Source organism: Grampus griseus (assembly GCF_964374135.1).
Source record: "Grampus griseus genome assembly, chromosome: 8".
In the NCBI taxonomy this organism is placed as follows: domain Eukaryota; kingdom Metazoa; phylum Chordata; class Mammalia; order Artiodactyla; family Delphinidae; genus Grampus; species Grampus griseus.
This window is the reverse complement of record NC_139002.1, coordinates 30481116-30553204: the sequence shown is the minus strand read 5'-3', so window position 1 is coordinate 30553204 and position 72089 is coordinate 30481116. Positions and strand designations below refer to the sequence as shown.

Genomic DNA, 72089 nt, shown 5'->3' with positions numbered 1-72089 from the left:
TGGCCACAAAATAAGACCACATCAGGAGACAATGTTTCAGCTGGTTATGAAAGATTGTTGGTCAGTACATAAGCTCACCCAGCTATGGAAACCAAGTTTGTAAACAAAACCTTGCTCAGCCCCCTGCTGAGCCATTCTTTCAGAAATAAGACTGAGTGAAGACTTGTTTTATTTTTCTTCCCATTTTGCTTTAATATATAAATTAAATATTTGCTCAGTTTTACATTAAATCATTAATAAAAACTGAATTCTTATTGAATACAGAAGTGCTTTATTCACATTCATCTCCTACTGTGTACCCAGAAGTGTAAATGTTACCACAGAAGTATGAGTAAATCTATGCTTAGGTGTTTTCCCGTGTTGAGAATATATATTTAATAGACATGAAGCAGTTAAATAGCAATATAAAATTTATTTGATATTCATAACAGCAAACATTTATTGTATAACAAGCCTATTATGTGCTATGCATACTCATTCTTGAGAAACTTACAGTCTGGTGGAAGTGGAGGGTGGCAGATATAGACAAACTTGTAATAACGGTATAATGTAAAATGGGTTTCATTAGAGCTTAGGACTATGGTACCATTAGGAGGTTATGACAAGGTAAGATTGTGTGTCTGTGTACACAGAGAGGGTGGAGAGAGAGGGTTCCAACTCTCAAAAAAAGTTGTCTTATTGAGCCAAGCAATACCCTAACTAAATAGGTTGAAAATTACATAATGCAAAGTTTAACAAGGAAAGCAAAACAGAGATTCACTTTATTGCATATTAAAAACCAAAACAAGGGCTTCCCTGGTGGCGCGGTGGTTGAGAGTCCGCCTGCCAATGCAGGGGACACGGGTTCGTGCCCCAGTCCGGGAAGATCCCACATGCTGCGGAGCGGCTGGGCCCGTGAGCCATGGCCTCTGAGTCTGCGCATCTGGAGCCTGTGCTCTGCAACGGGAGAGGCCACAACAGTGAGAGGCCTGCGTACCGCAAAAAACAAAACAAAACAAAACAAAACAAAAATAATAATAATTCTTAGCTCCCAAATACCTAAGAAGTACCTGGCAGCATGCTAAATGCAGACTCCTAGGTTCACAACAAGACCTTCTGGCTCAGCAGCTCTGGAATGGGGCACTCTTCAGTTTAAACAAATCAGGTGATTCTGATGCGGATGTTATGCAGGACTCATTTTGAATTATTTTACCAAGGGAATAAAAATTAGAAAGAATAGGATACAGCTTTTCCAATCACAGACTTCAAAGATTTAAAACTCCTTTAACAAAAAATATAAATTCCTGTAAAAAAGAGGTCCAGGTACATCCATGTTGCTGCAAATGGCATTATTTCATTCTTTTTTATGGCAGAGTAATATTCCATTGTCTAGACCTATATGGGAAAAGAATCTAAAAAAGAATGGATATATGGATATGTATAACTGATTCACTTTGCTGTACAGCAGAAACTAACACAACAATGTAAATCAACTATATTCCAATTAAAATTTAAAAAAAAGAACTCAAGGAAAGAAATAATTGTTTTTAAAATCAAAATAATTAACTATGCTCATTATCACATTTCCTCCTTTCATTTCATCCAGATGATAACATCAACTGCAAAAGGAGTGAATTAGGAGCATTTCTAGGAGAAACTTCCTGACAAATAGAGTATAATTTGGATTATGGTAGAATGAATTATTAAATAAGAGTAGAGAATGTTTTTTCCTCTGGTATCATAAGGTTACAACTACGTGATATCAAAACAACCATTTGAAAGAGATAAGGTGATTCTACTCATCAAGTATTTCCTTAGGAGACTACCATGTGTACGACTGTATGGGGAGAGGAAATGGGAATATTGCTTGAGTGAAATCTAAGCTGCTGAGAAACCTAAAATGTCACTTAAGAGACAATACAAAAGTACATAAAACACACATATGGGAAACAATAAATGTATAGTAGAGACTATGAACATTAGATAAGTTCAATGAATCTTAATGTGCTCTGGACTGATGTAGGAAAAGAGCAAGAATTGGAGTCTGAAGGATGGATAGAATTTGGATCGTTAGAGAGAAGAGGAAAACAGTATTGGCAAAAGCACAGCACACTGTTTTGTTTAGGCTGCTAAACAGGGAGACAAAATGCTGGCTAAGGGAATCAAGCAGTTGTTTTGAGGTCACCAAAGCACACCATTAGCTTTTCAACAATAAAAACCAGTAAAGATAGGCAGAGAGAGCAAGAAGAATAAGATAGAGACAAATAAAGGGGAAATTAAATTCCAATGAAGAAAGAAGAATGACTTCTGTTAGGCAGACAACATATTTCTTCACTGAATACCCCTGGGTTTATTTAAAGTAATAATCTAAAGAAAATAGCAAACATTTATTGAGCACTTAACCGTGTATCAGACACTATTCCAAACACTTTCATGTATTAGTTCCTTTAATCCTCCTAAGAATTAAGATTGAGATAGGAACTCTTTCCACTATAGCATCAGAGTTCCTAACAGCCCATCACCCTCCTAAACAAGGAACTTTAAATAGAAGATTGATTTCATTTGGTCATGTTCATTACTCCCAATTTTTATGCAGGAAAGAAGTTTGCTTTAGGAAAATATCCTTTATTTCCTGTGAACATTATATTTAATTAGTTGTAATGTGAATTTTAAGAGTTAAAATCAGGAAATTCCCATTGAATGTTCAATACAAACTTTACATATATTTGTCTTATGTATAAATTTTGAAATTATTAGTCTTAATAAGAAATAAAGTATATAAGCTTATACCTCAGGCTAAGAGAATGAGTCAATGTGGAGCAGAGGAAGCCCAGAGGGCAATGTCAGAAGAAAGTCACTTAAGAATTTAATAAACAAGGCCAAACAGAGTAAACTAGACACCTAATACAAAAATGTACCTATTGTAATCTTGCATTTATGGTAATAGACCAGTTCTGTCAGTAACAAGTCAAGTGGGTTTAAGAATTACAGCTTCTATTACTTAAACTTTCCAGCAGTTCAGAAAACTCAACTGATTTTTTTTGCAACTGGGTTTTATGATGACTCTTCTGGATAATATTAAAATTCCAAGCATCTCTGATCTTCTCCCAAACTTACTGAGCAAAAATTAATGACTTAAATGCAGAGCCCACCCTTGTTTAGTACTTACATGTTTCTGTCTAATCTTAGCAAGAATGCATTCCTGAAAAATTGATTTCCCCACATATACCAAGCAAGTTGTCTTCATTGACTGAATAGGCTCAAACCACCAAGTTGCTTTAAAAGTTAGTTAAATGGTCTATGTTATCTGTGTACGTAACTGTGATATGTTAATCACAGTTGCAGAAAAATTTAAGGTGACATTTATTGGACTAGTTTCCAATCATGTCTAATGATCAATAATTTTGGAAATCTGTAAACTTACTATTAGTTACATGCATTTCACATAATCATTGCAGTATTGATGTTCATACCACTTGAAATTACTGAATAGCATTTTAGATTCTGTAAAGTGCTTTGCCATACCTTATCTTACTAGAACCTTATGATAACTCTTGGAAATTGTCTATGCAAATCATCTGGCTTCTAGTCCAGAAATTTTTCTACTGCTAATAAATCAGCGTTATGAGAAGGCAAAGAGAACAGTGAATTCTCAGTTATTAATGGACAGATTTTCTAATTTATAGAGAACTGGTCTTCTCCAGCTTGACTTTTGGAAGGGTGAGACCAACTCCACAAAGTGGCTGTACAAATTCCGCTAACATATTTATCTCATTGATCATAGAAACACGGACAGACCATTCTCCCAGGAGTGCATAGAATTTTATATTTAAAAGAAATAGTTTCTGAATGAAATCCTGATGTCCGCTGATCTCTCTTTTACTTTTAGATATTATTGGGATTTTTCTTGACAATTTCTATTTTTTAGTGGTGGAGTAATTTTCCAAATTCACATGTTAAGTACTTGAAGGCTGTGTCATGGCTAGAATCTGGCTCATGATGGTTTTCTCTTCCTAGTTGTCATTTTTTCCCTTTAACTACTCTCTGGTTATTGGGCTGTGGAGAGTATACAATTTCTCAATGAAATAATACAATAACTATTTGTTCATACTTCTGAAGTACTTCCTGTTTTGTTTTTTTCCATTCTGTCTATATAAATATATAAGAAATCTGAACAATTTCCTGTTTTCCCTTAGTCCTACTAGCTTCTTTTCATGCCTTTTTCCAATTAAAGACAGGATAGACAACTCATGGAACTTATAACAATAGCTGGTGTCACTTCACTTTGCCTTTTTCCATCACTTCCACACACAAACCTATAGTCTATATTTCTGTTTCTCCTGTATCTTGATCTATTCGGTTACTGCCAACTGTATCCATATGCATTTGCTTGGATAGATAATATAAGGAAGGTATTGAAGGAATTTGTATTTTAATAATTGGAAGAAAATAACATTCTAAGCAGTTCTGGGCAAACTGCATATAAATCTATACTGTGGACTGCACTAAATCATAGCTTTTGTTTTTAAGGAAGCTTATATCACTTTAAAACATAACAGGATTTTTAAATAATCACTTTTCTTTAAATCTTACAAATAATTAACTTATTTATGTTAAGGAAAGTTGTTTCATGAATGTTAAAATCTTGAAAATGAAGTTACCACACTATAAGCAGATCAGTTATAATAAAGACAAAGAGGCAAGCATGTTTTACATAGATAAGCATGAAAGAAGGAAGCACAAAAGTGAAAAACAAATCTAAAAATATCTCAGCTAAGAGTAATGCCAGAAGGCAAAAACTCAGTTTAAACTGCAGACTGTGGAAACTGCTGGGAACTTCTTCAGTTAGGTTCAGGGTAAGAGAAAGGAGAAAGGCAGGGATGGTTGATGAAGAATGTCACATTGAGTACAGAGAGAAAATACAATTGCTTGAGTCCTAGTTTAGTTTCTCTCCTCTCCATTAATGTGAATGTAAATCTGAAATAAAAAGAAGATAGTTTCAAGAATGAGGGGAGTAACCAATTCTGTATACCCTGAGCTGGTTGTATCAAGCTGGAGTTTTATGTTTGTTTCTAGGTTCAATATTTTAAGAGAATTCAAAGATCACTGAAGCAAAGTATATTAATTTGTTCATCCATAAATTCATTTATTCTTCAACAAATACTTCTTGAGCAGCTACTATATACCAGAACCCAAATTATATGCTAGAAAATATATTCATTAATTCACTCATTCACTTATTCATGCATGTCCCTCATGTACCAGGCACCGTGGACAAGTCAGTTAAGGTTCCACCTATCACAGAACACACAGATATGTAAGAAACTTAGAAAACAGTATAAAAATCACTGTAGTAAGCGGTGAGTAAAACATAGTAAAGCATCTATGAAGCACAGAGGACAGAGTTAAAATTTTGGCTGGAAGAAGACAGGGTTTAAATTGGGCCTTGAAGAATGAGTAATTCAGTATATGGAGGAAGGGATAAAGGGTAATGCAGGCAGAAGGATGGCATGTGCAAAGTCACTGACGTGCAACTGTACAAAGAGGCTGCATCAGGAATAAAGGCTAATTTTATTCCTCATAACAGAAACTATTACATGAGAAACATTAGAGAAACTAGAATTCTTTTATTGAGATATAGTTGATTTACAATATTATGTTAGTTTCAGGTATACAGCAAAGTGACTCAGTTATATATATACATATATATTTTCAGATTATTTTCCATTATAGGTTATCAAGATATTGAATATAGTTCCCTATGCTATACAGCAAGTCTTTGTTGATTAACTAATTTTATGTATAGCAGTTTGTATCTGTTAATCCCATACTCCTAATGTATCCCTCCTCCCTTCCTTACCCCTTTGTAACCGTAAATTTGTTTTCTAAGTCTATGAGTCTGTTTCTGTCTTGTATATAGATTTATTTGTATTAATTTTTAGATTCCATATATAAGTGATATCAGTGAATTTATGACAAAGTAGGCAAGAAAATACAATGGAGAAAAGACAATCTCTACAGCAAGTGGTGTTGGGAAAGCTGGACAGCTATATTTAAATTAATGAAATTAGGACACTCCATCACTCCATATATAAAAATAAACTCAAAATGGTTTAAAGACCTAAGTACAAGACATAGCACCATAAAACTCCTAGAAAAGAACATAGGCAAAACATTCTCAGACATAAATCACAGCAGTATTTTCTTAGATCAGTCTCTGAAGGCAAAAGAAATAAAAGCAAAAATAAATAAATGGGACCCAGTAAAATATAAGCTTTTGCACAGCAAAGGAAAGCATAAACAAAATGAAAAGATAACTTACAGAATGGCAGAAAATATTTGCAAAGGAAACAACCAACAAAGGCTTAATTTCCAAAATATACAAACAGCTCATACAGCTCAATATCAAAAAAACAACCCAATCAAAAAAATTGGCAGAAGACCTAAATAGACATTTCTCCAAAGAAGACATACAGATGACCAACAGGCACATGAAAAGGTGCTCAACATTGCTAATTATTAGAGAAAGACAAATCAAAACCACAATGAGGTATCGCTTCACACCAGTCAGAATGGCTATCATCAAAAATTCTACAAATAATAAATGCTGGAGAGTATGTGGAGAAAAGGAAACCCTCCTACACTGTTGGTGGGAATGTAAACTTGTGTAGCCACTATGGAAAATAATACGGAGATTCCTTTAAAAAAACTAAAAATAGAGCTACCATATGATCCAATAATCCCACTCCTGGGCATCTTCAGAAAAGATGAAAACTGTAATTCGAAAAGATATATGCATACCAATGTTCATAGCAGCACTATTTACGATAGTCAAGACATGGAAACAACCCAAGTGCCCATCAACAGATGATTGGTTTAAAAAGATGTGATATATAGATATAGATGTAAGTATAAAACAATGCAATATTACTTGGCCATAAAAATGTAACAGGTTCTCTTGCTCATTCTCCAATGGGGAGAAAGCTGGTTTCCTATATGGGGTGAGGATAGGGGTGGTCCAAGGGTCAGTATGGAGGTATGGCTTAGGTGGTTTGCCCACCCCTTTGGTGGTATTGAGGTCAGGGGGCATGTGCAGTATATTGTTTTTGCTCCTGACACCCTGTTTTTCTCCCAGCTCTTCAGAAGTGGCAGTTGGGAGGTTTTGTTTTTTGGGTTTTTTTGGGGGGGGGTACACTTGCTTTACCATGCTGTGTTAGTTTCTGCTGTACAATGAACTGAATCAGCTATATGTATACGTATATCCCCTCCCTCTTGGACCTCCCTCCCAACCCCCCACATCCCACCCATCTAGGTCACCACAGAACACCCAGCTGAGCTCCCTGCACTATACAACAGGTTCCCACTAGCTGTTTTACACATGGTAGTGTATATATGTCAATCCCAATCTCCCAATTCAACCCACACCCCCTTACCCCCCCCCACATCCAAAAGTCCATTCTCTAAGTCTGCATCTCTATTCCTGCCCTGAAAATAAGTTCATCTGTATCATTTTTTTAGATTCCACATATATGCATTAACATATGATATTTGTTTTTCTCTTTATGACTTACTTCACTCTATATGACAGACTCTAGGTCTATCCACATCTCTACAAGTGACCCAATTTCATTCTTTTTTATGGCTGAGTAATATTCCATTGTGTGTATGTACCACATCTTTATCCTTTCCTCTGTCGATGGACATTTAAGTTGGTTCCATGTCCTGGCTATTGTAAATAGTGCAATGAATATTGTAAATAGTAAATGAATACTGGGGGGCATGCGTATTTTTGAATTATGGTTTTCTCCAGATGTATGCCCAGGAGTGGGATTCCTGGGTCATATGGTAGTTCTATTTTTAGTTTTTTAAGGAACCTCCATACTGTTCTCCTTAGTGGCTGTAACAGTTTACATTCCCACCAAAAGTGCAAAAGGGTTTCCTTTTCTCCACACCCTCTCCAGCATTTATTGTTTGTAGATTTTTTGATGATGGCCATTCTGACTGGTATGAGGAGATACCTCATTGTAGTTTTCATCTGCATTTCTCTAATAATTAGTGATGTTGAGAATCTTTTCATGTGTTTTTTAGCCATCTGTATGTCTTCTTTGGAGAAATGTCTATTTAGGTCTTCCAACCATTTTTTGATTGGGTTGTTTGTTTTTTTGATATTGAGCTGCATGAGCTGTCTGTATATTTTGGAGATTACTCCCTTGCCAGTTTCTTCATTTGCAAATATTTTCTCCATTCTGAGTGTTGTCTTTTCATCTTGTTTATGATTTTCTTTGCTGTGCAAAAGTTTTAAATTAATTAGGTCTCATTGGTTTATTTTTGTTTTTATTTTAATTGCTCTTGGAGGTGGATCAAAAAAGGTCTTGCTGTGATCTTTGTCAAAATGTGTTCTGCCTATGTTTTCATCTAAGAGTTTTATACTGTCTGGTCTTATGGTCTTACGTTTAGGTCTTTAATCCATTTTGAGTTTATTTTTGTGTATGGTGTTAGGGTTTGTTCTAATTTCATTTGTTTACATATAGCTGTCCAGTTTTTCCAGCACTATTTATTGAAGAGACTGTCTTTTCTCCATTGTATATTCTTGACTCCTTTGTCATAGACTTGTCACCTAGTCTTTGTCATAGATTAAGTGACCATATGTGCATGGGTTTATCTCTGGTCTTCCTATCCTCTTCCATTGATCTATATTTCTGTTTTTGTGCCAGTACCATTTTGTGCCAGTAGCTTTGTAGTATAGTCTGAAGTCAGGAAGCCTGATTCCTCCAGCTCAGTTTTTCTTTCTCAAGATTGTTTTTGTTATTTGGAGTCTTTTGTGTTTCCATATAAATTGTAAAAATTTTTGTTCTAATTCTGTGAAAAATGTCATTGGTAATTTGATAGGCATTGCACTGAATCTGTAGATTGCTTTGGGTAGTATAGTTATTTTCACAATATTTATTCTTCCAATCCAAGAACATGGTATATCTCTCAATCTGTTTGTGTCTTTTTTTTTTTTTTTTTTTTTTTTTTTACAGTATGCATACCTCTCACTGTTGTGGCCTCTCCCGTTGTGGAGCAACAGGCTCCGGATGCTCAGGCTCAGTGGCCATGGCTCATGGGCACAGCCGCTCTGTGGCATGTGGGATCTTCCCAGACCAGGGCACGAACCTGTGTCCCCTGAATCGGCAGGCGGACTCTCAACCACTGTGCCAACAGAGAAGCCCTGTTTGTGTCATTTTTGATTTCTTTCATCAGTGTCTTATAGTTTACTGACTCCAGGTCTTTTACGCCTTAGGTAGGTTTATTCTTAGGTATTTTAGGCTTTTTGTTGCAATGGTAAATGGGATTGTTCCCCTAATTTCTCTTTCTGATCTTCTGTTGTTAGTGTATAGGAATGTAAGAGATTTCTGTGCATTAATTTTGTAATCTGCAACTTTACCAAATTCATTGATTAGCTCTAGTAGTTTTCTGGTGGCATCCTTAGTATTTTCTATGTACAGTATCATGTCTTCTGCAAACAGTGACAGTTTCATTTCTTCTTTTCCAATTTGGATTGCTTTTATTTCTTTTTCTTCTCTGATTGTCATGGCTAGGACTTCCAAAACTATGTTCAGTAATAGTGGGCAGAACGGATATCCTTGTCTTGTTCCTGATTTTAGAGGAAATGGTTTCACTTTTTCACCATTGAGAATGATGTTTACTGTGGGTTTGTCATATATGGCTTTTATTATGTTGAGGTAGGTTCCCTCTATGCCCACTTTCTGGAGAGTTTTTACCATAAATCAGTGTTGAATTTTGTCAAAAGCTTTTTCTGCATCTATTGAGATGATCATATGGTTTTTATTCTTTAATTTGTTAGTATGGTGTATCACACTGATTGATTTGTGTATATTGAAGAATCCTTGCATCCCTGGTATAAATCCCACTTGATCAGGGTGTATGATCGTTTTAATGTGTTGTTGGATTTAGTTTGCTAGTATTTTGTGGAGGATTTTTGAGTCAATGCTCATCAGTGATATTGGCCTGTAATTTTCTTTTCTTGTGATATCTTTGCCTGGTTTTGGTATAAGTGTGATGGTGGCTTCATAGAATGAGCTTGGGAGTGTTCCTTCCTCTGCAATTTTTTGGAAGAGTTTGAGAAGGATAGGTGTTAGCTTTTCTCTGAATGTTTGATAGAATTCACCTGTGAAGCCATCTGGTCCTGGACTTTTGTTTGTTGGATGATTTTTAATTGAAGTTTCAATTTCATTACTTGTCATTGGTCTGTTCATATTTTCTATTTCTTCCTGGTTCAGTCTTGGAAGGTTGTACCTTTCTAAGAATTTGTCCATTTCTGCCAGGTTGATTATTTTATTGGCATGTAGTTTCTTGTAGTAGTCTCTTATGATCCTTTGTATTTCTGTGGTGTCCATGGTAACTTTTCCTTTTCAATTTCTAATTTCATTGGTTTGAGACCTCTCCTTTTTTTCTTGATGTGTCTGGCTAATGGTTTATCAATTTTCTTTATCTTCTCAAAGAACCAGCTTTTAGTTTCATTGATTTTTGCTATTGTTTTATTCTTTTCTATTTCATTTATTTCTGCTGTGATTTTTGTGATTTCTTTCCTTCCACTAACTTTGGGTTTTCTTGTTCTTCTATTTCTAGTTGCTTTAGATGTAAAGTTAGGTTGTTTATTTGAGATTTTTCTTGTTTCTTGAGGTGATATTGAATTGCTATAAACTTCCCTCTTAGGACTGCTTTTGCTGCAACCCATAAGTTTTGGGTAGTTGTGTTTTCGTTATCATTTGTTTCTAAGTATCTTTTGATTTCCTCTTTGATTTCTTCAGTGATCTCTTGGTTATTTAGTACCATATTGTTTAGCCTCCATGTGTTTGTATTTTTCACAGTTTTTTTTCCTGTAATTGATTTCTAATCTCATAGTGTTGTGGTCAGAAAAGATGCTTGATATGATTTCAATTTTCTTTAATTTCCCAAGGTTTGATTTGTTGACCCAAGATGCGATCTATCCTGGAGAATGTTGTGTGTTCACTTGATAAGAAAGTGTATTCTGCCACTTTGGGGTGGAATTTCCTATAAGTATCAGTTAAGTCTATCTGCTCTATGTGTCATTTAATCCTTGTGTTTCCTTGTTTATTTTCTGTCTGGATGACCTGTCCATTGGTGTAAGTGGGGTTTTAAAGTCCCCCAGTATTATTGTGTTACTGTCAATTTCCCATTTTATGGTTGTTAGCATTTGCCTTATGTATTGAGGTGCTCCTATGTTGGGTGCATAAATATTTACAGTTCTTCTTGGATTGATCCATTGGTTATTATGTAGGGTCCTTCCTTGTCTCTTGTAACAGTCTTTATTTTAAGGTCCAGTTTATCTGATATGAGTATTGCTACTCTAGCTTTCTTTTGATTTGCATTTACATGGAATATCTTTTTCCATCCCCTCACTTTAAGTCTGTATGTGTCCCTAGGTCTGAAGTGTGTCTCTTGTTGACAGCAAATATATGGGTCTTGTTTTTTTATCCATTCAGCCAGTCTGTGTCTTCTGGTTGGAGCACTTAATCCATTTACATTTAAGGTAATTATCGATATGTATGCTCCTATTACCATTTTCTTTATTGCTTAGGGTTTGTTTTTGTAGACATTTTCTTTCTCTTGTGTTTCCCACCTAGGGAAATTCCTTTGGTATTTATTCATTTCAATTATTGTGTTTTCCATCACTGTTTGTTTGTTCTTTAGTTCTTCTAGGTCCTTGTTAGATATTTCTTGTATTTTCTTGATCCATGTTTCCACTCTATTTCTGAGATTTTGGATCATCTTTTTATAATTACTCTGAATTCTTCTTCAAGTAGGTTGCCTATTTCCTCTTCATTTATTTGGTCTTATAGTTTTTTACCTTGCTCCTTTGTCTGTAACATATTTTTTTGTCATCTCATTTGTTTTATTTGATGGGTGGGCCTGTGTTCCTTTCTTGCTGGTTGTTTGGCCTGAGGTGTCCAGCACTGGAGTTTGCAGGCAGTTGGGTGGAGCTGGGTCTTGGTGCTGAGATGAGGACCTCCAGGAGAGCTCACACCAATTAATATTCACTGGGGTGTGAGGTTCTCTGTTAGTCCAGCTTGGGCTTGGCACTCCCACCACAGGAGCTCAGGTCCAACCCCTGGCCTGTGAACCAAGACCATGCAAGCCACATTAAAAAAAAAAAAAAAAAAAAAAAAGCAGAGCAATAACAAAAAATAAAGTTAGGAAGATAAAAAATATATTAAAAAAATTAACAATAAAAATGAAACAACAACAAAGCAAGAGAGAACCACAACAGGAAAAAAAAAGAATAAAAAATAAGAATAAAAATAAAAGATAAAAAAATAAATTAAAAAATTTAAATTAAAAGGTAAAAATTTCCCTGGTTCCTCCTCTATCAGTGTCCTTGCCCCCACGGTGAGCTACAGCCTATCCTTTCTTCCCCAGTAGGCCTCCAAGACCTCTAGATAGGTCTCTGGACCCACTGTGTCAGCCTCATCTCTGCATGTTTTCTTCTCACCAGCATCTGTTCCTGAAACTGGCCTGGAGCACACATGTCCAAGCAGGTCAGCTGGGGTGCAGGCATCCACAGGTGCACCCATAGGGGCTGGCGCAGCCAGAGAAGGCCTTGGAGGGAGGCAGCACTCGGCCCACCTGGACCCGCGCAGCCAAAGGAGGCCCCATTAGGGGTGGCACTTGGGCTGCCAGGACCCTTGCGGCCAGAGGAGGATTTGGTGGAGGTGGGGCTCAGGGCCAGGACCCGTGAGGTCCATGGAGGTCTTGTCGGGGGCAGTACTCAGGTCCACCAGGACCTGCATGGCTGGAGGGGGCCCTGGGAGGGCGGGGCTTATGCCCAGCACCCACGCCACAGGAAGAGGCCTTGGCGGGGGTGTGGGGACAGGGGCAGGGCTCAGGCCTGGGGTCCCATGCAGCCAGAGAGACCCCAGCGGGGGGCAGGGTTTGGTGTTCAGGCCCAGGACCCCAGCAGGCTTGTGGGGGCCTGAACTGGCAGGGGAGATGCTGGCCAAGTTCCCCTCTGATCCCCCAATCCCCCAAAGGTCCTTCTCCATCCCTGCTGATCCCCTCACTGTGAGTGGACCCCTCCGAGCGTGGGAACCTCTCCCCTCCCCCAGCTCCCCTCAGGGGCGCCAGTGTCATCCCACCTCAACTTTTCTTCCCCCTTTCCTTCCCTCCCACGTCCTACCTGGTCACACGTGGATTCCTCCCATCCCCTTAGGTGTCCGAGGTTCCTCCACCAGTGCCTCCAGTTGGGTTTTTTTTTGGTATTTTTGTATCTTATTGTCCATAATTTGCCCCAACTGCACATGCGTGCAGTTATTTTTAGTCTCTTACAATTTCTTTGTATTTTGTTGCTCGAGGAGACATTTGTCCAGGTGCAAGCACTGCAGCAAAGGGTCCCAGGTCCCAGGACCCAGCCTGTCTCACAGGGAGCTTGATTATAGAATCCAATGCTTTCACTTTACAGATGAGAAACTGAAGCCTTGGAAAATAAATGGGTAGTTTAAGGTCACCTAGCAAATCAGTGGTTCCATCTGGACTAGAATCACCTCCTCAGTTCCCTGTGTGATGGTTATCCCATCATATCACACTGCTGTTCTGAATTGAATCCAAATATCTGGACCCAGAATTCTCAGAGAATACACAGATGTGATAACCAAAGCACAGTCTGTGATGCTGAGGAAAAGGTGGGGAACAAGAGGCCCAGCTCCTAGAGAATTTGGGATGGGCACACATTTTTCCTTATTTTTCAAAAATAAAGAAGGTGGCTTCTCCCATCTACAGCCCTCTGAGGACTTTATTTCAACACAGGAGAAATATACACCAGGTTAAAGAATCATAATAAGGAAGAGATGATCACAAGGAACCAGCATGGAAAACAATTCATCTCAAACTACATTTTCTTTACTCTTTAACATGGTAAGGAAATATATTTACTCCATCATTCATTTCTTCATCTTATCAACAAGGAAATATTTGTTTGAGTACCTGTTATGGGTCTCACACTGAACTAAATATAGTAGGAAGATGAAAGACCACATATTTGGTTTTAAGGGCTCAAGACAATACAACGTAACATGACCAATGCTATATATAGAAGGTAAGAGAGGATGTTGGGGAGTAGGTGCAGGTGAGCAATGCCTTCCCAGTAAAAGCAATATCTATGCTGGGATTAGGGGTTTCAAAGGATGAGTGAGAGTTAGCCAGGGGACACCTTTCAAGATGGTGAGAGTAGCATGTGAAGGAATAGTAAATTTGGTAAATTGCAAGTAGCGTAGTGCTGTCCTGTAAGTATATGGTATCTATATTTCACCAGTTGACAAAATCTATATAATAATCTTTGTGCATAATATAAACATGTCAGGTAGATGGATTACTGACCAGCTGAATGGCCCCTCCCCAAGAGTAAGGAGCAACAAATTTATGTAGATGGGGCAAAGGTTTTAATTGGCTTTATTCAATTTTATTTATGAGGTTAAAAATAAAAGTACAATTTGAGCAATAGCTTAACATTGACTAATACAGAATATTCATAGGTATGAAGCATTTGTTAACTACAAATTCTATGAGAAAAAGCAAGTTAAGGCTACCAATTAACGATATTGTAGAAGATATATAAGCATCAAGTACAAGATTTCTTTTTGAGAATCTATATTTATGCAGATTAGAGTTTTACAAAATGAGAGGCCCAAGTGACCAGAAAGAGCAATGGAGTAGAAGGAGAGTTTTAAAATTCAAGTTTAGATGTGCCATTTAGTATCCATTCAATCTTGGGGAAATTTCTTTGGGATCCATTTCTGTCTCCAAAGAGAGAGGGATGGACTAGATACACTTTATTAAATTCCTAGTTTAAAAAGTTAATTTCAAAATACAACTAGTTTTCAAGAACATGATTCTTGCCCTTATATCCCAAGTTCCAAGGTCCAGTAGGAATATCAACAAATATTTCCTGAATGAATCAATCAATCAGTGTTACTTCTGCACTGGCCCCAATCGTAACCTATGACTACCATGGGCAACAGGGGCAGAACAAGTAGAGAAAATGATCTACCACAGTGGGTCCTGGTGAAAATTCCTGTTTCAAGGTTAGTCTCTCTTCCTTCATTGGAAGAATGGGTAAAATCAGCAAAGGAGAAGGCATGCTTCTTTATATAACCTTTATTTACTTTTTTAAATTACCAAAGTAATACACACTCATTGAACATATTCAATACAGAAAATACAGAGAATGAAGTAAAAATTAAAACTCCTGGTGGTTCTATCATCAAGAAGCTACCATTTTTCTGATTTTCGTGTAAAACCTTTCAGTCTTTTCTCTGTACATTTACACATACACTGGAGTAACCAATTGCACATACTGCTTTAAACCTGTTTTCCCCCTTGATAATACAGCATGTATTTTTCAAGATGGTGTACTCCACTGTATGAATATATTATAATTTATATAACCAATTTCCTATTGGTAAGCATTTAGGTTATTTCCCTTTTTTCTATCTGTAAAATATGATATGATTAAAATGTTTTACAAATTTTTAATTTATCGTGTAGGATAAATTCCTAGGCATAGAATTGCTAAGTGAGAGAATATGAACATTATTAAGGCTTTTGAACATATTTGCCTAAATGTCTTCCAGAAAGGATCTGCCAATTTATATTTCCTTCAGCAAAATATAAAAATTCCTGTTTCCCTGTACCCTTATCTACAATGAGTATTATCAATTTAAAAATCTGTGCCAATTTTGGAGGCAAAAATATCATAATTGTTTTAATATGCATTTCTTATTTTGATTTACATTTGTTTAGTAACTTTAATAGTAGGTCAACATTAAAGATAGGGCTGTACTGGAATTTCTGCCATACAGTGAAAAAAAATAGACAAAAGATAGACACCTTACATAAGCAAAATCATTTATTTATCTGTTCATCTTCATGTATTCATTTGTTCCATTTACTAAGTGCTTTCCCTATACTGTGGCTAATTGTGAACAGTGGAAAAATAAAAGGCAAAAATACACAATCCCTGCTCTCCAGATCACAGTTTAGTTAAGAAAACAAATATGTAAATTATACTTTATAATACAGTGTTATCAACACTCTAATAAAAGTATATATAAAATGATAGTGGTTCAAAGATAAGCAGGAAGGAAAGGATGTTTCTTAAAAAATAATCAGACCCTGAATAGGGGTGGAACCCTCAATGACTACAGGAGGCAGAAAAGATACGGGTATTTCAGAGGCAAAGAAAGGTGCTGTGACTTTTGAACATAAGAGAAAGGTTCCAATAAATCCAATCTTACATCATAAGGACTATTACCAATTCATACATTTTCAGCTCAAAAAGAATCATATTTTCCCTTATTCAGCTGGTGGCCTGTCAACTTTTTTCATTTATTGTGTAACACCAGACTACTCAATGTAACCATCTTATGACCAATTCAAAACAAATTACCAATTAAGGGGGGAAAATGACTCATTAGTAAGTAAAGATGTAAGCAGTTAAAGCAAATGAAGCATTCATCCTTCAGGAAGCTTTTTTTCAAAAAGCTGTTCTTCATGGTTTATCTTGTGGTTTGCTTCCTTCAATAAGGCAGCAATCTTAGAAATAATGTCAGCATGAAGAGCTCATGACTTACGCACCTCTGACATAACTTTAGCATCTCATTGGAGTTTCCAACTGATCCAAAAATGTTTCTTCTGATCATGAGATTTTGTGGCTTCACATATTTACTTTTCTTCCCATAAGAGGCAACAGGTTTCCTGACAGATTGCAGGAGCTGACATTCCAGGGCTCCCATTCTTTTCATTAATTAATATCGTATTTTTCTTTGTCATTCAACAAAAGTTTATTTGGAACCCACTGCATTCAAAGCGCAGCATTATGTTTTACTTGGCATTTTACAAACACTTTGAAGTACAATATCAATATGAACAACAGCCTTACCTCTACTTCACAGAAGAGGAATAGGAAACTACAGTAATCTCAAAGCCCTATAGCCAGTAAGCAGCAAAACAGAAATTCAGAATACAGACCTTTGCTCTCTAAGCCCAGGGCTCTTTCCACACTGTGCCTTCCTTACCAGTCTCCCAGTTCCCAGCCTCTTTCCTCTCCAGCTGTCTAATTCATGTACTTAAAACACCAAAGTACCACCCACCTTCGTCAAGTCTCACTGACTCTGAGAAGCTGTCTTGACCATTTCAGTTCAAAGAATTCTTCCTCCTCTGAACTCCTAAAGCTTGTTGCTCATATTATTCAACTGGTCCTAACTCAGAAAATGCTTAGTGGGATCTCTGTCTTCAATTATGAAATAATTTTAGTATCTATTTAGAAGGCACTGTGTCAGTCTATGTGGACCTACTCTAGTGCTATTCATACTTAAATTCTATTCAGTTCTACAAACATTTTGACAGCCTACTATGAGTGAGGCACTATGCTAAGAGCTGAAGACATTGTTTCTTCCCTCAAGAACCTTAGTCTAACCTTCCCTTAGTCTAATGGGAATGTAGATATGTAAATTTTTTATGTACACGTGTACACTTATTCATTCATTTATTAATTCAGTAAGGAAACTCTAATTTACTGGCTGTGCTACCACTGGGAACAAAAAGATAAGACATGGCCCATCTTTCAAGTAACTTGTAGTTACTTGAAAGAAGATAGACACATCAATGTTTTCATTCATTCAATAAACATCTATTTAAACCCTTATTATGTTGTGGACACAGAGCAAGGAACACTTATGAACATCATCCCTGTTCACAGAGCTGTTTCTCCTTTAAAGATTATAATACTCAAGGATAACTACACTGTTTTTTACATGTAAAAAGGGACCTCAGCTAGACATTCATTCATTCATTCTTATATCTATTCCAAATCTCTCTTGGCAGTTCTCATGTAACACTTCCTTTTAGACCAACTCTAGATAATGAACCTAAGAATTATCATAAACTTTATAGTACTAGTATAAACATTTCCAATGATGCTGAAATATATCTCATCTTATTCCATACTAAAACAATGTCAGCCACATTTTGGCTTTTATGCAGAGAATTAAAAAATTATGCAGAGAGAATTATGCAGAGTCTGGGCTTTCTCATTCTATTACTTTATTCACGTTTGACAGGCCAAAGTGCAAAGGTGGAAGCAGTGGGTTTCCAAACACGCTAGTCAGAGCTAGGGGTTCCTCTGAGATTTCTCAGAAGTGATAGTGGCAGTGGGGGTGGTGAGAGGGAAAGACTCAGAGCTTCCTATTTCAACCAGAGCATGTCAGTTTGCCCTGTTTTAGATACTGTGCTTCTAAGTACAACTTCTTTTGGAAAAGAATCCTGCTACTTAGATTAATGAAACAAGGTTTAAGAGAATCAAATAATGTAATAACACATAGTATCTTGGCTTTATAATTTTTAATTATTTGTCTTAAAAAGAGTCCTTACTATGAGGTCAAATTGGTCCACTTTTAAAGACAGCTACAGCAGCTAATGGTGCCGAGTGTTTATTACTTGGTGCCGAGTGCACTCTAAATTGATCATCTCATTTAGTCACAGTTAATATCCCTAGGAATGACCATTTTGCTATAATGCCCCACATTAATGGAGCAAATAAATCAGTTCGTATCACTGACTAATATTAGAGGCTAATTTGTCAAAAGGTTTGCATTTCTAAATGTAACTGATTTAGTGGATCAACTTTATTTTGCCATTTATTTCATTCTATTATATAATAAGCAACACTTAATGAACACAAATCCATCCTACCAAGTCCAATTGATCTGTTTTCCAGACACCAGTGTAGCTCATATTTACTGCAAGCATTATTTCATTTCATCCTCAAAACAACCTTATGAGGTAAGGACTATTATTCTCATGTTACAGGTAAGAAAATTGAGGAACTAGCATGTAGAAGTAGGGACCCTAAAAAGACTGGGGAGCAGAAGGATTATGTGTGGGCAAACTTTCTGGGTGAACAGTGGGAAAAGGAGAAGTGTCCTCATCCCAGAAAGCTTGGTTTCACCTCAAACTGACAAGGGCCAGACAGGAGCCGTCCATTTCCACATTTATCCTTCTTCTCCACTTCGGTGACCATCAAAAGGCTAGACCTCCATTCTCAATGAATGCCATAGGTATTTCTACTCACTGCTCTTGATCGTGGGTGGAGATGAAGACTATCAGCAAAAGGAGTGGGAGCAAAGATGGAGAGTTGGAATAATCTCCATAACCTTTTTGTATTTGTTAATAGAAGGGCTTTCCTGCAAGGGAAAAAGTATGAAAAGAAAATAGATTTCTGCAAAGGCCTTGACTCTGTTTTTTTTTCCCTGTCTTTTTTCATTCATTTTTCCATACGCTATGAACTAACTTAAGTACCAAGCACTGTGATGGGCACTAGGAAGTACCAAAAATAAATGAGTCATGATTTCTATTATTGAAGGAAAAAGACATTTAAATAGATACAGCACAGGACAGTAAATGCTATAAGATGCTACACCAAAGCTTATTTAGGCAGGGACTATATTTTACTTATTTTTGGAGCCGCAACTCTTTATCACAAAAGATAAAGAGTGTGATAGCACAAAGTTAACAGCTCAATACATTTCCTGAATGAATGTTTTCATGACCAATATTTCTTCTGACTGGCTTCAAATTCTCTTATGCTCATATATGTGTGGACCCTCTATATAAGATCTTAACGTAACTGTAGTAAGCTACGCTTGTGTTTCCTTGGACTTCATATGCAAGTATCAACTGTCGATCCTAGATATACTAAAATCAACCACTAGCCTAATTTTATGCTTTCCCAGCAATTGAAAAAATATAGTAGATAGTATACTTGTCGATTGAGAAACAAATCCATTCATTAATTGGGATTGAATATAGGTACAGTAATACATTTGGCTAAATTAATCCATTCACAGCTCTTCACAGTCTAGAGGCAAGCCTGCCCTCTAGTGCTAAAACTCACAAATTGAATCAGAATAGCAATTTCCAACTATCAGAAAAAAAGAACTAACATTTCAGATATATTAAAATGCAAAACTGTATTATCCCAAAACAAAAAGCCTCATTACAAGAATAAAACGGCATTCCCCCTTTTAAATTTGTCATATGCTTATATATTATCAATCTTGTTTCTTAAATCTCGGAGCTTCCATAACATTGTGGAAGGTAATGATTTTGTGTGTAGCAGAAAATGTTAACATCACATTTGTAATTGAAAAATCACAAAAGTTGGCCCCAAATTTCACTAATCACATATCTTCAATTCAGGCCTATTCTCTGGTTATACTTACTAAGTGATCTATCCATGCCCTGACTTAAACTAAGGCTATACACCAATGATGTCATATGATATATATATATATATATAGTACACATTCAGCTCAGACCTCCCTATAACTTCAAACTCAAATATCCAACTGCATGCTCTACATTTCCCTCGGGACATCTAATAGGCTTAACTAACATAACATATCCAAAACTAAATTCGCGATTTTCCCGTCCTCAAACCTGCTCCTGAGTCTTACTCATCTTGGTAAATGGCTGCTTCATTCACAGTTCTTCAAGCTAAAAATCTTGGAGTCATTCTTGATTCTTCTTTCTCATACCCGACATCCAATCCATCAGCATATTCTATGAGCTCTATTATCAAAATATTTTCAGAATCCGACCACTTATTATTTCCATTGCCCTCGGTCTCATTCAAACCACGCCATTTCTCATCTGGATAACTGTATTACCCTCCTATCTAATTCTACAGACTTCCATCCTCGCTTTGATCAGAACCCTAACTGCTTCCCCCTTCACTCAATGAAAGTCTAAGTCTTTGGAAAGGCCTACAGTGCCCTACATGATTAACTACAATCAGGCACAATCATTACTCCCAATCTCTCTAACTTCATTTTCTAATCCTGGCTAATATTCTCGTCTTGCTCGTTATCGTCTCAATGATTTCCTTGCCATTTCTTAAAAAAACCAGGCAGACTACCAGCTCAGAACAGTAGTCCTGAGCTGACTACTGAAGAACAGAAAGTCCTTCTGCCTGGAATGCTCTTCTCCTGATTATCCATATGGCTTAACCGTTCGCTTCTTGAGACTGCTGCTCAATATCACTTCATCAGTGTATACTCCATTTAAAATGGCAACCCTATACTCACACACTCCCCAGACCCCTTCCTCGACTTATTTTCCCTAATAGCATGCCACCATATGATATTTTATCAATTTTTAACATATTTTATCAATTAAAATGAAAATCCCATAAGGGTCAGAAATAGTTGTCTATTCTATGCCTAGAACACGTCTCAGAACATACTAGATGCTTGGGATTTATTGAAACATTTAGTCCAAGAGGAATATGAATAAGTCAGATATAATAAGTGGTAGAATAAAACACAAAATCTCTGCTATTCCAGTTTATGCAGGATGGAAAAATTTGTTAGAAAAAAAAAGAACTATTCTGACTAATTGCTTTTCATTTAAATACCAAGGTGTATTCATTCAACATTTACTTAGTGCTGTGGATAGGGCCCTATTTGAATTTCACAACAATACTGGTAAGTATTATTATCGCTATTTTACAGACAATAAAACTGATGACAGAAGTCAAGTAACTTGTCTAAAAGTGACATAACAAGGATGTGGCAAAGAGGAAACCAACTCAGGTTTCTTTGATATTACTTCTAAAAACTCTCTCAATATTTAAAGTAGTTCCAAGGAATGATATAAATCCAAAAACAGGTAAGGTTTCTACATTTGTAGATTAAAAATAACTGTGTATAAACTTGCTATAAGCCATTTGATTTGCATAATAGAATACGGGGAAAGTACTAAAGGTAAACTAATTGCACTTAATTCAATACTCACAAAAAATAATTTTGCTAAGTTTGATAACTTAATAACACTAAGTCTCTAATGACAAGTTGTTTAAATAATTTAGCCTTTCATCTTTCATGGCTCAAATGAAACTGGAAGCAATCATATGGAAGCACATTTTCTTTTCACCAAAATATGTGACGGACTTTTATCCAGAAGCTATTTTCTACATGGAAAAATAAATTACGGGTAATACCCAGTAACACTCAGTTTATTTACACACACACACACCATTGAGTCTGGGGTAAAGCTGGTTTCATACATACCCATTTTGCTTATTTTTGTTAGCTTTAAAAATAATTTTAAGTACTGTATTTGAGTATTTCATAATATCCACAATTTTAGTTTATATGTAAAACAATACGTCATGTGTGGCACAATTTTCATTATTACTTTAAAGCTGAGAACACCAAAATTGCAAAGGATAAAATTTCTTCAAAATGATATAACTTGGGGAAAAACTAAGAAAATTTTAATATAACTCTTACATTTATGGACCATAGATCCACAAAATAAATAAAACAAAGCTCCAATGAAATTGGCATAGTAAGATAAGAATCCATACTCATGTTAAAGTCTAACCTTTTTACTGGATGTATTTTAAATAATATTTAACACATGATAAACCAGAACCCATGCAAAATTGAGCCATATTATAAAAGGTTTAATAAATTACAGACAAAGCACACAAAATAAAAAGAAAATGATCAAACCAATAACAACTGGTCTAGGAAAGGAGCAAAGGAAGCACAATCTGTATAGGATATAAAAGATTATAAAGTGGATATAGCAAATTTATGATGTTTTATTAAGACTGATATTTGAGAAAAGGTAAATAAATTGTGCTTTAAAAGATCTAAAGATTTGGTCCAGTGAAGTAAAAGTTCACAAGAAGAGTCTCTACAATTAAATAGTGAATTAGAGATAATTCACCTGAGGCTTGGGGCAGGAATTTATCTTTACATAATCTATATAAATTTGACCGTAAAATTTAGACTGCTTTTTTGGGCTTCGGCAGTACTACTTATAGGTAACAATGTCTGTCAACAAAAAAGATCAAGTCTTAAGCAATTTGTTTGTCTGCTTGTTAACAGATACTTATGAAAGTAATAAAACTATATTCACTAAAAAGTTATATGATCTAGGGACTTCCCTGGCGGCACAGTGGTTAAGAATCCGCCTGCCAATGCAGGGGACACGGGTTCAAGCCATGATCTGGAAAGATTCCACATGCTGCGGAGCAACTAAGCCCGTGTGCCACAACTATTGAGCCTGCACTCTAGAGCCCGGGAGCCACAACTACTGAGCCCACGCACCTAGAGCCTATGTTCCACAACGAGAAGTCACCACAATGAGAAGCCCACGCACCGCAAGAGTAGCCCCCGCTCGCCGCAACTAGAGAAAGCCAGCGCAGCAACGAAAACCCAATGCAGCTAAAAATAAATAAATAAAAAATAAATTTATATAAAAAAATTATGATCCAAAATATTTAATAATCCAGATTGGCCTTTCCTCAGGATATCAAAGATATTTTGCTGTTACTTCTCTTTTCTCCTGAAGAGTAAATAAAGCCTTCTTTGAAATGTTTCCATGTAATGATTGCCAGTATCAGTCAAGAAGTAATACTACCTCAAGAAGAGAGAATTCCTCTTTAAGAATTCTTTAGACGTATGATTAAGAGATTATTTTGCCTTTTCTCTTTGTTTAACATAGAAATGCATTTAAATTATGTATTAAAATGTCCCCAATTTATTTGATACTTTAGACATTTGGTAAGCACATGAGAGATGTGCTACAAAACTTTAGGCTATAGGAGCCTTGAAAGCCCGAACAAAACTTTATGAGATTATGAATTATCACAACAGTTTTAAGTACACTTCAAGAAAGCAGTTAAAAAAAAATTAGTATTCTTACTGGCTTCTCAAGCTGAGTACATAATGTATTTCAATAAATGCTTTTGTAACTTCCCATAGCATTTAAGGAGAAGGGACATGTTTTGATGAAGAAATAGTTCAAAGAAAAATGTTTCAGGGCTTCCCTGGTTGCACAGTGGTTAATATTCTGCCTGCCAATGCAGGTTCGAGCCCTGGCTCGGGAAGATCCCACATGCCGCGGAGCAACTAAGCCCGTGCGCCACAACTACTGAGCCTGCGCTCAAAAGCCCACAAGCCACAACTACTGAGCCCACGCACCACAACTACTGAAGCCTGCGTGCCTAGAGCCCGTGCTCCGCAACAAGAAGCCACCGCAATGAGAAGCCCACGTACTGCAACGAAGAACAGCCCCCACTCACCACAACTAGAGAAAGCCCGCGAGCAGCAACAAAGACCCAACACAGCCAAAAATAAAAATAAATAAATAAATTTATTTTTTTAAAAAGTAAAATGTTTCATTATTAATACTCTACATTAACTTGTATGCTTTAAAAACTCTATCTTAAAATTCTACTCTCTTCCTCACCTCCTCACACAGTGACAGCATTAATATTGTTAAAGATAAATTTTTGGCTCAACAGATGCAAAGGCATTTGTATTTAAGAGAAGTACTCTTAAGGGTCAATCTAACATTCCCATAGAAGGCCCTCATATTCCCATTTAAGAAACACTAATCTAGAGTACTTCAAACAAAGTAATACTCAAATCAGAAAAACCTATACATTATACATAAAAATACTATTACTGTCAAAAATGGATTATGTCAAGAAGTTTACTGGAAGCATTCGAAAAACAAGAAACCATTAGACAATAAAAGACAAACATTGCAACAGAGTCAGGTCAGCACACAATACACCATTTTTTATCTCCTATTCAAGTAAGTTACCTGAATCCCTAGGCTATTTGCTAAAGATACCATTCCTTGTTAAAAATTACTGGCTCCGAGGGTTTGGGGGACAAACTCTCCATCCTCTCACAGTTGAGAATCAACACCTGGCTATACTTTTTTCCAGTAGTATAACATCTGTATGCTATTCTGTAAGAAGTCGTTTCCAATGATAAAGCACCATTGACTATTTCATACCACATGAAGGAAGTAATACTGAAAATTTTACAACAGGAGTTCTGGGAAGGCACTTAAAGCTAACTAGCTAAAAGAGCTCCAACAGTTAGAAGGTTTCTTTTTCATACTGCAGGCTCCTTAATACTATCTTCTTTGCTTATACCACTTAACCTCTTGATCAGTAGTTTCCCAATAAATCATGTTCAAATATAAATTAAAAAAAGAAAAGCCAAGAAAGGACAAGCCCACATTCTGAGATGAATGAGGCAGAGTAAGTTTGCTTCCAAAATAAATGAATGACTCTAAGAAGTGAAGAGAACTAGGAAGAGCAAGAGAGTAAAGCAAGCACGGCCTGGGTATAAGTGGGCTGTTGACATAAGGAAGAAGTAAGTTTCATTTAAATTTTCAGGTTCAAAGTCTAAAAGGTATCTTTGGATAAGTAAGCAAACTAAATAGTTTCATATATTTTATTTATTTAAAGGTCATCTATAAGTTTTGAGTGTTCCTTATTTCACTTTAATATTGAAGATGACAAAGACAATAAATTTTGTTCAGGCCATATATTGACAACTTGTAAAATTTCATTTTAAATTATATGTTTTGGAATTAAATAAAAATTGGCAATATTCTTCAAGTTCAGAAGTTGTTCCTTGAAAAGTCAAATTATCAAGACTCAAATGTCTAAAAATCTAAATGCTTTACAGTTGTCCCTCAGTATCTGAAGGGGACTGCTTCCAGGAGCCCCCAAGTTTACCAAAATCTGCAGATGCTCAAGTTCCATAGTTGGCCCTCCACATCCACAGGTTCTGCATCCATGGAGCCAGAGGGTTGACTGCATACTTATTTTTAAAAATCTGCCTATAAGCAGACCCACACAGTTCAAACCCATGTTGTTCAAGGATCGACTGTACTTATGACAAATTTAATATTAAAACATCATTCATAATGTCATAACACTGTATGCTCAGTTCCAGTAATTCAGTGATTCTAATACTTAGCACAAGTATTCCAGGAAAATTAACCTTAACTATCAGACATTTAAGGGAAAAATTGTTTTCCATATTATACCAGTGTTTTACAAAGTTGTACAAAGTGATTTCATTAAGAAGTAAAACAGCAATCATTTTCTCCCAGCCCATTAACCAAAAAGCAAAATAAAATAAAAATCTTTAAAATGCTATTCTCCCATAAATATTCACTTCTGTAATCACTCATTAAATAAACTCACCATCAAAAATCAACCTTTACCTTAAATCCCAATAGAAATGTCCTTATTATGGAAAAGTAACTTATTTACTTTTCTCCACTCATACAATGAAACTAGGAATGTTACGGAGGTTGTGACTTGGCTGTAAATGTGAACAAGGTTTTCATATCACTGGGACATTGGATGGTTTGAAAAGGAATGTACAAACAGCCCTGCTGCTAGTCCAAAAGATGCCTTTCGTGTGAATTAGAAAAAAGGCTGTCCTGTCCTCAAGATACTTTATTGCCAAGTCAGAAATATGATAATTAGCAATGTAATTGTACCAATGTAAATGGCACCCTTGAGTTGGGCACAATTACACCCAGAGTTCTCCCATAAGTCCTTATTCTATTATATATTTTTTCCAATATATATTTTAACTAAGTCCACAACATCAGAGCTAAGGTTCCCTTATGACCAAAAAAGAGATGGAGGAGGGGTGCCCTCAACAAAACTCCCCAAATCACAAAATGACAGTTAAAAAAGATCATATATATATGCCACTAACAACAATAATGATGATGATACAGCTTCAATACTAGTCTTAATTTCTCTCATAAGGCTGTCTGATTTTGAAACCATTAATATATGAACCTTGCTCTTTCAAATATAAATGAAATTTTTAAACTTATAGAATACAGAAAACTTAAAATTCACATTAAGAATATACATGCAATGCTGATTTATGCTTATTGACAATACTATTTAATGGTTAGGAAAAAAAATAACTAGACATAATCTTTCCAATTCTAAACTGTGCAGATAGAGTATGTGCACAGTATGTTGGCAGCTTTCACAGAAAACCACAGCTGAAAGCTGGAGCACTTCCAATATCCAGAAATGTATTTTATTAGCTGCATCAGAAAATCATTACCCCAGAAGTCAAGGCCAATAAATATTCTTTCTAATTGTGCAGAAATGAATATAATGAGCTATACCATCAGCAGACTACATTGCCAAATATTAAGATTGTTTAAAATCTTTAAAATTCCACAAATTCCCGGTATGACAGACCTCTAAAATTCAAGAATTAAAATTTACAAAAATAAATACCACTCTGACACTCAAGGGACATCTTCACTTTAAGGCCTTTGTCACAAATCTGAATCTTTATTGTTCTGAAATAAATGTTATAAACATAACTCAAAACAAAAACTTCAATATTCAGTCTCGGAAGAGGTGTGGCTCAATGCCCATAACATGTAACAAGAAAACTTCCTTTAAAAAAAAGGAAAAAAAAGTACGATGAGAAGTCTTTCATATGAGTCAAAATGCACCCCTTTGGTTTTTTCTTTTTTTTCCTCGTCTCATTAGCTTGTACACACGTAAGGATCTAAAGGTTTGCATTTTCTTCACAATAGTTCTTGCTATGACGTCTGACGAACTTTCTGCCACTCGACAAATTCATCAAGAAGAACAGGCCCTAGAAATAAAAGGAGCAATGTTATTAGAGTTCAGGGAACACATCTCTCCAACTATAAAACAAACTCCCCACAAACTCTGTGGTGATGATAGGGAACTGACCCTTCCCTTCTCCAGGTGGTTTCCTTTCAGCCTCCCTATTCTACTTAATGAGTGCTTTCTTAGCCTTTTTTCTTTTGACGTAAGGGACTTTCCACAATAGATATTTGTAGAAACCTGCTTCTCAAGATTTGTTTCATGAACTCTCCAATACTAAGTCATTATTAACCTCTCTCTTTTTCTAACTGCCCACAGCTTTCTGCCATTTAATTATTAAACAATCTGAAAAGTGTTTAACGTACTATTTCTGTTACCTCACCAAGAAGTTTGTAACAGTTTATTGAAGGTGTGGCCATATTAGAGACTTATATATTGTTCCAGTAATAGGACCTAGTATAAATCTGAACACAAAGCAAGTACCTAACAAATACCTGACTTAAGAACTATTGTAAAAGATATTTTTATAACGCAGGGGGTTCAAATTCATTTACTTACAAAAGTCAGATAGGTAGTTTAAATAAGCTCACTGTTTATTTTTTGTAAATGTAGGAAACTCATTGCCACAAAGAAATATGCTTGCCCTATTCTTCTTAAAGCACACAACCCTCTGGTGGTCTCACTTTTCCTCTTGCTTTCGATAGACATATTTCTCTACTGTAAGAAAAACAGCAGACCAGCATAATAATAAATGGCAACTGAAAAGCAACCTAGTTGTTGGCATACTGTGGACCAACACACCGGAATGCAAGTCCAACATAAGCCACTACTTGGTTCCAGCCTAATTCCTATAAAAGAACACAGGAACAGTTTTGTCAGATTTTCTAACTTTTCAAGCAAATCCAGAAGCTTTTATTTTTATACAAAATGTCTCAGTTATAATGTTGACTCAAATGCACATGAAAATACACATTTGCAGGCCAGACATAGTCCTTGGGCTGCCAGTTTACTGCTGTAAGGTATTATTTCTAAAAATATTAAATTTTATACTATTTTGTAGGGGGAAGACACAATATATATAGAAAGAAATAAAGTTATCCCTTCTTCAGTATTTTGTTTCTTTAGTGTCACAAAAATAAGTCCATAATTTCAGTTTACATTTATAGGAATGTATCTTTTCTATGTAATCCTTCACAACATTAAAACAACATATGCAACCAAACTGATGGTGGGAAATAAAAACTTAATTTATCGTGAGAATTCGTTTGGCTTATCTAAATAATTTATCATTACTTCAAAGTTCTATTTTATGGCATTCTGGATTTTCCACTGAAGGGGATGGACAGATATTTTAATTTGAAGGATTAAAAAATTGTAAATATTTCATTTCCTGTTTACTCAATAATTCCTGAGGGAAGTTACTTTGACATCATTTGCCATATTGTGAATGGCTACTATGATATTAATTTTAAAGCTTCTGCTATTGTAGCTGAGGTTTTGCTTTCCTATTTTTAAAATCATGACTTTACTTTTCTTTCATAGGAAAATGCCAGGAAAGGCAGGAATAAAGCAGAATTTTAGCTTCCAGCTGCAGAAATTATATTCTAAATTTAGCTACCAAGTAACCGAAAATATTTCATTTACCAGCACAGATTTTATAATGTTGCTCAATCTAAGTTCTGTACCTTCTACACCTGCCTCCTCCACACTTCTCACACAATTAAATAAGAAATTGTTAGGAAGTTTAAATCCTTTATGGTAATGCTACACAAATCCACGTTCTCATTTAATAGTTTTAAGAATTTTACTTTCATAGGAAAACATTATACTTACAAGCACCATCTTCATCATAGTTACTAAGATCGGCATGGACTGTTCTGCTGAATTCTAACACATTGTACCACTGATCTTTGTTCATAACGCGATACTTTGATTGCTGTAGAAATGATATAATTTTCGGATTACAGAACAAGCACTATTTATTAGGACTTGACTTCAATAAACGCAGTTATAACCTTTTTGTGATTTAGTCTTTCCTAAAACATTTATTCCTCTTTTAATTATTTGTGTTTCTAAGAGAATCCTCAGGGTCATTTAGATGTCAACTTCATCAAATTTATTTTTCCCTTTATTTTTCTTTCATTCTTTAATTTTTGGGGGGGGCGGGGCACGGCATGCGGGATCTTAGTTCCCCCACTAGGGATCCAACCCCTGCAGTGGAAGCATGGATCTTATCCGCTAGACTGCCAGGGAAGTCCCCTTCTTTCATTCTTGAGGAATAACATGAGTGTCAAGGGCACTAATAGTAAGGGTAAAACTCAATAAACTTTTACCAATGTATATGCTTGTGTAATCACCAATGAGATCAAGCTATACAATGTTTCCCAACACAGTAAATTCCCTCCTACTGCTTCTCACTAAATCATTTCTTTACGTAAGATTTACTGTTTAGCACATTTTGAAGTTGGCATCTTTGGAGGCAATGGAAAGGGTACAGACTTGGGTTCAAATCTCACTTCTGCTACCTGAGTGACCTTGGGAAAGTTATTCATTGGCTAAGTGGAGATAAAACATAATTCAAAATGGTGTTATAAAGATTTAAAAAGATAATGTATGTCAAACACCCTCCACATAACAAGCATTTGAAAATATTTACTTCTCTCAGCTCCTTTTAGAGGGGAATATTTTTACAGTTATACTTATCGTTGCCCCAAAACTACTAATATGAGGAAGATTGATAACATCCATCAACCAATCTACTTTATTAGGCTTAAAGATTTAAGTGTGCACAAACCCATTCACATAAGACCTTCTTATACCACTGTCTATTATCACAAGTTTTAAACGAAACTAATCTGGGGAACTTGTTATGATAAACAACCAGCTTTATGAGAAATTATTTTCGAAGAAAAAGCATCTGTATTCAAGAAACAGTGAGAAGTGAGAAGTATACAAAAAAATGAAATGAAATGAAATAAAATGAAATAAACAAAATAAAATAGAAAGAAGCACAAAAACAGATAGGAAACTAAAGAAAGCAATGAAAAAAAGGACAGTATCTTCTTCAAACCACCACATACAGAAGGTGCTATGATAAACCTTCTAAAAGAATACTTTCTTCATAAATTCAGCATACATTTCTCAGTAATCACTATATTTAAGTACATCCTCATATTTGTGTACATAAAGTTTATTCTAATTCTTTAGATTGAACCTACGTTTTAATACTAAAATTGGTTCTCTTATATTGATTTTTTCAGCCTAATACCCTGTATAACAGAGAGAAACCTGATTTAGAAAGCTTGAGATTTGTGCACTAGCATATATTCTCTCCTGCAAAAATCCCAAGAAACTAATTTTACATGAAGGATGTCTGTGCTAAAATATATTTTCTGAAGGTTTCTTTTTTATCTTTTTTTTTTGTGGGGGGTTGCAAGGCAGGGAATAAAAATGAACTTATGTACAGAATATGTTAATGAACATGAACTCATGTCTAAAAATGACAGCGGATACATACACATTTTAACAAATTTTCAAACACTTAAGCAGAATTTTTAAAAAGCACAGTATTAAAAAATCTACTTGTTTTTCTTCAATTAAAGGTATATTTTCAATCAGCTTAAGTTTTAAAATATTATTTTAAAAATAAAAACACATACATACCTCCAGGTACTGGTAAAATACTGAAAACAGTGGCCATGTCCTCCCAAGGAGAAGAGCTAACATAGACTTAGCTGTATCAATATCAAGGCTTCTCTGATCTTTATCCTAAAATAAAGGTAAAAGTTTCCCTAAGTGTGGTTTCAAGATTAAAAAAATATTAAAATTGAAAACATGGAAATTCCACCTACCCTTGCAAAATCAAAGGCATATCTGTAGATATTCTTAAATGAAGAAATATCATTCAACTGTGAGCGCAAAAAGTCAAATTTGTTCTGTAACTTTTCTGTGCAGTCACACCTTAAATTAAAAAAATCAAACATATTACATAATTAAGAAAATTAAATAAAAGCATCTTTAGGGGTTAGAAGGAATGCATTAAAGAAAAAACTGAGCACATTTATGAAGTTAATTTAGGTTTAAAATTCTCTGATTCACAAATTTAGAATAACAAACTATTGCCTTGTATCTACCAATGCAATACAAAAAGGAAAGATGATAAAAGAAAATCTGGCAATCAATGAAAGTTCACTCCAATAACTTTTCTTTAAAAAAAAACACAACTCCATCAAAAACTCGAATAAAATCACAAATATTTGATAAAAAGAGATGTATTAAAATGTGCTTTTACCACAAATAAAGTTAAGATGACAGAACAAATAAAATTAATCAGGCGTCTGATACAAATTTCACTGGGAAGTTCTTAGGTACCAGCTTGGTGAAAGAGATTAGCCATGATTGCTTTTACAAGTTTAGTATATAACTCATTGGAAATACATTAGTGATTCAGTCATAAACTCAGATTCCTACATTTTTAGTAAACAAAAAATCAAAGTAAATCAGTGATAGCACCTAACTTCACATAAGGCACATATACAAAAGAATGCAAACAAGTAATACGTGTTATTTCTAAAGACTAGACATGAAGTATAAGAAGCTAAAGAGATGGAATGTCCAAAAATATTTACTGGCTTTCTGACTCCCCCTGGGTTGATATATTCCCCTACTTAGGAAGAAGCAAGGCAGACAAAGCCTTTCACAATTGGCACAAATCTCCAGTCTCATCTCCTGCCAGGGCCCAATATCCTTAAAATATAACTGTGCTCTAGTTATAATTTCACTTACTATTCCCAAATGTCACAGCTATGCTTTAGCACACATTATTTTATCTACTTGATATGCTGTTCCTTCTAACATTTTGACAAAATATTACTCATCAAAACCTAACTCACAGTTTGCGCTCTCTGAGATCATCTGACTCCCTCCGATCAAATTAGTTGTGCCATCTACTGTGACCAACTGTATTCCACTCAAAACTGAATTTTAGTACTCATGACGTAGACACCTAGCATTCTCAGCTTTAACCAAGACTTTCACTATTCTAAATCAAAATTGTGATGTGTAGTAACTTATTGTTTTATTAAGGTGTAAATTTCTAGTGTTACTTAACTCTTGCATTCTTAGAATAAGCCAAACTTGGTCATGTTATCTATTTTATACACTGCTAGATATCTTGCTATGTTCATAAGTGAGACTGGCTTGTATATTTTATTCTTTCACACTCTCTTTTCTCGCTCTATAACAAGTTATACCATAAGCTTCAAAAACAAAAAAAAATGAGAAATAGTACCCTTTCTTCTGTTTTCTGAAAAAGTTTACTGAACACTGGAATTAGGATTTGTCCAAACTCGGCAACTGAAAATCCACCTGGGCCTTTTCATTGAGGGAAGGAAAACCTTTTAATTACTAAATCAGCATTTTAAATGGCTATCAGACCATTCAGATTTTCTATGTCTTTTTGAATCAGTTTTGGTCATTTATACACTTTTCTGATCATTTATTTCATATATAATTTTATTTAAATATGCCAATTAAAATATTTATAATATTTTCTAATATGATTATTATATTTATATATTTTTGCCTTTTCTTTGCTTTTCTTAATCACCTTGCCATAATTTAATTCTCTCAATTGTATCTTTTTTCTATTTTAGTAAGGTCTGGACATCTTTTTATCTCTTCTGCTTTCTTTGGGTTAATCCTTTTTCTAACTTCTTAAATTAGATACCAGTTCATTTGGTTTCAGGCTTTTCTTCTCTTTTAATATAACATTTAACACTATAGACCTCCCTCTAAGTACAATTTTAGCTTCAGCCACAGTTTTGTAAGTATTATTGATTTGATTATTCACTTGTAAATGAAGCCTTAACAAGAGTGGTTTCAGAGGAGTCGCAGGGATAAAAGTTTTGCTAGAATAGGTTTAAAAGAAAGAACGAGAAGAGAGAAACTGGAGAAAATAAGCATAGACAACTGCTTTCAAAGAGTCTGGTTCTAAAATGGAGCAGAGAAAAGAGCTCTAAAGTGGAATAGTGAAGGAGGGCAGAAGGTTTGCTTTTTAAAAAAATAGATACAAGAAATAACTTCTACTTTTAGGAAGATGAAGTAAATGTTCTCTTCCCTATCTCTCCTGCTAATTCAACTAAAAGCCCTAGACATTATATATAAAACAAACATAAGAAGACTCTGAAAGAATCTGAGAAACAATACAGTAGTATGTTCCCTGGGTTTCCTTTTTGCCTTGTCTATCGCAGACTTGGAGATGAAGGAGTCAGAAAAACGGAAATGCCAATGAGGGCAGACAAACAAACAAACAAAACAAACAAACAAAAAACCTGCTCTCCCACTAGTCAAAAGTAAGCAGCCTAACAAGACAGAAAACATTAGAAAGAAACACTCTTCTCCTGTCAAACACCAAAGAAAAAACTGGCTCAAACCCCAGTAACGCCAGCAAAGACTGAATGGGGACCTGAATGGTCTACCCTCACCAGAGTATAAGGAGTTTGCCCTCTCAAATTCTGCAGTGTCAGTAGTGGAAACCACATGGGGAACATGAACTTCCACTCCCACCAGTTAGTAAAAAGCAGCCAATCCTCCTCTGACCTGAGGTAGTGTCAGAGGAGGATTTATAAAGAGTCAGGGCTTTCACCATCACTGCAGGAACAAGGCCACCACCCTAGTAGTGTCAGTAGAGACTTTTTGGGGAACAAGAAAGTATCATTGGAGGCCTAGTGGGACCTAAAACTCTCATGTCTGCTAACAGTAATGAGGACTTCCCTCCTCGGATGTCAACAGATGCAGAGTGAGGAACTTTGATTTCTATAGGCTGGAAGTAATAAGGTAGTGGCCCTCACTTTTCCTGCTGAAGTGGTATGAGAGGAAGCTAGCTAAAACAAAAGGCTTAAATAAGATCCAGAGTTTCATAATGTAATACTCAAATCTTACAGGTTTCAATAGAGAAGAAAAAATAATTGCTTGCCACAGCAAAACCAAGATCTCAAATAGAAAGGAAAAAGACAATCAATAGATGCAAACACTGAAATGATAGAGATGTTTAGAATTACTTGACACAGATTTTAAAGCAGCTATTATAAAAATGCTTCAAAAAGCAATCATGAACAAATTAAAACAAATGAAAAGATAGACACTACCAGCAAAGAAATACAAAGTCTAAGGAAAGAAATATATAAAAGAACCAAATGGAACTTTTTGAATTATAAAATACAGAGCAGACTTAAACCCTAATATATCAATAATTAAATTAAATATAAGTAGCTTAAATATAACAATTATAAGAGAGAGATTGACAGAGTAGGTAAAAAAAAAAAAAAACCTAACTCTGCTATTTAGAAGAAACTGACTTCAAACATAATACAGGCAGATTGAAAGTAAAAGAATGGAAAAAGATATATTGTAGAAACAACCAAAAGAAAAGAGGGGTGGCTACACTAATATCAGCTAATGTAGACTTTAGAGCAAAGAAATTAACAGAATAGAGAGGAACATTACATAATGACAAAAGGTCAATCCACCAAGACATAACAATCCTAAATGTATGCACCAGACAATGGAGCTGCAAAATATGAGACAAAAACTTATAGAACTGAAAGGGGAAATAAACAAATTCACAATTACAGTTACAGATTTCCACACCTCTCTCTCAGCAATTGAGAGAACAACTACACAGAACATCAGTAGACATATAGAAGAATTCAACAGCACCATCAATCAACAGGATCTAATTGACATTAATAGAACATTCTATTCAATGGCAACAAAATACTTATTCTTTTCAATCCTGAGCCATAAACAAACCTTGACAGATATAAAAGAATTGAAATCACACAGAATATGTCCTCTGACCACAATGAAACCCAACTAGAAATAACACTTAGAAACTAAACAGCCAACTCCTAAAGAATCCATGGGTGAGAGCAAGTCTCAACGGAAACCAAAAAATATACTGAAGTGAATGAAAATGAAAAAACATGTCAAATTTTGTGAGACACAAAGCAGTGCTGACAGGGAAATTTACAGCACTAAATACAAACATCAGAAAAGAGAAAAAGTCTCAATCAATAATCTAAGCTCCTACCTTTGGAATCTTTTCTAGAGAAAAAAATCAATGAAACAAAGATGTGATTCTTTGGAAAAGATCAATAAAATTGACAAGTCTCTAGCAAGAATGACAAAGAAAAAAGAGAAGACAAAGATTACCAACATCAGGGATGAAACAAAGGATATCATTACAGACCTGCAGATATCAAAAGGATATAAATTTGACAACTTAAGATGAAATGGACCAATTCCTTAAAAAGAAAAAAAATACAACACTCAAAATTTTAACTATTTGAGTATGTAACTATTAAATTATTAATACATTGAATTCAAAAGTTAAAAACATCTATAAAAGACATCTACAGGTTCAGGTGGTTTCACTGGAGAATTCCACCAATCTTTGAAGACCAATTCTACAGCCTCCTACAAAACATAAACTATAAGGAAAAACTTCCCAATTCATTTTATAAAGCCAGTATCACCTTAACAGCAAAACCAGAAAAAGACAGTATTTTAAAAAAATCATCACAAGAAAAAAAAAATTTATAGCTATGTATACTGATGGATGTTAACTAGACTTATTGTGGTGATCATTTTGCAATATATACAAATACTGAATCATTACGTTATACACCTGAAACTAATATAATGTTATATATGTCAATTGTACCTCAATAAATAAGAAAAAGAAAGAAAATAAAATTACAGGCCAATATCCCTCATGAAGCCATAATAAAATATTAGCAAGTAGAATTAAGAAGTATATAAAAATAATTATAAACCATGATCAAGTGGGATTTATTACAGGTATGCAAGATTGATTCAGTACTCAAAAATCAATGTAATCACATTCATAGGCTAAAAAAAGAAAAATTACATGATTATATGATTTAACGCAGAAAAAATATTTAAAATACATAATATCTATTCATGTTAAAACTCACAGAAAAACAGAAATAGAGGAGAACTCCCTCAACTTGATAAAGAGCACCTACAAACAACCTACCAGAAAAAGTACTTAATGGTGAAAGACTGACGTGTTTACCTCATCATGGGGAGCCAAAAAAGGATATCTGCACTCACCACACTTATTCAACACAGAAGTTCTAGCCAATGCAATATTTCAAGGAAAGGAAATAAAGGGCATACAGACCAGAAAAAAAAATAAAACTGTCCCTATTTCATGTCATAATGATATGACATGACTGTCTGTGGAAAACACAAGGAATACACACAAAAGAATCTTAGAATAAGTGAGTTCAGCAAGGTCACAGGACATACAAAAATCAATTATATTTCTATATATTAATAATGAGCATGTGGATGCTAAAATTAAACATACAATACTACTTACAGTGGTCAAAATAAAGATGAAATATTTAGGTTTAATTCTTACAAAACATGTACAGGACATATGTTTGACACAAGACTGATGAAAGAAACCAAACACTTAAATAAATGGAGACATACCTATCTTCCACCAATTGAAAGAGTCAAAAAAGTAAAGATGTAATTATTCTGAAATTCACATTCAGTTTAACAAGAACCTCAGTAAGATTTTTTTGTAAATATAGAAGATTATTCTAAAATTTTTGGAAAAGCAAAGAAACTGTAGTAGCTTAAAAAAAATTTGAAAAAAGATGAAATCAGTCTACCTGACTTCAAGACTTAGTATGTAGCTAAAGTAATCCACACTGTGTGGTAGTGGAAGAAGATCAACAGAACAGAGAACCTAGAAAAAGACCACACAAATATGCCCAAATGATTTTTGACAGAAGTGTAAAGCAATTCAATAGGAGAAAGAGATTTTTCAACAAATGGTACTGGTGCAAGTGGACATCCACAGGTAAAGAAATAAACCAAAATCTAAGTCTCATACTTTTTAAAGAAATCAACTCAAAATGGATTACTGATTTAAAAGTAAAATGTAAAAATATAAACCTTCTAGAAAAAATGTAAGAAAAAATTCTCGGGATCTAGAGCTAGGCAAAGAATTCTTAAGACTTGACACCAAAAACACATAAAAAGGAAAAACTGATAAACTGGACATCATCAAAATTTAACACTTTTGCTCTGCAGAATTCCTTTGAAGAGAATGAAAACACAAGCTACAGAGAGGGAGAAAATATTTGCAAACCACATATTCAATGAAGGAATTAAATCTAGAATATAGAGAAAACTCTCAAAACTTAACAGTAAAAAAAAAAAATTATCCACTATAGCTCTTAACCTCTTTCCTATTTTCCTCAGATATTGTAGGTCACTGATTCCTATTTTATTTACATCTATCTCCTTTGCAGCTCACCTATTGAGTTTTAAATCTTTTATATATTTCACTTTTAGAAATGTAATTATCTGAAATCTGATCATCTGAGACCATTCCTCTTTTTTCTTTTAAAACACATTAAATGTAGTTATTTTATACTGAGACTATAATTATTCAAAATACTAGCCTTAAAGTCTTATTTTAAAGTTTAAGATCAGTTTCACAACTTGTTTAGTGATTTCTGATTGTTAATGATCACTGAAATTTTTTCTGCAGAAATTGAGGCTTCTGTTTAAAATGCTTTCCTGTACAGAAGAATTGCTTCCATGAAACACATGGGAGTACTGATTACCTGGGACAATTCCAAAATACGTTTCTGGATTGTGCCTAAATCTGACGAAGAGCCGTGACATGCGGCTTGTGGGTTCTCAGTTCCCCACCAGGGACTGAACCCGGGCCACAGCAGTGAAAGACCGGAATCCTAACCATTAGGCCACTGGGGAACTCCCCACAAAGAGCTTTTAATTAGGAATTCTCTCAACCAGAAGCCCTCTGCCTCCAACTGTATATGCAGAACCAAGCCCAAGCAATCAAGTCTCCATCTATTGGGTAGGTTTGGCCTCAATGACTAAATATAGGAGGTTTTGATCTGATTCTCGTTGCAATTTGTCTCCAGTTCCCAACATGCACAGATAAACGGCCAGATCCTAGGTGACTAAGAATAGGTAGGTATCCTCAGGGTAAATGCCAGCTCCGTAGATCCCTATGGAATCACCATCTCTTATAAATTCTGGCCTCTGATTATTTTCCTTAATTTACATTCAAGTCCAGGTGTGTTTTTTTAAAAGATGCTTTAATAATTTATCCGACATTTAACTGTTTAATATGGGAAATGGTTTGTTTGCACATTTAGGATGCCATAACTGCCAGAAACAAAAATCAAAATTTGGATAAGTTAATCATCTAATTTGTCTGGGGCCTAGTTCCTTGCATACGAATGAGTGCACAAAATGTTTCATGCAGAAACAAGAAAAATTTATTCTTATCATTTATTAGAAATTTATTACTTACTATTTCAATAAATGGCTTCTATTAGTACAAAAACTCTTCATTATATGAAAAAGTTTTAATGAAAGTTGAAAATGCAGTTAACTTCTACTAGAAGAATACACAAAAGAAACAAATTCTCAGATTATATGCTACTATTAAGCTGTCTGAAAATTAGGAAATGAAGTCTTCAATATCTCCAGTTATCAACTGAAAATGTTCAGAAGGTACTAGTACTAAAGTAGCTAGTTACATGTACTCCCTTCCCCATCATGATCTATTTTAGGTAGGGGCCTCATTTTCTGTAAATCTTTGTAGCTTCCTGAAGCAGTGCTTTTCACATTTTTTTTAGTGATGTGACTCACATTTTCACACAAAATCTCATGCAGAATCTTAACAGACTTGCGATTCAGGAAGGCAAACAAGTTAAAGGATACCTCCCTACTTTCAAAAGTTATCTCTCACTACCACCAGAGTTTGAAAATCATCCTCGTGGCATATTAACATGGGGCCTGGCATATAGAAGCACTCCAAAATTATTTGTTAAATAAAAGTATTATTTAACAAGATTATGTTAAATAATAAACCACAAAGTAGATGATATATTAATTTAATTACAAGAAGTTTCAAAATTCCTAGCTGGGGAAAGGTTAGTGGAAAACTGTAGTTCAAACAAAATTGTAAAGTGTATAAGTAGTGACTGACAAGTCTCTCAAGGAGATAAGAATCCAAGAGATTACAATCCTTCCCAAATATTTTACATTCCATAGGTACATAGAGTGACAATATTACTTAGGATATGATCTCAACAAGCTTAAGACAGAGATAAAGAATGAAGTTTCAAGTCAAATAGAGACCAGTTAAAATTCCAATTTCTCCAATTTCCAGTCATGTGGCTTTAGGCAAGTTACTTAACCTTTACCGATCTGTTTCCCATTTTAAAACCACAAAAACAGTAAGAGACAACCGTAAGATTAAATGAGAATCAGGTAGTAAATGCGTAGCACAGTTCTTAGCTTGACAGGCTCCTTTTGAGGCAAATGGCTGAAAAATCATCTTCACATTGGTGGCTCGCTCCAAACTATTTCTTATCATTATAATCGCTTATCTACATCTTTCAGTTGAGAAATAATTTAATAGAACTGACAATTAATGTTTTCTTCTTGGAGAAGAGTGAAAAAAATAAGAGCACGAACTTCCGTATCTATTACCAACATCATAAAGACCGTGACCAGACCTAGCAAAACCAGTAATCATGCCCAAGCAGTTAAACACGATTCTTATAGTTAATCTAGCCCCAAAATAGACTCACAAGAGTTAATAATGTTGACACCTCCTAACTTGGCAAGTTTAGAAAGACTATTTCCCCTGAACTAAAAAGAAATGCATACTTAACTAGTGTAGCATGGAAAGTAAGAATAGCACTTTTTAAAATAACAATCAAATAAAACCACACAGATTTTAGGGAACACTGGCACAATATAACAGCAATCTCCAAGGTCACTGCTGTTAGAATCAGTGAAATGGGTTTAAATTTCAACATAAAGGCTTAGGAATTAATTTCTTGAGTATTGTTAAACATCTGATTAACAAGAGAGGCTTCTGAATTTCTGCTTCACTTAAGACCTTTAAAATGAGAAAAAATTTTCATTTATATATTAGATCTAAGTGAGGTTATCTTCCTTAATCATTAAGTCAGTAAGAATGCCATGACACACTGATGTATAACAGGAAGAATTTTATTCACCAAGTTATGGATTTAGAACTTTCTCTGACGAGATTGGGCGCATTGAGAGTGGTATGGCCATAGACTAGAACTTTCTCTGAATCAGGTGTATCAATCCGAACCATACAATTAATCCATCTCTGGGGGGTATTTGGAAATGTGGAGCGGGGGCATTTTGAAATTGTTTTGATGACTCTGGGGGAGAGCAAAGGGGAAGAATGCCAATGGCAATTAGTACTTGGGCCCAAAATGCTAAGTGAATGATAGTCATACATCACAGACACCACAGCATCCAATCTATTCAACTCTTCCACTCCCACCAAAAAAATTGTATAAATGTTCCCCATTCCTCTCTCCTAAAGAAAGTGAAGCCAGTTAAGCCTATAATCTTCAAAGTACAATGCTCAATATGGAGATCAGAAGGTGTACAACTTGTAGTCTACTGGCAGACAGCTTAGTTACTACCATTCTTGTCAGATGCTATCCTTTTGGCTCTTTTTTTCATTATCATAATCAAGTATACTCTTGTCAAAGATATATGCCCACAATTTTCTCTAACAGCATGGTAGATGCTCCAACAACAAACTTTCAGCTAGTAGATATGAGAAAAGTTATCCGCTCCAGTAAGGTATGCCAGAATAAAATTTTCAAGTATCCTTGGAATCTTGCCTCTACAGATGTGCATCTTAATGGGGATAAGGTCCACAGATTTTCTAAGGTTCTCAAAAGAGTCTATGACCTAAAAAAAAAAAAAACCTCCTCTATTGAAAACTATCCCCAAAATCTTTGATGATTCCTATGCTCAAAAATCTCTGATGGCTTCCCAAGCTAAAACATATGGTTTGAACTCTCTCAACATATTAGTCAAAGCCCTGCATAATGTAGCCATTATCCCAACTATCTGGAGTTTAAAACTACTCTGTCAATTTTCTTTATGTACCTTTTGATTCTAGCAAACTAGACATATGTTTTCTTTTCTCAAGGTTCTGCTCACAATTTCTTCTTGAAACAACATTTTCCTATACCCTCAACCATCAAAATCCTAAGCATTCTTCAAGGTCCAGTTCAAATGCCACACCTACAGTAAAGACTTTCCCGTCTACTCAGCTGGAATTAACCTCTTTAGCAGCTGTGCTTTCATAGTATTTGGTACTTTTACTCTAGTACTTGTCCCATCCCACCTGGATTTATGGTTACAGTATGCCTATGGTTACAGTATGGCTGCAGTAATGCCTTTCCCGCCCTAATGAAATGTAACTAAGGGACAGAGTTGTGTCCCATGCCTCATTGTGATCATCAGTAAGCGGCACAGTACTTTAGATAAAACAGGTGTTTAAATATCTCCTAAATTAAATCTGACTTGAAGGGAAATTTGATTATTATTAAACAATGATGAAAATGAAATAGAGCAAAGTATCTGGAAAGGATACGGCAATTACATCCCTGAAACTTAAAAAAATGGCCATTCTAGTCCAATTATATACAAATTCATACCCATAAATTCTTTCACACAAAAGAGAAGGACAATTCAGTTGTGGAAAGTTTGTATGAATAACAGCTTTAAAATAAATAAATGTAAAAAAAAAAGTATTCTGAAAACTGTTAAGCATTATACAGTTACAGATTATAATTAACCATGATTATGACAGTCCCCTATTCTTGACCATAATATACATTTTAACTACCAGACTGTTTCTATTCTTTAGCAGAGCTCTACTTAAAGTTTTCTACGTGTTAAAATTCATTAATTTGAAATAATTGATAACTACATTAAGATGATTTAGGAACCATCAAATAACTATGTCCAGATTAAATTAAATCCTAAAAATATGAAAAATCTATAAAAGGAATCAAGTCTGTGAAATTTTACATTTTATAATGATTATATAAAACCAAGTATACTAGACAACTATACATTTTTAAAAAAACAAGTTTTATAGATTCTTTTGTCTCTATTGGTTTACATTTTAAACTATTTTATTCCTAGCAAGTTCTTTACAAGAAGATTCAGGGAGTAATAAGATTAAGCCAATTAAGAGAAGATACTCTGTACTTCAACAAAGCAATCTAGATCATTGGGGGTAAAAAAAAAAAATAACATTTTCCCAGTCAAGAGTGCTTGCCTAATTTTAGTAGCTTTAAAGATCTACACTATAGAGTTCTAAGCAGATGGGCAGGGGATAATAAATGAATGAAACAGAAACCTCTGGGTCAATTTTAAGTCCTAAATATTGCTTTTATTTTGTAAAGCCTGTGAACTTCCTATTGGAAAGATACGCTAATAAACAACATGTTCATGGGTTCATCAATTTCCCTAGCATATACCCAAGGCTATATGCTAATTATTCACAAGTAAATACTAGAAACACTTTGTGTTTACATATTTCTGTTATACAGAGGCTCTTTATATTATATCAAGTAATTCAAAAACATAAATAATTAGAAACTTTTGGTTTAAAAATACACAAACAATTGTTAGCTGAGATATTTTAAAAAGCAATAGACAAAAAAAGCAGTAGGAATAGTACATAAAGCAGTTGTAATGCCAAATAAAATGTCTTACAATTGACAAGCCATGCAACAACTGATATAAATTTTAATAAAACAGACTGAGCTACATGAAATTAGTTTATATTCTTTGCATAATCTTATATATTTTGTCTTTCTCTATAAAGCTAATTGAATGGTGAGAAACAGCCCAAAGAATTTCAGAATCAACATTTTAATTTGACATGTTATGACACCTAGATGAATGGCAGTCTTGGTTATAAATACTATGATTTTAAAAGTTAATAATGGCCGTCTATTTTATAAAGAATGTAACAAAGGAATATACATAAAGGGATGATGCAATAGGAAGTACAGTATGGTAGACTGGTATTCAGGAAATTTAAATTCTATGTCCTAGCTCTGCCACTAAGAACTATGTAAACTCTGGCAAAAATTTTCTTCACCTCTCTGAGTCTCAGACTCCTCATCTCACTTATAAGTAATAAAAGTGAGAGGGTTGATTTTATGTTCTATTCTAGGAACTATGATTTGGTTCATATGAGCAAAGATTTTTACATTAAACAAATATATATACATATACATATGTGTATGTGTATACATACACACACATATATTTATATATATACACAAACACACACACACACAAAATATCTAAATGTTAATACTGGTTAAAAAGGAGAATTACAAAACATTAGACACTGAAAATCCAAATATAAATATTTAAGTTTCATATGAACAAATACACTTAAAAAAAATAACCAAGTATTTTGAAATTTAAGGATAGGCAAACAAGGAGTAAAGAATAGTTAAGTGTGTTAATAAAAGCATAATCACAACAGGAAATCACATGGCTAATTAACCTCCAGTTTGGGGCTCAAAAATATTATAAATTTATGCTTGCTCTAACTATTTTAGAATGTTGACTATTAATAACTTCCTGCATGAACATCAGGAACATGACATAATATAAAATTAATACACAATTACTAACTGACTCTGAAACTAAGCACACTTTACTCTGAAAAGCCAAAATCAAATTATTTTTATAAAGAAGCAATTTTATAACTTATAAAAGCGTCCCAAGGCAGCATCCTAAACTGAAAGTATACAACTATAAAATGGCTAACGGTTGCACAGGAGCCAAACAATATTTCTACTTTTGTATTCATGAGATTCATTTGGCAAAAAATAAATAATAAAAGTATCATGTAACTCTCTTCAAATTTCTTTTTTTTAAATTTTTTTGCATTGAAGTAGAGTTGATTTACAATGTTGTGCCAATCTCTGCTGTACAGCAAAGTGACTCAGTTATACACATACAGACATTCTTTTTTTTATATATCAAATTTCTTTTTTAAGTCAAGTGTAAAACTGAAGAGAGAGGAGGCCCCAGAGCTTAGGACTGCCCAAGAACAAACTCCTCATGTAGTAGAATTCTACATTCTGAGAAGGAAATCCCTTATCACTCAAACATCCCGTGAGTAAATAACTTTGATCATGAATCTCTAATTCACCCATCAAGAGAGTCAATGAGTTTTAATAGAACTGTTCTTAGGTTCTTTCTTAGGGAATATGAAAACTGGAGTAACAGTTCATTTTGCCAAAGACCATAATATAAATTTTGTCAATCCTAAACTGATTGTTCTAGATCAAACCAATTTGATTAATTTAAGGTGAAACCTTACTCCCAAAAAACTACGAAGCACAAAATATCAATTAAGATCTTCAAATAGGCCATCAAATTTGTTTTTTAAAAAAATTTCTTACTGTAATGAAGTCATCCCCTTTAACCATTCTTCCTTGGTAAAAAATCCCATGCTTTCAGCCTCCAATTTCCACGCTAAAACTAACATAATAATCTGGAAAGAACAGAACATAAAGGATAGGGGAAAAGTCAGCATAGAGATAATCATGTCTATATTTATCATGGAGAGCATTTTTATACAACTATTTCCATCCTTTAACTATTAAAGAGTACAATCTCTGGAATTATTAACTGTAAAGAAATTTAGATGGGCCAATTTCTTAAAAGCAAAAAGTTCTAACAATTTCTGAAGGTAGAATCTCTCTTACTCTATTACAAATGACATTTGTATCAAGAAAGAGAACACGTGCCCAATTTAAATACATTTAAAAAAACCTAAATGAAAATCTACAATATTCATGAAGAAACAAAATCTTCTGATAAGATTAAAGTGTTCCAATTTTTAGAAATTTATGAATATGCTATACCCCACTTGTATTCCATTTTACTTAGAAATAAAACATACATTTTCAGGTTCAACACCAATGTCTTCACAAAATTTTTCCATTCCTTCTGGCCCTACAACTTCATCAGGACCTTCAAAGACAAAAATAATTTATATATTTTATTGTTATAATTTAATATCAACATAAAACATAAGTCACTGTGTTAAAGGCATCTATGAATACACCATAACATTTTTTGTGAATAACTGAATTTGAATTTTGGCATACCTTTGATAAAGTATAAATACTTGTCACCAGATTAAAAATTTTTTAATTTTGAAATACTCTTTGAAAACCACATTATAAAATATAATTAAGAAAACAGAAAACAAAGCAACGTTAGTATCAATCGCTAGCTTGTACAATAACTTGAACCTATCCATTAAAAATACGTTTACTGAGAACCTCCTCTGAAGAAAATTTTTCACAATGCATTAACAAAGAAGCACAAGAAGGTTTGAGCTTCTTATTCTACTAGACTGTGCCAGTACCAACCCACAATTCAAGACAGTAAACAAAGGAGAGTATCTGTTTCTTACTAAAACAGAAGGTCATTCATTAACCTTCTGAAATATACCCAAATAAAATTTATTAGTTTTAAGATACATTATGAAAATAATGATGTAAGGAAATTACAACATTCAGATTCCAGAATGAGATATTTTCCTTGGTCCTAAAACAGACAGTAAAGCATAAGCATTATGTCATTTTAATGTAGAAATAAATGCTTAATCCCTCAATTAGCTATGTCTATTATTAGTCCAAAAATTAAGGACATTTTCCTTATATTTTTCTCCTTAGTAACAGTAAATATAAGTCAGTACACCAATTCTCATATTTTTTACGTTATCAGATTCCCATATAGTAATTACATCATTGCTAGGTCTCTTTTTTGACTTGATAAAACAAATTTGTGACAACATGAATGGACCTTGAGGGCATTTTGCTAAGTGAAACAAGTCAGACAGAGAAAGGCAAACACCATATGAGCTCACTTGTATAAGCAATCTACCAACCCCCTTCCTCTCCCCCAAACTCAAATACAGAGAACAGACTGGTGGTTGCCAGAGGCAGGGGTGGGCAAAATGGGTGAAGGTGGTCAAAAGGTACAAACTTCCAAACTTAGTAAGTCCTGGGGATGTAACATAGAGCAGAATGACTATAGTTAATAATACGGTTTTGCATATTTGAAAGTAGCTAAGAGAGTGAATCATAAAACTCTCATCACAAGAAAACAAAATTTGTGACTATGTGTAGTGACAGGTGGTGATCATTTTGCGATATATACATATATCATTATGTTGTACACCTGAAATATAATGAGGAAGGTAAAACAAATTTTAAAATATAAAATATGATAGAAATATTTACCACACCTGGTTTTTGAAAGAAAATACAGTCTTCAAATATTATTTTTAAAGTAGCTAAGAGAAACTTGTTTTCCTTTCTTAAGGACTGAAAATACTCCAGATTTGTAAGTCATAGACTAGACCAAGGCTGCTCAGGTGGCATTTTATATCACCACCATTAGTTCACAAGCACAACATGTAGCCAATGTCCTATGGTTTTTCTTCATAGAAGAATGTGACCATCCAATATGTGACCAGTTAAACTCTTACTATCTCAGATAAGGTCCAAGCTGCTAAGATGATGTTCACAACATGGTCTGAAACCAAAACCTTTTCAAAAATTTTCTAGTTTAAATAAGCATTGCACTTAGTTATGCAGTGAGGTGTTAAAAGGTGAAGGGGTGGTAATTGCAGGAAACTTTCACTTCCTAATATATATTTGGAGGGGTTTTTTATGAGAATGTGTTAATTATGTAATTTTAAAAGCACACATATACAATTAAGGTGTTAAAAAATACTGAATATGAATCCTTATATGTGGTTTGGATGAAAGTAAAAATCAGATAAAAAATTTAATGGAAGAAAAGTTTTTTTCTTAAGGCATGATGGAAATATATTCTACACTTTTCTAATGCAACAAGAAAGCAGACTTGCCCTCAAAGCTGCCATCATTAGTAGTTAGAAGAGAAAGTCATGTCAAGAAATATCAGTTACTGTCATAAAATATAGCCTCCCTAGAAAATGGGAGATTAGTGATTAAAATTTGATAAGAATCAAGTTAAATTATGTTATATGGAGATATATAAGATAGATATAAGACCCTTCTGTAAATGACAAGTGACTTTCACAAAGCAATGCAAATAATGATAGCAAAAATCTAAATCTAAAACAAGGTCTATACTAATGTTCTTTTCCCCAGATTGCATAACATCAATTATACTTCTTGAAACAAACTCTTCAATAAAACTACTCCCAGGGTAAAACCTCTGGAGTGGAATTTAACTGACTTTTTCAGGCACAAAATAGGCTTCCACTCAACTTAAGAATCTATGAAAATGATTTAGTTCACTCTACCAGCTGGTTACTTATTAGGATCATGCATTCTATCCCAGCTTTTTTCTGATTCTTTATAAGACCTTAAAAGTGCCTTTTCACCTTCTATGCTTTTGTTCAGTAACAGGCCCAATGTATTACTGAATCCTTGCTGATGTAAATAGCACTCAAGATGAGAGGTGTTATGAAAGGGCAAAATCATCAGGCTTATCACACATGACCTATAATATATAAATAAGATTTGTGGTAAAACATTTTTAAAACTTAAAAAAAAAATCAATTTTCTGATGTTTTAATAACCATAAGGAAATGTTCCCAGGTATACCTGCAGGGTCTAAAACAATGCCGCCCATAGCAGATGCTCAGGAGAAAAAAAAAAAAAATCTGCTCAATGAAATGACACAGTACCTTCAACATAAACTACCTAGGAACTATACTGTTAATTTTGGAACAGTATTGTGAAAATATACAACCAGTAAATCTGATGCTGCAATACTATTACTCTTTTAATAATAGCTGACACTTATTGGGTTCTGACTATATTTAACCAGGTACAGCGATAAGTGCTTTCTTAACATGTATTATCTCAGTAGGCACAATTATTGTCTCCATTTTAAAAAGGGACATCCCAGTTACTGTTTATTTGGCAAACAACTGGCACCTCCTTATCAATTAGGTCTCTGACCAAAGTAATCTCTAGAGAGACCTTCCCTATTCACCTTATTTGAAAGTCCATCCCAACTTTCTACTTTCTATCCCTGAATCATACCATATTTATTACTTTTATAATCCCCCACAATCTGTAATTATCTTACCTACTTAACTTATTTACTGTCTGTCTTCCCTGCTGGAAGGCAAGTCCCTCAAGGGCAGGGATCTTGTCTAATTTGTTTACCACTATATTCCCAGCACTTAGCACAGTGCCTGACCTACAAGTGCTCAATAAATGTGCATTATTCAGTGAAGGACAGAAGATAAGTTAACCTAAAGTACACTTACTAATATTTTCTTTGTAAAAGAAAAACTAGCTGCCATGTACATATTTTAAAATAAGACAGTAGTAGTTAAAGCATAGGCTCTATGGTCAGAATGACCTGAGTTTGAATCCAGATTCTTGTCACTGTATGATCTTGGGCAAATCACTTAATCTAAGCCTCAGTTTTCTCGTCTAGAAAATAAGGATAACACCACCTACTTAACAGAATGGTCATAGGAGAATTATATAATTAGCACAATTTCTGTAATAAAGATAGCAATTATTTTGCTGGCCATTAAAAAATGCTTGTATAGGAAATAAATGTTTAAATCAAATATTATGCTACCCAGGAAAGTCCCTACGAGAAGCAAAACAAGCAAGCATGAAAGAAAAAAAAAATTGACTAATTTTATGGTATCTAGTACCCTTTATAGGCAAAATAAGATAACTGACCTTTTGATTCTGTATCATTATCATACCTACTGGTAAAACTGGCATTTTGAATACTGGGTCAACATTTTAAATGGAGGTCAAAAGAAAATGAATTCCCTCTATTTAATTTGGGTTAGTGGTTGTCTTGGGATGCCAGTAATAGCAGTTTTTCTGGTCTAGAAAGAATCTGTTCTGTTACTAAACAATTTTTAAATTATACTTTTGGGATCACTCAGTGGATCCCAACAGTGAAGTTACTGTCCTCCAAAATGGTCTTATTTTCCATACAGTTAGCCTAAACCTTAACCTTAAGTTCGAAGTACTCTTGAGACCTTAACTTGATTAGCAATAAATACAAGACAATGACTGCATATACACTTTTATTCTAAACAAACACTCTGAGAATGATAGTGATAAAAGGGGAAAAACAAAACAAAACAAAAAACCCAACCAGGGAGGCAGGTAAAAGAAATGAAACAAAGGGGAGGAAAGAAAAAAAAAAACAAAAAAAAACTTTAAAATCAATAATTCCAAAAGAACTAAATCATTCTAAGGGGAAAAAAATTTCTTTTCATATATGCTTATGAAGAAGTTAATAATAAATGGAAAACAAGTGTTCTTTTTCATATATTTGCTTAACTCGTTGGCCTCATCCCAGGCTTTGACTTTTACCTCTGAACTACAGTTTCACCCTAGTCCTAGAGTTTTTCATTCACCACTTACAGGATTTACTGTAGTTTAAATTAGTTTCCTGAAGAAGCTTTCCCTGAAACTTCCAAGGCTGGATCATACATTTCTCCTATGAACTCTCACAGTGCATCTTCCTAACATAGCATATAGTACACTGTACTAATATCAGTCTGTTTATTACTGCATCTCCAGTAGAAATGAATGGCTAAATAAATAGCAATTATATTAAAGGGTAAATCTGTCATGTAATGATATACCTGAGTTTTAAATCTTTTACTATGTCTCCCAAGAGTTTCAGAAAATGTCAGTTTATGGTTCAGAAAAATTTCAAAAGAAAACTGAAAAGAAAAACAAATATAAAATGTTTTATTACATACTTTGTGTTTTCCAGAATACCAACTCTACTGTAGCCAATGGATGTAAACCAATAAGTGAATCTGTTTACAAATTTTACTAACAGTAAATGAGTTTCACTCCTCCCATTAAACATATACTGAATTATATATTTAAAGAAATATCAGCCTTAAAGGGCAACAAATTCTTAGCCTAACCATAATCCTCTGTCTTGACCCTGATCTCAGCACAAAGGACTAACACATAGCAGGCCTGCAATAAATAATTTGTTAAATGAATAAACCAAAAGAACGTTTTAAAGCATGTGACTGTTATCTTCTTATATTAATTTCATTACCTGCATACTCATAAAACCAAGCCAGGCACTTCTTGCTTGAAAAATGTTCCTCTCCACTTATTAGTCTAGCAGGGGGTTGGGATCTGCAATAGCTTAGAAAACACACAAATGCCTAAGAATTTTAACAAGTCTCAACTTTTAGTGAAAAGCTAAGTTCAATATGAACTACTTCAATTCAAACCAAAGTATTTTTTTTTTACAGTTGGTGTTATAGGGAAAAATTGGAATTGTTAAATACTTGCAATTTGAAACAGTAATCTATATATAAAAATTTCTGTCTAACAAAACCCAAATGCTACTTTGCTCACTATCAAATTCCAAAAATATCACTAAAATTATTTCCCCCAGATTTCAAAAGACCACACAGAAGTTCAACCTGATGGTCTCAATCCAGGACTGGTAGTTGGGTATAAATCTTTACAGTGATTCTTCTGCTGATTTGTATGGAAATTACATATGTGTATAATTTGAAAACAAATCTTACAAAGTATATTTTGATACTCAGTGAATCAATATTTCAGAATAATATTATATATTAAGAGTTGTTTATTTATCATCTACCAAGCTTAAATCAATATTTTAAAGACAAAAGATAATATATGAGTTAAGGCTATAATTAGATTCCACAGATTAAAAAGAAAAAAAAAAAACCCTAACAGATAATACCAGTTCAAATAATTGGGCCAAAGTCTTGAGGATTTAATGAACAGAGAACCTTTTCTCAAGGTTCCACACTACCACAATGACTTAGGAATGCTATAACTTATGCAACTGAATAATGTAATATAAAATAAGGGTGCCATATTTAAAATTTTAAGTTGATAGAGCAAAGTATCACCTGAGTTCTAATAATACTGACTGCTCAGCAGTTTTAATGTGCTTAATTTAAATAATTTTGATACATTATACAATTAAGATTACTACAAGTTAATGTGACAAAAAACTAATTTGCATGTTTCAAAAAAATATGAGCTAATGGAGTAACTATGTCAAATTCTAGTATGAGTTATCAAGAGGTATAAGAAAACAGCAGTATCTTTCACAGTAATAGTCCAAGAAATACCCTTGGGCTCTTTTGCCAAACACAGTAATGAGGAAAAAAATTCAACCAATTACAAAAAGGATAATGCAGACTAAAGAAGTCACCTACCTCACATTTTAAGCAGACCTCTCTTTAAGGATAGTTCTATCATTATCTCTTCTTTATAATGCTGGCTACTTTAAATGGTGGCATCTGAAGTTGTTACATTAAGTGCCAACCACTAATACAGTCAAGACACCCGAAAAGGGAATTTTAAAAACTCACTTCTCACACCTAAATTGCAATGATTTTTTGCAGCATACAACGTTGCTGTAATGCCTTAATGACACGCTACAAGGGGATCAAAGAGCTATACAACTACAGCTCTGCCTTTTCTTTTTCTCCAAGAGGATACAGAGTACAATAGCTCTCAAATTATTAATATTTATATTGAGAGCTAACAGCATCCTGATGGCTGAAAAACAAAACGCACGCAGGGCCTTTCCAACTCCGCACATAAGGACTTGGCTCAGGTGGAGGCGCTATATACTTCCAGAAAATGGGGCTCCTACTGGGATGGTCCGGGTTAGATCACTCCAAATACTAAATCTGGAGGGCAATTACAGCATAAGGAGCTTTTTTTCTACCATTCCCATGGCAGTTGTCAGATCAAAATTCCTCGTGCTCTATTCCTTTCTTCACACTCTACAAAGAAATTCTAGAAGTGACCCTTGCACGGATCTGTACTCACTTCTAGGTCTGGAAGGAAGGAGGGGGAAGGGATTAAGGGAGTAGGGGGTAACGGGAAAGAGGGCAATTTGCGTACGCATTCCTGTTTCTCCACCCTCCCTGGCACGTAGGCTCAACGTGAGGCGACTCTCCGAGTCCCTTCGCTGGCGCCAGAGCACACAAACCGAACATGAGGTGGAGCCGAGCGCAGACTCGCGCGGTTCCGCGCCTCCCACCTAGGTTTATCAGAGGGGGTTCACCTCTCCCCAGCCCGAGCCCCGGAGACCCGGCCCGCCTCCTTCTTCTCTAGCCCTGCAGCAGAGGAGGTAAGACTGAAGGGTAGGGGAAGGTGGTACCTGGAGATTTTACACTTTTTGAGGCCTCCGTCTTCCGCTACTGCCGCTGCCACCCCAGGAGATTTTCTCTTCTTCTTCACCGGCATCTTCCGCCCTCCCCGGCAGGGCGGGCAGGGGAGCCGGGGAAGGGGCTTGCTGTCAGCTGAAGACTCCTCAGTGCTGGCACCCGGTTCCCAGAGACAGCAGCAAGCAAAGGAGCAGAGTCGCCAGCCCGCCCCAGAGCGGCCCAGCCCGGCCGCTGCCCGCTCCCAGGTTCCCTCCTCGTCCTTCTCTGCTCGAGGCAGCGGATACTCCTCGCCGGCAGGCACTGCGGCTCGATCACACTGGGAAGAGAACGCGGACAGCGTAGCACCTCCACCAGTAACACACTCGGAAAGCAAGAGGCTCACTCCGACCCGGACGCGAATCGCCCAGGGCCGGAAGTGACGCAAGCGCAGAGACGGACGCTGGGAGGGGCGTGGCTTTGGAGGGTCCCCGCTACCTTCCGCCCAGCTGGGTTAGACTGTGTGGACTTCGCGGTTGGGGAAATTGGAATACCTTGATCGTTTGACTACCTTAGGTTGTCCAGTCTATCCAGACCTTTCTCACGAAGCTTCCACCCTGTCCTAATACTGAAAGTCACCCCCCAAAAAGGTCTTATGAAACCACTAATACTCTGCAGTTGGCGTTAAAAATAACCTGGTAAAGTAAGCCAGGTTTCACTTCTGATCTCTTCCGTGCGGTAACCTAACGTTGTTTCCCACCCCTTAAATACATGTTTCTTTATGGGCCATCGATCAGCCTCCCACTTACCCATCCCCACTTCTCCGTCGTCCCTGACCTCTGCTTATTACTTTTCTCTTATTAAAACTTAGCTCCACCATTTCTGTTTCACAGAGCTCACCTTTCAGAGACAGTAGGTGATCGCTGACCTAGTAAAGAGGAATTTGAAGGACAATTCTAAGGGATTATGCAGTTCCCTGTTACTTAGCATCACAAGAATGTTGTTCTAGAATTCTGTAATCCTCCAACCCAATTAAAAGTGCATGAGGCAAAAAAAAAATTTTTTTTAATAAGATCAATTCTCTAAAAAGAAATAGCATCTGTAAGTAGAGGACAGAGAACTGTTAAAACTCAGTGCAATCAGCAAAATCTAGACTGTCAGAAGATCTACAAGAAAAATGACGAGATTCCACAACAAATTATTAGAAAGAGGGAGAGAGAAGGAAATTTTTAGAAGGTACTTTAAAAATAGATCAATCACTTTTTGTATGTGGTTCTTCTTTGAATCTTTATTCAAATGGCATAAACAATGTTTTGGCATTTATGGGACAATTGGAAAATTGAACATAAGCTGATATTTGATAAAATTCTAGAACAGTCAAAATTATGTGTATGACAGCTATCAGTGATGCTTGGGGTTTGGGTTGGGGTGGTGATGGAGGGGGAAGACTTGACTGCAAGAGGCACAAGGGAACTTTTTAGATAATAGTAATATTCTATATCTTGATTAAGGTGGTGGTGTATATACTTGTCAAAACTCATTGAACTGTACAACTAAAAATGTATGCCTTTTATTGTATGAATGTCATTCCTCAGTAAGGTTGATTTAAAAGGTGCCTAAAAAATCCCACAAAACAAAACAAAGGACAATAACAAAACCCTATTAGACATAACCAAGCTTATTTCTTCAAGAAGTGAGCTACAAAAGCTAAACATCCCTTTTCCCAAATGGGACAAAGGAAATGGGATAAAAATCTAAAGGAGAGGCACGAAGACCTCAGAGGACAATGTTCAAGGGATATCCTTACAGGGAGCAGAATGAAGGCCTATTTGAAGGATAAGAAACCCTCATAATGCCTGTCTAGCAGGATACCAGCATTGTTACGGACCCGGGACTATTGCACATCTTCTTTTCTAAATAGGAATATTTATTGTGGTTATCATGTCCCTTCTCCACTGTTGTTTATTGCATGAGAGTGGGGAGCAGATAATTGTCTCTGAGTTCACAGGTGACTGGACCATAAAGAGCCACTTCCAGATGTAAGGAAGAAGACCCCATCACACCTGGATATTCTGGAGATTCAGCTGAATGCACTGACTGAATAGGAGCCTGCCTGCATCTATAGAATTCTCTGAAAAAAAAATACAATTGTGAGTCTATGTATGATATTCACTCATTCAGTCTGTTACTCAAACAATATTTAGTGATCACTTAAACTAGGAACTGCTGGAATTAGGGATATAAAAGGCAGGTATGACTCTTGCATTCATGATGCTTACAGTTTGGAGGAGGAAATATATGTAGCCTATTTACGTTTAAAAGAACATTATGAACAAAGAATAGGGTCAATAATCTATGCTTGTTAGTGATATTAAAGGGAAGGTGATTTCCCTGGAAATCACTTAGATCATTTTCTTCATTGCTTTCCCTGATCAGTACATAATGCACCACTATACCTCCATTCTCAAAATAAAGCATTCCATTACTCCAATTGCTCTAATAGAAGGGGCATCACTGTGAGCAGTATAGAATTGCCTAGTTAAGTGGTTTTAATCTTTTCTGCTGTTCACCAACACACAGATGTACATTATTTTTCATCAAGAAAGCACCTAGGACTTCCCTGGTGGCGCAGTGGTTGAAAGTCCGCCTGCCGATTCAGGGGACATGGGTTCGTGCCCCGGTCCAGGAAGATCACACATGCCATGGAGCAGCTAGGCCCGTAATCCATGGCCGCTGAGCCTGCGCGTCCGGAGCCTGTGCTCCGCAACGGGAGAAGCCACAACAGTGAGAGGCCCGCATACCGCCAAAAAAAAAAAAAAGAAAGCACCTAGAATGGAGAAACAAACTATGACAGAGTACTGTGGTTCTTTGTTGTGTGCTATAATTTTTTTTTAATAAATGTAAATTAGAAGGAAAGGGAGGGATGAAGCATTTACCTTAAATAGAAACACATGTGTTCTGGTTTCAGCTCCAAAGACACTCAGTGACTTTAGGTAAGACACAAAGCTTCCTTTCTCTTTCATCTTATTTTACTGTTACATGAAGTTTATAGAAAAAATAACTAAATAATATCCATCCATAAAGACAGAGGACATATATTTATGCCAAATGGGGCAGTGGGCAAAAGGACTGAAACTGAGCCATAGCTTTGATCTATTTGACATTTTGGTTGTATATTCATCCCTTAGCTTGGGGGGTGGGTTATAGCATGAAGCTATGAAAAAGATCGTTTAAAATTGTTGTATCTATATCAAAGCAGCCAAAAATAGTGCCCTGAAATATATTAATTCATATATCCTGTACATAGTCTATTTTTTTCTTAACACTTCTTTAAAATAGGGCATTTCAACTTGCCAGAAAAACAAACAATACAAAAATTAAGTGATCTGTGGGATGCCACTTATTATTGGGGTCCTGGATCTATACAAATACTCTTCTTTCCATACATTAACATTGATATTTTTCAAAATAACCTTATAGGTCAAAATTTTGTAAAATACTTCCATATATATAAACCCAGAGATAGAAGACTATGGAAATATCCTGGCAGTCCAGTGGTGAGGACTCTGTGCTTTCACTGCCACGGGCCTGGCTTCCATCCCTGCCTTGGGGAACTAAGATCCCTCAAGCCACGTGGGGTGGCCAAAAAAAAAAAAAAAAAAGACTATAAGAGACAAATATGGAGAGACAAATAACAGTAGAGAGACAAATAACAATGAAAACACAACAATCCAAAACCTACATGACACAGCAAAAGCAGTTCTAAGAGGGAACTTTACAGCAGTACCATCTTACCTCAAGAAACAAGAAAAATCTCAAACAACCTATCCTTACACCTAAAGCAACTAGAGGAAGAAGAGCAAACAAAACCACAAGTTAGTAGAAGGAAAGAAATCATAAAAATCAGAGCAGAAATAAATGAAATAGAAACAAAGAAAACAATAGTAACTATCAATGAAAGTAAAAGCTGGTTCTTTGAGAAGGTAAACAAAACTGATAAACCTTTAGCCAGACACATCAAGAAAAAAAGAGGTCTCAAATTAATAAAGTTAGAAATGAAAAAGGAGGAGTTACAATGAACACCACAGAAATGCAAAGGATCATAAGAGACTGCTACAAACAACTATATGACAATAAAATGGACAACCTAGAAGAAATGGACAAATTCTTAGAAAGGTGCAATCTTCCGAGACTGAACCAGGAAGAAATAGAAGATATGAACAGACCAATCCCAAGTAATGAAATTGAAACTGTGATTTAAAAACTCCCAACAAACAGAAGTCCAGGACCAGATGGCTTCACAGGTGAATTCTATCAAACATTTAGAAAAAAGCTAATACCTACCCTTCCAAAACTCTTCCAAAAACCTTTAGAAGAAATAACACTCCCAAACTCATTCTACGAGGACATCATCACCCTGATACCAAAACCAGACAAAGATATCACAGAAAAAGAAAATTACAGGCCAATATCACTGATGAGCATAGACTCAAAAATCCTCAACAAAATACTAGGAAACTGAATCCAACAACACATTAAAAGAGTCATACACCATGAGCAAGTGGAATTTATCCCAGGGGTGCAAGGATTCTTCAATATACACAAATTAATCAGTGTGATACACCATATTAACAAATTAAGGAATAAAAACCATATAATCATCTCAATAGAAGCAGAAAAAGCTTCTGATAAAATTCAACACCCATTTATGACAAAAAATCTCCAGAAAGTGTGCATAAAGGTAACATATGATGGCCATATATGAGAAAACTACAGCAAACATCATTCTCAGTGGTGAAAACTGAAAGCATTTTCTCTAAGATCATGAATAAGATAAGGATGTCCACCCCCACAACTAGTATTCAACATAGTTTTGGAATTCCTAGCTATGGCAGTCAGAGAAGAAAAAGAAATAAAATTAATCCAAACTGGAAAAGAAGAAGTAAAATTGTCACTGTTTGCAGATGACATGAATCTATACATAGAAAATCCTAAAGATGCTACCAGAAAACTATAAACAATGAATTTGGTAAAGCTGCAGCATATAAAATTAATACACAGAAATCTGTTGCATGCCTATACACTAACAACAAAAGGTCCGAAAGAGAAATTAAGGAAACAATCCCATTTATCATTGAATCAAAAAGAATAAAATCCTTAGGAATAAATCTACCTAAGAAGGCAAAAGACCTGTACTCAGAAAACTATAAGATATTGATGAAAGAAATCAAAGATGACACAAACAGTTGGAGAGATATATCATGTTCTTGGAAGAATCGATACTGTGAAAATGACCATACTACCCAAAGCAATGTACAGATTCAATGCAATCCCTATCAAATTACCAATGGCATTTTTCACAGAATTAGAACAAAAATATTTACAATTTGGATGGAAACACAAAAGACCCCAAGCCACCAAAGCAATCTTGAGAAAGAGAAATGGAGCTGGAGGAATCACAGGCTCCCCAACTTGAAATTATACCAAAAACTACAGAAATCAAGGCAGTATGGTACTGGCACAAAAACAGAAATATAGATCAATGGTACAGGATAGAAAGCCCAGAGATAAACCCATGCACATACGGTCACCTAATCTATGACAAAGGAGTCAAGAGTATACAATGGAGAAAAGATAGTCTCTTCAGTAAGTGGTGCTTGGAAAACTGGACAGCTACATGCAAATGAATGAAATTAGAACACTCCCTAATATCGCACACAAAAATAAACTCAAAATGGATTAAAGATCTAAATGTAAGGCTGGATACTGTAAAACTCTTAGAGAAAAACATAGGCAGAACACTCTGACATAAATTGCAGCAAGATCTTTTTTGATCCAACTCCTAGAGTAATGAAAATAAAAAGAAAAATAAACAAATGGGACCTAATTAAACTTAAAAGCTTTTGCACAGCAAAGAAAACCATAAACAAGATGAAAAGACAACCCTCAGAATGGGAGAAAATATTTGCAAATGTAGCAACCGACAAGGTATACAAACAGTTCATGCAGCTCAGTATCAAAAAAAACAAACAACCCAACCAAAAAATGGGCAGAAGATCTAAATAGACATTTCTCCAAAGAAGACATACAGATGGCTAAAAAACACATGAAAAGATGCTCAAATCACTAATTATTAGAGAAATGCAAATCAAAACTACAACGAGGTATCACCTCACCCCAGTCAGAATGGCCATCATCAAAACATCTACCAACAATAAATGCTGGGGAGGGTGTGGAGAAAAGGGAGCCCTCCTACACTGTTGGTGGGAATTTAAACTGGTGCAGCCGCTATGGAGAACAGTATGGAGTTTCCTTAAATAACTAAAAATGGAGCTACCATATGATCCAGCAATCCCACTCCTGGGTATACATCTGGAGAAAACCATAATTCGAAAAGATACATGCACCCCAATGTTCATTGCAGCACTATTTACAATAGCCAGGACATGGAAGCAACCTAAATGTCCATCAACAGAGGAATGGATAAAGAAGATGTGGTACATATATACCATGGACTATTACTCAGCCATTAAAAAGAATGAAATAATGCTGTTTGCAGCAACGTCGTTGGACCCAGAGATTGTCAAACTGAGTGAAGTAAGTCAGGCAGAGAAAGACAAATATCATATGATATCAGTTTTATGAGGAATATAAAAAGAGGGTACAAATGAACTTATCTACAAAACAGAAATAGTTACAGATATAAAAACACACTATGGTTACTAGGGGGTAAGGCGAGGGAGTGATTAATTGGGAGATTGGATTGACATATACACACTACTATATATAAAATAGATAACTAATAAGGACCTACTGTATAGCACAGGGAACTCTACTCAGTACTTTGTAATGAGCCTATATGGGAAAAGGATCCAAAAAAGAGTGGATATGTATTTATATATGTATAACTCACTTTGCCATACACCTGAAACTAAGACAACATTGTAAAGCAACTATATACCCGTAAGAAAAAAAAATGAAAAAGAAAACAGTATAAATGGGATGTTAAAACAGAAATTCCTATCTTGGAGCTTTAGTAAAGCCTACAAGAACCCCTAGTGTTTTCAAGAGGCCCAGCAGTGCAGAACTATGTAGCATATGCCATGTTCCCCTTACATCCTAAAGCAGTGTGCTAGAGCACATCAGTTACAGCCTGACACTGGCTATCATCCACTCCAGGACTCAGATTGAGAGAGTAGCCACTATCTGGAACATTGTTTGTCATGATGACAGAGGGAAAGGAAAACATGGTGAACATGTGTTTTTGGATGGGTGGCAGAGAAAACCACAAGTGAGTGCAGGGAGCTTGTGTTTAGGTATTTTCTTATAAACATTTTCACAGCCTTAAGCATACATGGATGTCGTGTTTTTGTCTCACTATATACTTCCCAAACTTGATATTAGAAAGTTGGCATAGTGGAAATTGTTTCTTAAAATAAGAACCACGATTAAAGTGATGTATTTGCCGTTTTTAACTTTGCAGCCTTGGATAAAACATTTAATTGTGTTGTGATTCAGTTTTGGCATCTGTATAATATAATAATAATATATGCTTTATCTAGACATCACAGCATTGTAATGTTGAGAAAGTAAGGGACTTCCCTGGTGGTCCAGTGGTTAAGAATCTGTGCTTCCACTGTAGGGGGCGTGGGTTTGATCCCTGGTCGGGAAGCATCCCAAACAAAAGACAAACAAAGAAAACAGTAAGAAAATATGAAGGTGCTATCAAAACTTCTAAGGGGAACATAATTATGTATCAGCTGGAGTCTCTAGTGTACAGCCAACCAAAAGTCAAGTTCTACTAGTCTAGAAAGGATATTTACTTAAGGTAGTCCACATAATCAAAGAAGGATTGCAGAGAAGGAGGCGTGCCCCGGTCCGGGAAGATCCCACATGCCGCGGAGCAGCTGGGCTCGTGAGTCATGGCCGCTGAGCCTGCGCGTCCGGAGCCTGTGCTCTGCAACGGGAGAGGCCACAACAGTGAGAGGCCTGCATACCGAAAAAAAGAAAAAAATAGCGTGATCTACACAGGGCAGTTTGACTAGGACTTAGCAAGTTCTTCGGCTTTGGTTAGGCATCACTTCTTTGGAAAGTCCACAGGTGACATGTGGGCATTTACTGAAGGCCCTCCCTACTCAGCACTGAGCAGATTAGTTCACACGACTCAGCAGCCTAGTCAGCGAAGGCAGTGATTCCTAGAAAGGCAATAAATGATCTGCAAATAGTCTCAGACATTTACTTCGCACCCACACTGCTCTGGGCCCTGAAAATGACGATGTTGGCATTTCTTATCATTGAGTCTGATCCTCTCCAAGTGTTCCTCACAGATCTACTCCTTCATCTCTAGCCTCACAGAGACCTCATCCGAGATCAACCTCTATCCAACTCTTGAACCGACTCTAGCCAATTGTTATGGCATAAACTCTATGCTCTGCTTCTTTCAGGGCCTGGACTTTTAATTTGCAAGGGCCTTCTTGTCTCTAAGGAAAATATGGCTCATAAGAAACAAAAATTTTGTCTTTCAAATGCATTTTATTTATTTATTTTGTTACTATCATGAGGTTTCAAGAGCATATTTTTAAAGTAAAAAAAATTAAACATTAACTGATTTTCATTTCTGACTTTACCATCATATTTCTCCTCGAGGCAATAAGAATGACACTGATTAAAATGTTCATGAACAAGAATGTTCAGAAAAGAAAAGCACACAAAAATTTTTTCAAGATAGTTTCTCTCTATGGGCTAAACAACCAGAGAATTCTCAGATATGCTCATGGAGCCAGCCCTGTACACACCTTAAGAGAAAGTCAAGGCCTGAGCGACCTGCAGATTCATTCAGTGGAGCTCCAGGTTTCTGTGTCAGGGAGTGCTATGTGTTCACTGAAAGTCATTCTTTCTTATCCTGGAGACATAGTAAGATTATATTTCCTACCCTGCCATGAAAATCTCCTGCCTTAGGCTGCTCTTTACCTGCCAGTCAGCCAGATTCAAATCACTCAGGAGAGGATTCTATCATCCCAGGGAATAGTGGAGCCCCAAAATGGAAGTAGTCTAGATCCCTCAATCATCACATGGAAGATTGCCTGCCAAATACCACACTGAACTGTCAAGTGAAGGAGAAATATGATTCTGCTACGTTAAGCCACTGAAATTTCAGGGTTGTTTATTGTAACATTTGCAATACCTTGACTGTATTTGTCAGGACTAGGCTATGTTACAATAACACCAAAATCTCAGCATCTTATCAAATGAAAATTAATTTCTTGTTTACAGTATGCCATCAAGAAGACTCTAGTCATCATAGCTAGGCTGATAAAAACTTCATCTTGACTTATGCTTCCATGATCACCACAGCAGTGGAAAAGAACTATGGTAAATCATACATTGGCTTTTAATGTTTCTGTGCATATGTGATATATCACTTCTATCAAAACAAGTCAAATGGTCATGCTTATCTTTAAAAAGAACAAAGAAATGGAATCCTACTATGTGTCAAGAAAATGGAAATCCAGACATATTTGGTAAATGACAGTAATGACTACCACATGAATACAGACATTGGTGTTTGGAAGGAGGGTGCAGGAACATAAAATATGTTGTATAGAATAAGTAGGCAGCAGGCAAGAAAGAAGCAGAGTAGCAGGCTGGTTAGCTGGACAGCCCTACCGTGCCTTGGCAAAATATTTAGTAAAACTGACCCCAATGAGAAGTAGAAGTTAACCATGAACCTAGTGAGACTCTAAATCTATGGGAAGTAAATGGAGGCAGAGTGATAATGTGTCGGTTACAGTAATTTGCCTTTAGCAAGATATTATGTGAAAGAGGGGAGCTCAGATGAGAACTGTTTGGTTTTTTTTTAGGAGAGATAGAAGAGTACTAAGGAATTCTAGAGATCAAGGTCCTTTCAGGATTAGAAAAGCTGACTGCTCCTAGATCCTAAGTAACAAAAGATAAGACTGGAAAAAATTTAAGTGACAAAGGCACTAAAATATCTCTCAGTTAAAATAAAATGTGACTCAATCTTTTTGCAAAGATCAAATTAAGGTTTTTAACCTTGCCATCCAAACTTGTTGCTGCAGATAGCCTCAAGATAGCCATCCTTAATTAAGTTGAGAGTGAGGGGCATATGTATGAGGAAGCATCATTCTCGAGAATTATATATGTATAAGAAAGAACTAGAAAGTGGAATTTAGAATATGGAAGTAAAAGCAAACATGTTAGAAAGTCTGCTAAGTTTAAGGGAATTGTGTTGTTCAAGAAACTAGGTACCTGGACTAAAAAAGACTTTGAGCCTTAAAACAACCATCAAGCTCCTAGAATTTCCCCAGCAGGAAGACTGGATGTCTTATTTTTTTTGGTTTATAGGTTGCTGGGCCATGCGGAGCCACATTTGAACCTGTTGGAAAGGACTGTGCATCACATGGAAACCTTAGATCCCTTTCCTTTCTCTAATAAAGGAGTCCCCAAAATATATATTCATTGACTTCACAACTCAATTCCTGACAAGGACACTAGATATATGATGGGAATAACTTCACTGGTGCTGAAACCACGCATCTCGGATTGGGACTTGAACACATGGGCTGGGACTCGAACCTAGTCAAAACCCAGATTGGGGCTTGAACCCATTGTCTTTCAGTTGAAATCACATACCTGGTCTCAGGGCTTAATGAAGCTCAGGTTCTTTATGTCTCAGCACAGAAGGAATTCAGTGAGAGGCAAAGTGATAAGTAAGAAGTGGATGTATTTAGAGAGATACATATTCCATAGACAGAATGTGGTCCATCTCAAAAAGCTTGAGAGCGGCCCCAAAATATGGGGTGGTTGGTTTTTATGGGCTGGGTAATTTCACAGGCTAACAAGTGGGAGGATTATTCCAACTATTTTGGAGAAAGGGCAGGGATTTCCAGGATTTGGGCCTCCTCCCACTTTTTGGCCTTTTATGGTTGGCCTCGGAACTCTGTCATGGCACCTATGGGTGTGTCATTTAGCATGCTAATGTATTACAATGGACGTACAATGAGGCTCAAGGTCTCCTGGCAGTCAAATCTTCCACCATATCGTACCTAGTTGGTTCTACCAGTTTTTCTCCTGTCCTCAATGGCTATGTCATTCCTTTAAGGGTTGTGCCCTGCCCCCTTCCCTCCTGTTTCAGTTTCAGTGAATATATTTCTTAGTGGTGTAAAATTTCAAATTTTATATTTGTTAGATAACTCAAAGGTGCCAAGGCAATGCTTGAAAAATGGGAATTGCTACTGTTACCTAAAATCTGGGTTCACCTTCTGGTGGGTGTCGAGCCAATAGATACAAACAAGCCAAAGATTGAGAGAAGGAAGTATTTATTACTTGCAGCAAGTAAGGAGAACACTGGGGATCTTTCCCAAAGCAGTGTCTCCCCTAACAGCAAATTCAGGGAAGTTTTAATCTAAGGGTACATGCATATTCATGAGGGGCCTTGAGCAGAGGAGAATTCAGCATAGAATTGGGGCAAAGCTTGACAGAGTCCAAGTTTTAGTTGATTGAAGTCAGGAGGGTCAACATCATCATTCCACCCTCCACCTGGATGGGGGCCTAAGTTTCTGCAGAACTCAAAGATATGTTATTATGTGTATCACTTGAGGAACCAGGACCCTGCCCAAGGCTGCACTATTTTGTCTTTTTTTAAAAAAATAAATTTATTTATTTATTTTTGGCTGCATTGGGTCTTCATTGCTGCTTGTGGGCTTTCTCTAGATGTGGCAAGCGGGGGATACTCTTCTTTGCAGTGCGCAGGCTTCCCATTGTGGTGGGTTCTCTCGTTGTGGAGCACAGGCTCTAGACACATGGACTTCAGTAGTTGTGGCTCCTGGGCTCTAGAGTGCAGGCTCAGTAGTTGTGGCACATGGGCTTAGTTGCTCTGCGGCATGTGGGATCTTCCTGGACCAGGGCTTGAACCCGTGTCTCCTGCACTGGCAGGCGGATTCTTAACCAGTGTGCCATGAGGGAAGTCCTGCACTATTGTTTCTTGACTGTTTCTCCCTAGTTTCTGCATTCCATCCCTGAAGATCATTAATTACTGAGACTTGTTCAAGGGCAAGCATTGCCACCTGGCTTAGATCACAAAATGGCTTAGGCCAAAATGGGTTCCTATGTCAAGAAAGCCATTCCTGGTTCTCTTTCTCTGAGGACCCCCTACCCTCTCTGCTTACATTACTTGGCCTCTTTTCTTTAAATTTATCCTAAGCTACCCTGCTGAGTAAACTGTTGCTGCCAATTATTTGATGTTCTATTCTCAGAGCAACAGGCTGTGATGTCACAGTGTTATTCTATCATAGAATTTATTCAAAACAGATGCTAGACTGTGAAGCAGAAAGCTCTGATTTAATTGCATGTAATTTAACAATCTTTCTATGTAAATAAAAATGGAAATAGAAATAGAAGCTAAAAGACTCAAAATAGCAGTTTATGTGAACAATTTTTCTTAATAGTTACCATGGTACAGGGCGGAGTCCAGATGGCAGAGTAGGAGAACTAGGAGTTTGTGTCCCGTCACAACTAGGGCACCTAGTAGGCACTGGTGGGGGGCCTTGGACCCCTAAGGGGACAGGAAGAATCCCCACGCGACCTGGTAGGATGTGTGTTGGGGGGAAGGAGGCGGGGAGGAAAAGTGGAGGTGTGATGGGACCAGTGCCCCTGAGGGGCAGCAGGGGGAGGGGAGGGGTTCCCACCCTTGGAGGGGACCACTCACAGGGAGGGGATAAGCGGGGACAGGGAGAGACCTTCGGGGGTAGGGGAATTGGAGGGGAATATGGCCAGCATCTCCCCCACCAGCTTGGGCCCCAGTGAGCCTGCTGGGGTCCTGGGTCTGAACCTTCGCCCTCTGTGGCCCCTTCCGGCTGTGCAGGTCCTGGGGTCATGGGATGGAGGGAGGGAGGAAGAAAAGTGGAGGCAGGATGAGACTGGCACCCCTGAGGGGTGGCTGGGGGAGGGGAGGGGCTCCCATGCTTGGACGGGCCCACTCACAGTGAGGGGATCAGCGGGGACAGAGAGAGACCTTCAGGACATTGGGGGATCAGAGGGGAACACGGCCATGGTCTCCCCTACCCACTCGGGCCCCTGCGAGCCTGCTAGGGTCCCATGCCTGAACCTCTGCCCTCCAGGGCTCCCTCCTGCTGTGCAGATCCTGAGCTTAAATCCTGCACCCCATGGCAGGGCCTTTTCCAGCCTCACAGGTCCTGAGCCCAAGCCCTGCCACCCCCTGCCCCCTGCAAAGGCCTTTTCCAGACACAAGGGTCCTGGGCCCTGGGGGACCCCACTCCACCAAGGCTTCTTCCGGCTACGAGAGTCCCGACATGAGCCCTGCCCCACTCCCCACCCCCCCACCAAGGACTTTTCTGGGCTTTTCTTTTTTTTTTAGCTGTTGTGGTTCTGCCTTGTTTGTTATTTCATTTTTCTTTTTTCTAACACTTCTTAAGTTTTCTAATTTTATTTTATTTTTTATTCTTTATTATTGTTCTGCTCCTTTTTGTTTGTCACCTTTTTTTTTTTTTTTTTTTTTGCCATACCGCGAGGCTTGTGGGGTCTTGGTTCCCAGGCTGGGGGTCAGGCCTGACCTACTGTGGTGGGAGCACCAAGTCCAAATCACTGGACTAACAGAGAACTTCAGACCCCAGGGAATATTAAATGGTGTGAGCTCTCCTGGAGGTCCTCATCTCAGCACCAAGACCCGGCTCCACCCAACTGCCTGCAAACTCCAGTGCTAGATGCCTTGGGCCAAACAATCAGCAAGATAGGAACACAGCCCCACCCATCAAAAAAAAAAAGAGATGACAAAAAAATATTTTACACACGAAGGAGCAAGGTAAAAACCTATAAGATCAAATAAATGAAGAGGAAATAGGCAACTACCTGAAAAAGAATTCAGGGTAATGATAGTAAAGATGATCCCAAATCTTGGAAATAGAATGGAGATAGGGATTGAGAAAATACAAGAAATGTGTAACAAGGGCTGAGAAGAACTAAAGAACAAACAGTGATGAACAACACAATAACTGAAATGAAAAATACACTAGAAAGAAACAATAGCAGAATAACTGAGGCAGAAGAATGAATAAGTGAGGTGGAAGATAGAATGGTGGAAATAACTGCTGAGGAGCAGAATAAAGAAACAAGAATGAAAAGAAATGAGGACAGGGCTTCCCTAGAAGCACAGTGGTTGAGAGTCCACCTGCCGATACAGGGGACACGGGTTTGTGCCCTGGTCCGGGAAGATCCCACATGCTGTGGAGTGGCTAGGTCCATGAGCCATGGCCGCTGAGCCTGTGTGTCTGGAGCCTGTGCTCCACAATGGGAGAGGCCCGTGTACTGCAAAAAAAAAAAAAAAAAAGAAATGAAGACAGTCTGAGAGACCTCTGGAAAAACAGTAAATGCACCAATATTCGAATTATAGGGGTCCCAGAAGAAGAAGAAAAAGAGAAAGAATCTGAGAAAATATCTTAGCCACCCAAGCCCAGGAAGTGCAGAGAGTACCATATAGGATAAACCCAAGAAGAAACATGTCAAGACACATATTAATCAAACTAACAAAAATTAAATTCAAAGAAAAAATATTAAGAGCAGAAAGGGAAAAGCAAAGAATAACATACAAGGGAATCTGCATAAGTTTATCAGCTGATGTTTCAGCAGAAACTCTGCAGGCCAGAAGAGGGTGGCAGGATATCTTTAAAGTGATGAAAGCAGAAAACCTACAACCAAGATTACTCTACCCAGCAAGGATCTCATACAGATTTGACAGAGAAATCAAAAGCTTTACAGACTAGCAAAAGCTAAGAGAATTCAGCACCACCAAACCAGCTTTACAACAAATACTAAAGGAACTTATCTAAGCAGGAAATACAAGGAAAGAAAAAGACCCATAAAACCAATCCTAAAACAATTAAGAAAATGGTAATAGGAATATACATATCCATAATTACCTTGAATGTAAATGGATTTTGTGTCCATTAGAACGCACACAAAAATAGGACCTGTGTATATGCTGTCTCAAAAGGTCCACTTCAGACTTAGGGACATATACAGACTGAAAGTGAATGGATGGAAAAAGATATTACATGCAAATGTAAATCAAAAAAAAGATGGAGTAGCAATACTCATATCAGATATACTAGACTTTAAAATAAAGACTACTACAAGAGACAAGGAAGGACAGACACTACATAATGATCAAGGGATCAATCAAAGAAGGAGATACATCAATTATAAATATTTATGCATCCAACATATGAGCACCTCAATACATAAGGCAAATGCTAACAGCCATAAAAGGGGAAATTGATGGTAACAAAATAATAGTGGGTGACTTTAACACCCCACTTACACCAATGGGCAGACATCCAGACAGAAAATAAGGAAACACATGCTTTAAATGACAAAATAGACCAGATAGACTTAATTGACATTAATAGGACATTCCACCCCAAAGCGGCAGAATATACTTTCTTCTCAAGTGCTCATGGGTCATTCTCCAGGATAGAGCACATCTCGGGTCACAAATCAAACCTTGGTTAACTTAAGAAAATTGAAATCGTGTCAAGCCTCTTTTCTGACCACAGTGCTATGAGATTAGAAATCAATTACAGGAAAAAACCTGTAAAAAACACAGACACATAGAGGCTAAATAATTCACTATTAAATAACAAAGAGATCACTGAAGAAATCAAAGAGGAAATAAAAAAATACATAGAAACAAATGACAATGAAAACACAACAACCCAAACCTACGGAGGCAGCAAAAGCAGTTCTAAGAGGGACGTTTATAGCAACTCAGTCTCACCTCAAGAAACAAGAAAAATCTCAAATAAACAATCAAAATTTACACCTAAAGCAACTAGAGAAAGAAGAACAAAAAAAACCCCCAAAGTTAGTAGAAGGAAAGAAATCATAAAGATCAGAGCAGAAAAAAATGAAATAGAAAAAGAAAACAATAGCAAAGATCAATAAAACTAAAAATTGGTTCTTTGAGAAGATAAACAAAATTGATAAACCTTTGGTCAGACTCATCAGGAAGAAAAGGGAGAGGATTAAAATCAATAAAATCAGAAATGAAAAAGGAGAAATTACAACTGACACCACAGAAATATAAAGGATCATAAGAGACTACTATAAGCAGCTATGTGCCAATAAAATAGACAACCTGGAAGTAATGGACAAATTCTTAGAAAGGTACAACCTTCCAAGACTGAACCAGGAAGAAATATGAACAGACCAATCACAAGTAATGAAATTGAAACTGTGATTTAAAAACTCCCAATGAACAGAAGTCCAGGACCAGATGGCTTCACAGGTGAATTCTATCAAACATTGAGAGAACAGCTAATACCTACCTTTCCGAAACTCTTCCAAGAAATTGCAAAGGAATGAACACTCCTAAGCTCATTCTACGAGGGTACAATCACCCTGATACCAAATCAGACAAAGATATCACAAGAATGAAAATTATAGGCCAATACCACTGATGAACATAGACTCAAAAATCCTGAACACTAGCAAACTGAATCCAACAACACATTAAAATGATCATACACCCTGATTAGGTGGGATTTATACCATGGATGCAAGGATTCTTCAATATATGCAAATCAATCTATGTGATAAACCATATTAACAAATTAAAGAATAAAAGCCATATGATCATCTCAATAGATGCAGAAAAAGCTTTTGACAAAATTCAATACCCATTTATGATAAAAACTCCCCAGAAAGTGGGCATAGAGGGAACCTACCTCAACATAATAAAGGCCATATATGACAAACCCACTGCAAACATGATTCTTAATGGTGAAAAACTGAAAGCATTTCCTCTAAGATCAGGAATAAAACAAGGATGTCCACCCTCACCACTATTATTCAACATAGTTTTAGAAGCCCTAGCCATTGCAATCAGAGAAGGAAAAGAAATAAAAGGAATCCAAATTGGAAAAGAAGAAGTGAAACTCTCACTGTTTGCAGATGATATGATACTATACATAGAAAATCCTAAAGATGCCACCAGAAAACTACTAGAGCTAATCAACGAATTTCGTAAAGTTGCAAGATACAAAATTAATGCATAGAAATCTCTTGCATTCCTATACACTAACAACAAAAAATCAGAAAGAGAAATTAAGGAAAAATCCCATTTACCTTTGCAACAAAAAGAATAAAATACCTAGGAATAAACCTACCTACGGAGGTAAAAGACCTATAGTCAGTAAACTATAAGACACTGATGAAAGAAATCAAAGATGACACAATCAGATGGAGAGATATACCATTTTCTTGGATTGGAAGAATCAATATTGTGAAATAGACTACACAACTCAAAGCAATCCCTATCAAATTACCAATGGCATTTTTCACAGAATTAGAAGAAAAAATTTTACAATTTCGATGGAAACACAATCCTGAGAAAGAAAAACAGAGCTGGAGGAATCAAGCTCCTTGACTTTGGACTATACGACAAAGCTAAACTATTCAAGACAGTATGGTACTGGCACAAAAACAGAAATATAGATCAGTGGTACAGCATAGAAAGCCCTGAGATAAACCCACGCACCTATGGTCACCTAATCTATGACAGAGATTAGAGGACAAGTCTATGACAAAGGAGTCAAGAATATATAATGGGGAAAAGATAGTTGCTTCAGTAAGTGGTGCTGGGAAAACTGGACAGCTACATGTAAAAGAATGAAATTAGAACACTCCCTAACACTATACACAAAAATAAACTCAAAATGGATAAAAGATCTAAGTGTAAGACTGTAAACTATAAAATTCTTAGAGGAAAACGTAGGAAAAACACTCTTTGACATAAATTGCAGCAAGATCTTTTTTGACCCACCTCCTAGAGAAATGGAAATAAAAACAAAAATAAACAAATGGGACTTAATTAAACTTAAAAGCTTTTGCACAGCATAGGAAACTGTAAAAAAGACAAAAAGACAACCCTCAGAATGGGAGAAAATATTTGCAAACGAAGCAACTGACAAAGGATTAATTTCCAAAATACAGAAACAGCTCAGGCAGCTCAATATGAAAAACAACAACAAAAAACAAAAACAAAAAAAGCTCAATTGAAAAATTGGCCAAAGGCCTAAATAGACAGTTTTCCAAATAAGACATACAGATGGCCAAGAGGCACAGGAGAAGATGCTCAACATTACTAATTATTAGAAAAATGCAAATCAAAACTACAATGGAGTATCACCTCACCCCAGTCAGAATGGCCAACATAAAAAATCTACAAACCATAAATGGCAGAGAGGGTGTGGAGCATATGGAACCTTCTTGCACTGTTGGTGGGAATGTAAATTGATCCAGCCACTATGGAGAACAGTATGGAGGGTCATTAAAAAACTAAAAATAGAACTACCATATGACCCAGCAATCCCACTACTGGGCATATACCCTGAGAAAACCATAATTCAAAAAGACACATGTACCCCAATGTTCATTGCAACACTATTTACAATAGCCAGGATAGGGAAGCAACCTAAATGTCCACTGACAGAAGAATGGATAAAGAAGATGTCGTACATATATGCAATGGAATATTACTCAGCCATAAAAAGAAATGAAATTGAGTTATTTGTAGTGAGGTGGATGGACCTAGAGTCTGTCATACAGAGTGAAGTAAGTCAGAAAGAGAAAAACAAATACCGTATGCTAATGCACATATATGGAATCTAGAAAAATGGTACAGATGAACCTATTTGCAGGGCAGGGATAGAGATGCAGACAGAGAGAATGGATGGGTGGACACAGAGGGGGAAGTAGACGGCAGGATAAACTGGGAGATTAGGGTTGATATAAATATAGTACCAAATAGATAGCTAATGGGAACCTACTGTTCCCATTAGGATCTCAGCTCGGTGCTCTGTGATGACTTAGATGGGCGGGATGGGGGGGTGGGAGGGAGGTCCAAGAGGGAGGGCATATATGTATACATATAGCTGATTCACTTCATTGTACAGCAGAAACTAACACAACATTGGAAGGCAATAATACTCCAATTAAAAAATTCTAATAAAAAATAGTTACCATGGTATAAAGCTTTCTCTTCAGCACTTTACATTAGTGTTATGTATTTTTTAAAATAATATTAAAGGGTATTTAGTTGCAAATCTAAGGAAGACTGTTTTCTTTTAAGCTAGGTCATGCACACGGTAAAGAAAGCATCATCAAAGCATCTAAAAAAATAACTTGCCTGAATTGTCTCATAACAGGAGGTTCCAATAAAGAATGCAGTGCTGCCACCAAAAACTAACCAGGAGAATTCAGGAGGCACAAAAGGAGGAGGGAGGAGATGCCAACCCAAACATTCTGTCAACTTCCTAGAAACCTTCACACTGGAATCTATCTTGCCTGAGAGATCTGCACACCACCAGGATAGACCTTGATTCAGTCCAAGTATGGGCAACAAGCAAGATGACTGGCCAA

At 36.1% G+C, this 72089-nt stretch overlaps 1 protein-coding gene across 2 annotated transcripts; it reads right to left on the bottom strand.

Moving 5' to 3' along the window:
- Positions 1 to 27188: 27188 nt before the first annotated feature.
- DCUN1D5 (defective in cullin neddylation 1 domain containing 5) lies at positions 27189 to 53056 on the bottom strand. Of its 2 annotated transcripts, XM_082659832.1 has the most exons (8): positions 52652 to 53056; positions 50546 to 50637; positions 45375 to 45445; positions 44872 to 44963; positions 31351 to 31459; positions 31163 to 31267; positions 29333 to 29435; positions 27189 to 27524 (listed from the first exon to the last, which is right to left on the bottom strand). In XM_082659832.1, the coding sequence occupies exons 1-8, from the start codon at positions 52735 to 52737 to the stop codon at positions 27469 to 27471; spliced, it is 714 nt and encodes a 237-aa protein (XP_082515958.1). In that variant the 5' UTR covers positions 52738 to 53056; the 3' UTR covers positions 27189 to 27468. The 2 variants fall into 2 exon arrangements, with proteins under 2 accessions (XP_082515958.1, XP_082515959.1); XM_082659833.1 differs by lacking the exon at positions 50546 to 50637.
- Positions 53057 to 72089: the final 19033 nt, after the last annotated feature.

Excerpts from the sequence above, each read along its gene's own strand:
- DCUN1D5 (XM_082659832.1), bottom strand. The coding sequence starts at position 52,737 with ATGCCGGTGAAGAAGAAGAGAAAATCTCCTGGGGTGGCAGCGGCAGTA. Across the intron at positions 45,446-50,545 it reads TTGGTTTTATGAGTATGCAG|GTCCTGATGAAGTTGTAGGG; the intron begins GTAATGAAATTA and ends TTGTCTTTGAAG. Across the intron at positions 44,964-45,374 it reads TTGGTGTTGAACCTGAAAAT|ATTATTATGTTAGTTTTAGC; the intron begins GTATGTTTTATT and ends TGTTCTTTCCAG.